This window comes from Phoenix dactylifera, chromosome 4 (genome assembly GCF_051530095.1).
Source record: "Phoenix dactylifera cultivar Ajwa chromosome 4, Ajwa_hap1_PhDact_Kaust_v1.1, whole genome shotgun sequence".
Classification (NCBI taxonomy): domain Eukaryota; kingdom Viridiplantae; phylum Streptophyta; class Magnoliopsida; order Arecales; family Arecaceae; genus Phoenix; species Phoenix dactylifera.
In genome coordinates this window covers 43,052,192-43,121,903 of record NC_143193.1, presented here as the reverse complement: position 1 = coordinate 43,121,903, position 69,712 = coordinate 43,052,192, and the positions used below count along the sequence as shown (strand labels likewise).

Genomic DNA, 69,712 nt, shown 5'->3' with positions numbered 1-69,712 from the left:
CATCCACCGCCGCAGAACACGGACCCGCAATCGTGATCGCCGCCCTCCGCCCCGGAGCGTCGTTTGCCATCGAAGACCGCCGCGCCCTTCCCCACAGCAAAAGCCGCGAAATTCGGTGCGTCCCAACGAACCCGTCGGAGGTTGAAGACGGACTGCATTAACTAGTAAGATCCAAAAACTGTCAACCCGCTAGCCCAACTCCGCTCCACAAAAAAAAAAGAAAGAGAGGAGCCGCACGTGAACTATGCGTGCTCGCTTGCACGTGAGTCACACGCGCAAGCGCGCACATGACCACACATGCTTGCCACAAAAAAAAAGAAAAAAAAAGAAAAAAAAGGAAAAAAAAGAGAAGGAAAAAAAAGGTACCCGTTCATCTTCCTCACCGCGAGCACCCTCGCCACCGCCTTCGTCCGCCGTCGCCGCCCAAGCGGGCGCGCCGCCCCCGCCACCTTGCCGCCCGCGCTCCACCATCCTCCTCCCCTTCCGCCGCTCACCTTCTTTTACTGCGGCCGTTTGCAGCGCCGCCCGTCCTTGACGCGACCGCCGTCGCCGCTCCACCGCAGCGCCGCCTTCGTCTTGCCACCCTCGCAACCGTCGGTCCGAGCTTTTTTGCCGCAAAGCTCTGCCGTTCCGCACCGCCGAAGCTCGTCGCTCCGCCTTCTCCTTCCCTGAGCCCACCGCCCCTCTGCACCGGCCTGTCGCACCATTCCCCAAATCTCCGCCGCACCTCGTCCATCCACCGCCTCTGTCGCCACTTCCACCTCACCCAGCGCCGCACCCCCCGTCCCTCCATCTTCTCCGATCACACCAACCCCCCCTAAGGGTTTCGGTCGAAACCCCACCTTTCGTTGCCCTTCCTCCCCCCCTCTTTCTTTCTCATGGGCCCGACTCCTCCATCAGGCCCACAGCCCACTTCCGCCTCGATTTCATCTTCACGGGCCACGACTTCAGGCCCGCACTGCGACTGCAGCCCGCCCCGACTTCCTCCTCACCGGCCCAAGCCCACAGGCCTGCAACGCCACTGCAGAGCCCACTGCAGCTTGCCTTTCTCCCTCCTCCCTTTGGACCACGGCCCAGCAGGCCAGATTTGCGCCGATTAGCGAGCCGGTTTGCCGCACTTGGGTCGTCACTGCCGGATCAAGTTTATCCTTTCCTGGCAATTAATTTGCTTATTTAAATTTATCCTTTCCCGAAAATTCCAAAACACATGCTGCACACACTCCCATGAAACACATATAAACCCTAATAGTAGCCCCCTTTATTATTAATTGTAGAGCTAAACCTTCGTTGGAAGACCTACGAGGCTCTGTGACATCCAACAATCCATAGGGACCCGTACTACTTAACTACAGCTACTTGTCGGCTTGCTTCACTTACTAGTTTCTAGTTTGAAATACTTCCCTACTACGAATTAGCCTAGAGTTTATATTGAGCATACATATTGACAATTAAAATTCATTGCATGCATTTGGTCTGCATCAGAGGTAATATTGTCCTCATTTGATAGGATAGCACATAATTGAGTCATTCATCTTATGCACCTTCGTAGTGGTCGTATTCATTCCGCATTCCGAATCCCAATCTACTATGGATACCCGCATCGAAGCCCTAATGAAGGCGGTCCCGACTCGGTTCAGTTGAAACCTCCTTACAAAGGATCAATGGATCCAAAGACAATAGTGTCGCCCCTTACCCCGGTCTAGACCTAGAGGATGAAGCCCTAGATCCATAAGGTTCCGTTCGGCAGCATAATTTTGACAATATACCTTTCCTAGGCCGCCCCCATGCCAACCCTTGCCCCAGAGGATCGGGTCTCATCCTCAATGCTGATCGAGGTCACCGCCATGATGTCGTACCTAGAGAGCTCCGAGACCGCGACAATGATATCATGAGGGGTATTAAGGTTGAAGCCCCTACCTTTGATAGTTCTCGAACTGGATGCACGAGATGGACCACTTCTTTAAATAGTACAATTTATCTGAAGAGAAGAAGGTTCGGTTCATCAGAATGAAGCTCATCGGTCAAGCTAAACTTTTCTGGCAAAGCACCGAACATCTGCTAACTAGGAGACATCAATATGCAATAACTGATTGGCTAGAAATGAAATAGAAACTTAAAGAAAAATACCTACCCTTAAGCTATCAGGATGACCTCCTCGACCGATAGAATAATTTGCGACAGGGTAATCGGTCTACTATAGATTACATCGCTCAGTTTGACGAATTTATGATGCGATGTAATGTGGAAAAAAACGAATGGATGGTCCTAAATCGGTTTAGACGAGGTCTTAATGATGAGCTTAGGAAACTCGTCCTTCGAAAAATATCCACCCTCGACCAGGCCTACACATTTGTCCAGAATTATAAGCAGGTAATCAGGTCTACATTTGCTCATCACTCTGACCCTCAAGGGCCACCTGCCAATGCTCTCCCTTCCGGATCCCGACCTTCGCTCCTTCTAGACTAGTTTCCACCACCCCTACCCCTAGTCAGGACACTAAGGGCAAGGGCATTCTTGGTGAAGTACCCAAGTCTAGTTCTAGAATTCAATATTTTAAGTGCCAGAGTTTTGGACATGTTGCCTCACAATGTTGGACTACATCTCTTGTCATTGAGGCACAAGAACAAGAGGGTAATACCAGCGAATTGGAAGAACAAATCTATGAGCCAAATTTAGACACCTCCAAGACGTCGATGATGATTATAACGTCCCGACAATTTAGGATGTATCCGCACCACGCCTCCACCAGTTGTGATTGAATCTGATCAGTCCGCTAAGAATATAGTAAGGTGTGCTTTTGCCTAACCTACAGAACATGATGACTGGAGACGAACTTCGATCTTCCACACTTATATCAACTATGTAGATAAGGACTGTAAGGTTATCATTGATAGCGAAAGTTGCATTAATCCAATATCGTCCAACACCGTCTCCCGCTTAGGTTTGATTCCCATTCCTTATCCACAACCCTATAAGGTCTCTTGGATTGACACAACTTCTATTTACATCAAAGAGAGATGTCTTGTGCCCATTCACATTCTTTCTTACAAGGACACCATACGGTGTGACGTAATCCCAATGGATGTAGGGCATCTAATTTTAGGACAACCGTGGTTGTTCGACCTTAATGTCACTATCTCTGGTCGATCCAATTCTTGTTCTTTCATGTTCAAGGGTAATAAGATTAAGCTCAATCCTTTACCGCCCAAGCCACCTAACAAGAACAAGAGAAGTGAAGTATCCAAGGACAAGGATCTCCACATCCTGCGTCCTGTTGAATTTGAGCGGAAAGTGTTCAACAAATCTTTGATGCCCGCTCTATTTGTCCAAGAAGTTCATCCCCATAATTCAATCAACAGGTCCATAAGCATGAGTCCCTTTGAGGTAGTATATGGTTATAAAGCTAGAAAGCATGTCAACCTTCTACCCATGTCACCGCACATTCGCATTTCAGAGTCGGCACTTGCATTTGCACAACACATGCATCAGTTGCATCAGAACGTTAATAAGCGCATTCATGTGCATAATGCTCAATATAAACTACAAGCTGATTTTCATAGGCGGGATAAGATATTCCAATCTGGGGATTATGTTATGGTGCGTATTCGGCCTGAGCGGCTTCCACAGGGAACCGCTAAGAAACTGTAGGCTCGTAGTGCTGGGCTATTTTGGGTATTGCATCGGGTTGGCACGAATGCCTATGTTATTGATCTTCCATCTGATTTTGGTATCATCTCTACTATTAATATTGAAGATCTAGTTGCTTTCAAGGGTCCACCATCCATCCTTGATGACCCTTTCGATGAGCTATCTCTTGAGTCCGATGATTTCCCTATTCCTAGTTTCATACCATCCCCACTTTCTTTGCCTCTCCCACCAGCACAAAAAGAACTCATTGATGCCATTTTAGACGAGCAAACCATTTTATCCAGTGATGGGAGCATCCAGCATTTTCTGGTTTGTTGGCGAGGATGACCAAAGTCCGGTTTTACTTAGATCCAGTGCGAGAAGCTACTGCCAATTGACCCAGACTTGTTGGAGTACTACCGGGGATACATCGAGCCACTTTCCTCGAGGTCGACTTCTTTCCATCCGGGGAGAGTTGGTGCAGACACCAGTGCCAGGTCAGCCAATCGCCACAGGATCCAGCTAGCTCAGTGGGCCCGACCAGTTTATTTTGGATTGATTTATTTTAGTTGGGTTTATTTTATGTTGATTTGATTTATTTGCATATTGTCATTTTAGGGCCTTTTTGGGATTGTTTTATTTGTAGGGGTCTTTTTGTTATTTTGTGACCCTATATATATGGTTCCATGCACTTGTTTAGGGTTTAATGAATGAATGAATGAATGATTAAATGATTAGCCTCCCTTCTCTTCTTCTTCCTTCTCCCTTCTCTTCTTCTTCCTCCTCTTTCCTCCTCTTCTTCCTCTTCTCTTCTTCCTCCCCTCTCCTTCTTCTCTCTTTCTCCCTCTTTTCCCTGTTGTCCTGCTTCACTCAAAGCTTATAAATAATTATTTTTCAAGATATAATGATCTCCAGATGTACTGTAATAACATCTATAAACTTCAAGCTCACGAGGATACCCAACAAAAGCATGTAATTATGCTCAAAGTGTATATATTCTTAGCAGTGAAGCATCAACATGAATATAAATGCATATAGAACTCTTTTGGTGAAATTTTTTCTTCCTATATAAAAGCCAATCAGGAAATGTCCTTGATTAGTTTGAAATAGCAACCAAATCATGTCATATGTGGGGAGACATGAAAAGAACGCCTTCCTATATTCTGCTATAAATATCACATATAGGCTGCTTTCCATAAAAATGCTGATGCAGCCGCTGATAAAGGAATTGTTGATTCCTGTCACTTGGTAAGTAAATATACATATTGGATTGGGTGCAACTCACCTCAACCATCCCTACATATGAATTTACTGGGTCTATGAAAGGGGTCCTATACAATTATTTCAGTAGTAACGCAAGTATCAGATTTGAGAAACAAAATAAGGTATAGCACAAAAAATCATCAAAGAGTAATATGTAAAACCTAGGATAAGAACTTGAAATTCATGGCATAGCCATCAGAATGTCTTGTCTTCAATTTTTTAGCACTGGCATGATTATGGCCATCAAAGAAAGGAACAGAGATCAGATGCCTAATCACAAAACATGACATTGAACAAACAGTTGAACATCAACTAATGCCAGCACAAAAGCACTCTTCAAAAGCTAACATTAAGTATCCAAAGGGTAATCACCAAAATTCAATGCCAAAAATTGAAACACTGGCAGAAGGCAAATATACCATATTTGGAACTTCATCTGATAAGTAAAACTATCCTCTACTTCCTTCTTTAGGAAAGCAAGCATTGCTCGCAATACAAGAGATGCGTGCACTAAAATATCTACTAGAGAGCATAAGTAGAATTTATTTGAATACTCCAATTTATAGTGCATATATATAATATTTATATGTCTATTCTCACATCCAACTGTGCCACCAACAGGCGAACATAGGCCTGCCTCATATATTGAAGAAGCTGCAGATTTTAGCCTGGGCCTGACTGTTGGGTTACTATACCAGCCCAAACCCACTCAAGATCAGATTGAGACTATCAGGCTATGAGACAAACCCAGCCTACTGACACATACCCAATTATCATTTTGGACAACTATAAGAAACCAACAAGGGAACTTAAAGCAGGGAGGCTTATAAGCATTAGTAGAGAGCACAGAACATGTATAGCTAGGCATCTTCCACTACATCAAGCAAAAGAAGACTGGTCACAACAAGGAACTAAATTGTGATTAAAGAATTTTTAGTCCACTGGTTTGTTATACCATCCCTTATATGTTCAGGTTACCAACTTGTCTGGAGCTTTTGTCATGAATATTATGCTATATAACCATCATAGAGCATCTTATTAGAATTGAGCAGTGACATGAATAAAGATGGCATAAAGACAAGTCATCATTATCAGAGATATCAAAATTCAAGAGTCTATCACTTCTACATACAGTTTTCCTTTCCATTTCTTTAAAATATTTATTCAAGATAAACATAACAAAATTTTCATAACTAAGGCTGCATGTGAGTATCACATTTGCTATTTGTTTTCTGCATAAATCTACTAGCTTTAATTACTCTAGGTAGGTGTACTATTCTGTTTGTTGAAATGGTGGTAACCATAACAAGACAAGCATGCATGCAGAAAATGCTCTAGGATCTAATATTTATTTAAAAGAGTCAAATATGTGGTGTAAATGTTGAAATGTGTCATTTCTTGATTGCAAAGCCATCAATAGTGTATTAAACTAGATTCCAAAATAAGATCGCAGATCATTTATTCTTTACCTATCTTATGATGAATTTGTGAATCTTCATATGCCACCCTACTCAGGAAAATATTCTGCAGTTCTTTGGAAATAAATCAATACCAGAATAATAAGTGATTAGCTTAGAAATGCTCATTATGATAGAAACAAGCATCTGACAGGCAAATAATTCATAGTTCCCCATTAAGTTTTAAAAAGAAATTTCCCAGGATTTTGTTGTGAAAAAAAAAAAGAAAAAAGAAGAAGAGAAGAAATACGAATAAAAAAATCGAGAAAGATCCAGAAATTCAAAGACATACACATACAACGCCAATAAAAAAAAAATGCTACCAATATAGCGACACAATATAAAGCATAAATTGAAGCATGCCACAAATTACATCACGAGAGCTGTATGCAATAAATATCTAATTTTTAAGATGCCAGTGTTCCCAAAATCAAATCTTTAGACCCAAATAGAGTACCTGGACGGCTAGAGGTCTGGCGAGGGCGGCGATGGCTGGCGCGTGTGCGCCCTCCTCGACCAAATGCCGCTTCCGAAGAGCTTTGATGGCGCGCTTGATTGCCGCCCTTCCGATTTCCTCCGAGCTCCTGGATATATCCAAAGTAATCTATTAGAGCAATCAAGCGAGAAATCCACGAAAAGATACCAAAATTGTTTGGTCTCTGAGATCGAGATTGCTTACATCCCTCCTTCTACAGTGGACTTAATCTACCGATCGGAGGAGGAAGAAGCTTAGGGGGAAGCAGAGAGCAAGGAACGAGGTTTCGCTGGAGCCGTACTTTTCCCCCAACAAATACTCCGAAGAAGGCAAGCCATTGAATCTTAATTGAACGGGCTTCAACGCCGCAGGGCACTTCCCATCGAGGCTCCGGGTCTGGGTTGGACCGGAAGTCGCGTCGGCCTACGCGCCGGACCGAGCCGGGCCGGTCCAGTAGGAATTATTATGTTTATATTTTTTATATAAAAATAAAAGATTATTAAAAAAAAAAAGTTAGAGAGATTTGACAATATGTAAGAAAGATAGTTCCTTATAATTATTATTGTGTTTTTTCCTCTCTTTCTTAAATCTATTTCTTCTCATTATTTGCTTCGAGTTTATTCGAATATTTAGTAATTGTGTCATTGGTTTTAGTTTAGATTAAAGAGTAATTGTGTCATTGGTTGGACCTATCTAGGAATTAGCTCTAAATTTTGAAGGATTATATGCTTGAGTATTTTCACTAAATCTAAATATTTCATATTTAATGAATCATCCATAAGTTTTTGGCTTGGTCTGTGTCCCTAATTGATCTTAATTGGACTCCTCTTGTGCTGTTGTGCTTCAAATAATTGTATATAGTCTTTTTAGTTTTCTAATTAAGTCTAATTAGAACTGAAGCCATTTCAAATTCTCATATTTTATGGATTATAAAGAAAATATTCTAGCTATTAATATCTCAAAGCTCCCTTCAACAATCTCCAGCACTAATTTACAAGCAGAAAATGATTCATATCGTCAAGTTATCCCATCTCAGATTTAGCTTTGTGGGCACTTTTCCAATTTGCTAAGCAAGCCATACAAGAAGTAAAAGAATCTCCTTCCTTGGAAAGATCTCCAATGGCTATTGATCTTGTTTAGAACCAAGCTTAGGAGTTAAAGATATACATCGAGTATTATGGGTTTCTTTTTCTTTTTCTTTTTTCCTTTTTTTTTGTTGTTGTTGTAGTAACTTTGCCATGATTATCTCTAATTAGTCCCTATCTGATCTTTTATAATCTCTACAACACAGAGATCTGCAAAACAAGGTCATCATGTTTTTAACAACATAATATATGATTCTTACATATCATAATAATTCTCTATTGGTTATAGGCACTTTTTTTTTTGGCTAAAAAGAAAAGGGGTAGGTGGAGGAAGGAACAAGCCCATTCCCGCGTAGCAGCCCCCACTGGGCCCCCGTCCCGCTAGGAGAATGTTCAATGCGGGCAGATAAGTTTTACTCATATCCTCCCCACCCAAGGATGAGTACGTTATATCTGGCACCACCAAAACTACCAGCGAACCAATAAGCGCTTCTAGACCCCATGTCCAAGCAGTGTCACCACATTTTAATTGACGCGCAGGGCGATTCGAACTTGGTTATAGGCACTTGATGGTTGGTTTTTGCATTAAAACCATGCAAAGATAGGTCATACAGGTAATTCTCTCCTTATATTCTCAAGCCTCGCCGGTCCACATGCCTTTCATCTCCTTTTGGTCAATCCTGTGCATGAAATAAATCCAACTATTTGTTTGAACATGAAATTAACCCAACCATTAGTTCATGCGAAGTTTAGCAAGCTCCGAAGAAACATTAAGGAAGCATCAATGGTAGGCTGCAGATCACTACAAATGTCTGTCTTGGAAATTTTAGGAGATCAGAACTTGATATCATCAAATCAATAGGTTGAATGAAACTTGAGCTTGAAATTAATCTATGCTGATCCAAGTTTGATCAAAGGCGATCAGATTGCAATTAGATTATACTTGGACCAATCCTAAACTTGGTCATGATGCATATTAAGCTAAGCTAGTAATTGAATCAAGTAGGTTCATACGAGAACCTTAATTTCAGCCATGCCTAAAGCTAAACAATTGGATAATAATGTAACCTTCAATATAATTGATAGGCAATAAGTATGATAAAAATTTGATTTAAATTGAAGTTAAATAAACTGGGTTCCTGGCTGAGCAAACTTGGTTCACAATGAGGCAAAGTCACATTATTAGATTACTGAAGTCTGACCATGATAAACTCACAGGTTCCAATGGGCAAATTTCAAGAATGACCCCAAACCTGAGCCTCGACTCATTTTGAGTCGCACATATATTTTGGAAGGAAAACAGTGCAGCGGACTGGGTCGCCTCCTTCGCAGCTCATCATTTCGGGGCTTTTCTATGGGATGACACTGGTTCCATTCCGTAGGGCCTAGCTCATGTTTTGTATTTTGATTGCTCGTGGCGCACTCATATCCGAGTATAGTGAGGCGCCGGTGTACCAAAAAAAAAAAGAAAAAAGAATGACCCCAAACCTAACTAAACTCATTCATATTTACTGAGTTTTAGTACTAACCCAATAAGGAATCAGGCATGAACTGAATCGTAAGTAAGACTATGAACTCAACATGGATCAAGTATGAGCATGAACTTCCATCCAATTCGAGTCTGTTATATATCCCTAAGTTTTAAGCACCTACCATATATGCATTCCAATATGGATAATGTTATGTCACAATCAATCCTATGGAATTATACATGAATATTGATCAAACCTGGTCCTTAATCAATTCGAAATTTTGATTAAAGCTCAAATCAAATGGGTCCAAGAATGAGCCTTAACTACTTTAAGCCTATATCCTCACCTCATAATATGCACACAAATATCCCTGATGGTTAGAAGACTCTTTGTGGCTTTATGACTGAAGGCTCATGCTTGAGTCTCAGATGTTATGTAGAACAAGTTATGTTAACCACATATTGTCATTCTATGAATACCACAAACTAGTTAGGAATATTATTTGAAGTTCAAGTAGGAGCCTAAAAATACCTTCATACTTGTTTAGTTTAAGTGCTATCCCAATGCATAATCTGATATGAAGTGGTTTGTATCCAAACCTATAACTAAGCCCCTAAGAGATGTATACACATGCTAATCATCTCTTGGCATACATAATCATGATACCTTGCTTATCAAGGTACATTTAATCATCCTTAGAACCAATAAAATGGCTTTAAATATCAAGTCCACATAACCATATTATCATATTGAATACGATAGGTACTTTATATTGACAACTGAAGGTATTCGAACACATACTATTACCTTAAAACCCCTTGGGCTACAAATCATACTCAAGGGCATTTTGATAATTTTATAGTTAAGATCCTTTTATAATTATAAAGCTATAGTCTATCCTTTTCGCTTATTGTATCAACTATCGGTGGGTTATTGATTTCTAACCAGCACAACATAATGTGGCTCTTTAATAATGAGTGCAATTAATTAAAGTTCTATGACTAGCAAACATGGTCTCCATGGTACCCTATCGTGCAACATTATGAGAATCCTATTCTCTATAAATGGCATTGCGTAGGTTACTCGCAAAATTTGTCCACCCATATCTGAACTTGTTTAAAATCTTACAACTCGAACCCATCCCAAACCCGATTAAAAAATTATCCAAAAATTCTAAATCCATCCTATCAAAAAATAGTAAATTTATCGGGTACCCAAACCTATCCAATTAATTTTTATCCAAATTGGATTATTCGGGTCAGGTCAATACCTAACTCAGATCTTCTTCTAATACTTCAAGATTATTATGAACCAAAATAAGCTTTTGTAACTCCATTACTTGCAAAAGATGAACATTTTAAGATTTGATACATGCTTCTAAGATTCAAATGCCAACGTTGCAATTGTGAGGAGGTAAATAATGGTGCCTCCCACCATTTTTCTTCCTCACCGAAGCCAACCAAATTTTGGTAAACTTCATTTTTCATTTATCGGGCCCTCAAGCAACTTGAATCTTTTATATCAAAATAGCCTCAGCCATGACTCTAATGCAATTCTACTTCTACTTTCTAAGTTATCCTCACCTCTAGAAACAAACAAACTTATTCAAATATAAATATTAAAAACTCATTAGAAGTAAAACTCTAACATAGAGTTTGGTTCGTTGGAATGAGTGCTAAAATGAAATGAAAATTTCAACTATTGGCCCTATTCTCATATTTGGTATGATATTAAGCAATGGAATGACATTTCTTTCACCATTTGTTTAAATAAAGAATAGAGATTGCATAAATGGCAGAAAAAGCCATTTCCCTGAGGGTAGGAATGAATAAAATTTTTGATAGTAAATTAATAAATAATTTATGATATTAGATGATTATGGTATAACTAAAATAATAATTATCTAATATCCAATCTAAAAATATTTAATAAAAAAATAATATAAATAACATGAATGTTAATATTCTATCAATTATTACTAAAAAAATAATACATTTTATGTACTAGAAAATGAATATTTTATTGTGCACATTATAGAAAAATAAGAATAAAAATCATCGATAAATACTAAACATGAAAATTAGAATACATTACATAAATATAAAAAGTTATCAATATAATATATCAAAACATAAAGTATAAAATAATAATGTCAAAAGTATGTCAAAACAAATTCACAGAATATGGACGTAAATAGAAACAAGAAGTGTATAATAAAATAAAAATATTAAAAAATGAAAATTCAAAATAAAAAAGAAAATGAAAAGTATAATAAAACTATAAGTTATAGTAATCGAACAATATAAAAAATGTAAATAGAAATATTAAAATGTATAATTAAGATAAAATATAGAGTAAAAATTAAAAAAAAAAAAGATAAGCTAAGCAAAAGATTAGATGATGGATAATGAAGGTTCCGAAAAATTTATAACAATTGTTATTACAAGTAGATAAATACAGAATCGAGTTCATATCTTTTTCCAACCATTCCTTTTTCTACCAAACAATGAAATACCTAGGAATCACAATTTCAATTTCCCACCTTCCATTCTCATTCCATTTCGATTTTTATATGATACTTCTTTGTTCTAGTGAGCCAAATGTAGCATTACTTACAGCCCATTATCTTCTTCCATGCTAGCCAAAACCAAACTTATTCCCCCTAATGCATGGATACTAATTAGTTTTAAGTATTGGGACAATTAAGTAACTTAACTTACTGAAAGTTTGGATTACACTTCCAACATTTTCACATGCTGAAGTTGTGATTTAAGCCAAAAACTTCATGTTTACTTAAGCAAGCATTTACATTAGCTTAGATAGTGTCAATTAAAGGAGAATGATTAAAATAACTGAAGCATTAGTGAAGTAACACCTTTGCCTGATACTTTTGAGTTCCTAGTAAGGCATGCAAATATGTAAAGAAATGTTCTGCTTTTGAAGGTCCAATAATTCAACCAACAAGTGTTTTAACTTGACAAATTATTTTTTGATCCGAGAGAAATAACCACTGTGAGGCCCAATAGTCCCACATCGGAAAGATTCGTTCTAGAGCCTGGGCATATGAGGTGGGGGTCATTTTTAGCAATTTCCTCTAGAAGCACATATTCAGCATTGAAACAAATACTTTGAATATTTTGCAAATGAAGTAGCTAACATAACAAACACAATATGCATTGCTAGTTATAAATACGAGGATAGTCCTATTACTATGCATCTCAAAGCTCCTGAAGCACCCACAACTTTGCAATATATGGTGATTTAGTATACATCCATTCTCTAAGAAATATGTAGAAGACAATCTCTCAGATAACTACTAAACATTCATTAACTACTAATCGAAATTGCAATTTGGAAACTTCCAACTTGCAGGCAGTATTTAGTTGAAAATAAATCTAGAGGGACATAAATAAAATCCAGCCAGTTATCCAACTTTATCCAGCTGAATAAAGTGAATTCTGATTTTTTGCGGTGTGTGTGTTACATTGCAGAGACTGCTACATATTCGGATCAGTGACACGTTATCCATCTCGAAGTTGGACGGTTATCGCTCATCATGTTAGCATGCCCAATATGGCAAGTTAAAGAGATGGGCGACATGTCGACACACGGTCGACGTGTCGCCTATCCAAACATACACCAATCTCTATAATACAAAACAAGTATTGTAGAGAATCCTGACTCAAATAGAACATCAACAAACAGGGATACTTTTCAGATGTCAGAATGTCTAAGCATCATTTTAACATGGTCTAACCTGTTCTAGGGGGAAGGATCAAATGATTCTAATTGGTCAAAGAAGAGCAAGTACCTCAAGTTCAATTTTGTTCAAATATCCTGGCCAAAATTATGTGGGAAGAACCAAATAAGATGGGGGTTTTTAGAGCACCAGCACCTACAAATACATGGAAATGAAATAACATGTTACACCTTTTTGACAAACCAATAATGAAGCTTGCTGCTTAGATTAGCAAAATATTAGCATAGGGTGCAACCTTTTAGGTGTCTTAACGAACACAAGTTCGTAGAAGCTATGGCATCTCGAATTCTAATTGTTTCAAATGTCGAATAGGTTTGGATTCAAGTCACATATAACAATCCGACAATCCCTCTGCTTTCCCTGAGAGCATATGTCATATGTTACAAATTTTTTTATTAGAATTTTTAATAATTTATACATTGCAGATTGTTTTATGTATCTTTGATCTGAAATTGTGCCAAAGAATCCGTGTGTCTGATTCTTCTTTTACATGCTCAGTATCTAGACTTTTTGGATATATCTGACCACTTGATCCCTTTCAAGTTTCAAGGGATCTAATGACATAATACAAATATTATATTGGAACAATACCTGCATAAGGTTAGAAGAACAAGGACCAGGTATTTCCTTGTCTCTCATAATAAAAATATTTCTGATACTCATGAGACACAGACTAATTATTGCCTTTGTGTTGGTTGAGAAATGAGATTTTGCCATCAGAGAAAAGTCCAAGAAGTTAGAAGAATTCACCATCAGACAATAGTTGCTGACGGAAATGCAGGCTACTGGGACCAATATGATGAGTTTTAGGCCATTTCTTGCATATATTCAGGTATAAACCAACCTGCCCTTCTTGGATCTCATGGTAGTCTCTTTATGCAGTAAAAACAGGAAGGAATCAATAAAGCGAAAGAATTTCATGGTCTTAATAAACATGGTTTTTCTATAGGAGTTGCAGATTGTAACTGTCTGCAACATCCAAGCCCATGCTTCCAAATCCAATTTGGAGTTTTGGAAATGAACATCTTCATACAAACAAGCGAAAAGAACGCTGGCAAATAGAAATTGTAAATGATTCCTTCCACATTTGATCCTTAGATCAGACAAATAGTATGTTTAGCAGCATTCTCATGGATATTCCTCTCTTCTCCATTTCAGTCTCATGAAACACTACAAGATACAACCAATAATAGCAGGGCCACATAAACTCCCACCTGGACACAGGTCCCTTACTTTCCAGCAGTCCTGTAGTAGGTTGAATGAGGCAGAAGTTCTGAGATGGGGAAAGGAAAGACCTCCATTTTCCAGCTCCTCACATATGCTGATATAGTTGATAGATGCCTGATGTTTTTGGGTACAGTGGGATGCATTGGGGATGGCATGATGAATCCTTTAACAATGTTGGTTCTTGGTAGTACGATCAACACTTATGGGACTGCAGGTAACTTGCTCACCAGTGCCGATGCCAACAAGGTTAGTCTGAGTATTGAAGACAGCAGAAAGTGTAGATACATAAGCAAGGAATGACAAAACATTGCAAACTTGGAAACCAAGATGTCTTCAATCAATTTTTTGGTTTTGTTAGCACTAAAATGCTTATCTTATAAGCAAAATGTTGATTTGTTTTGCAGTACACCATCAAGTTACTATTTGTGGCATTTGGAGTTGGAATAGCCGCTTTTCTTGGTACCTACACTTCTATACACATATTAACCTCAATAATTACCACATTGTATTGAGGGGAATGTCATACTTGAAAGTTATATATTTTTGTAATAAGTGACATATAAAGCCAGCTATATGCACAGAAACCTTGATAGTTACAAAGCATGGCCAAATTTCTAGGTCTTGCTTCTCCTCCATTCTATTTGCATGCGAATAGTGATATATTGTTTGCTTAAAAAAAATTATAGTTTGTGCATGACTATACAGAAGGATTCTGTTGGACCAGAACTGCTGAGAGACAGACATCACAGATCAGGAGGAAGTACCTTGAGTCTGTCTTGAACCAAGGTGTCAGTTTCTTCGACACCAACGGTTCTACAGCAGCTACCTACCAAGTAGTCTCGAGCATCTCGTCTGATGCTGACACAATTCAAGATGTTCTAAGTGAGAAGGTCCCTCTACACTTCCCCTTACAATTCAAAATCCATCTAATCTTGCTATTCAACAGTTGATAGCTCTTCCTTTGTAACTTTTGTTGCAGATACCCAACATCCTCTCCAATGTTTCAGCATTCTTCTCCTCTATCATTGTAGCCTTCATACTCTCATGGAGGCTGGCATTGGTTTCTCTCCCATTGTCTCTCTTTTTCATTGCTCCTGGGGTTGTTTATGGAAAGCTCCTGATGAAGGTGGCAGTAGATATGAGAGAGGCATATGGAATTGCAGGTGGAATAGCAGAGCAGGCAATCTCTTCAATCAGAACAGTAGTCTCATATGTTGGAGAGGAAAAGACTCTGGAGAGGTTCAATCAAGCTCTTGAAAGAACTACAGCACTTGGGAAAAAACAAGGCTTTATAAAGGGAGTAGTTGCTGGGAGCATGGGGATCGTTTATGCAGTATGGGCTTTTGATGCATGGTTTGCAAGTGTCTTGGTGACAAAAATGGGAGCTCAAGGAGGCTATGTTTTTGTTGCTTCAATATGTGTCATCCTGGGGGGACTGTGAGTATGATTAACATTTGCGAGATTACTCATTCTACTTGGACTATCCACTTGTCAAACAAACATGTGTGCATGCGCGTATGCGAGTGCGTGCGCGCAGAGAGAGAGAGAGAGAGAGAGAGAGAGAGAGAGAGAGATCCATGAAGTAAACATGAAAATCAGATTAGCATAGCTTACGTTCATTGACCTCTCTTCATATATAACCTTGTTATTACATATATTAACATGCTATTAGGAAAAAAAAATAATCAACGCTTTCTATTACATAAGCACAGTATTATAAATGCATAATCAGCTTCCCCTCAAGTCAATTCATGTTAGATTCCCACAGGTACCGGTCTTTATCTCATTCATAAAGAGCAGATTTCATCCTGAATCCATTTATTTTTTTGGTACCCAATCTGATCGTAATATCATAATAATAGGTAGAAATTGGATTAATTTTTATAGTCTATACAAGACTCCATAAGTGGAAGTGATTGGTTCAAGTGTTTACATTTCCCTTAATCTCATCAATTAGGACTGTGATGATTAACTCCAATGATAACCCTAATAACCAACCTGTTCATCTATTGGGAAATTATAGCAAACATCCTAGACAAAGAACTAGAAATAGCACCTGAAGAAAAAACTTGTTGCTGTTTATGAAAAAACTGATTGTAGCCTCTTTGAGGAACTCTTTCCTCTGGCCAACCTCATCAGAACTAATGGTACTTTCCACCATTTAGAACATTCAAGAGGTCCAGAACTTTCGAGCATGTATGGAGAGCCATGAATTCTGTAACGTAGTTGCATCTCGATACGTGGTGTTGATTCCAACCATCTCACTTCAATAACCCCTTCTTCTATACATGACTGTTGAGTCTGAATCTCCAAATGAACAACTTATCAGATTCCAAGACAGACAGACCTCCTGCATATTTGATCTATAAAAATCAGTTTGACGTATGTCATCTTCTTTATTACATTTTATTACGACTTGCCAGTGTATTAGTCATAGTTTCAACAAAATTGTTATTGGTTTGCCAGTTGCCTAAATGCTTTCTTTGAAACTAAAGATCCCTTTCTTGGTCCAAAGTTTAGTCAAAGTGCCTCCTTCATTGCTCAATATTAAAAATAAATAAAAAAAACAGAGAGAGAGCTAATCTGATATAACAATATGAAATTTTAAAATTTTTAGGAGCTAATATGAAATCTTAAATTGAAGCATCCATACCTACATAAAATGCTGAATATATTATGTGAAAATATCTACTGCTGATAAATCAATAGTAAAATCACTTTCATGTACAATAATGTTCGGTCGAGAATTTGATATAATCTTATAATGCTAATGCTTCCAGGTCTATTATGAGTGCACTCCCTAATGTCAAATACTTCTCTGAGGCAATAACTGCTGCTTCAAGACTATTTGAAATGATTGAGAGCGTCCCTCCTCAAAAACCCAATGAAGCAAGAGGAGAAACTATAGAAGAGCTAAGGGGAGAAATCAAATTCAAGAATGTCTTTTTCACTTACCCATCGAGACCTGATAGCACAGTCCTCTGTGGCCTCAATCTTAAGGTGGCAGCAGGTCAAACCATTGGCCTGGTTGGTGGTAGCGGCTCCGGCAAATCCACAGTCATCTCTCTACTCCAAAGGTTCTACAATCCAGACAAAGGAAAAATCCTCTTGGATGGTCACAATATCAGAAGATTGCAGCTGAAGTGGCTCAGATCTCAGATGGGCCTGGTCAGTCAGGAGCCAGTTCTCTTCGCAACTACCATCAAAGAGAACATACTATTTGGTAATGAGGAAGCCTCGATGGATCTCATTGTCAGTGCAGCAAAGGCAGCGAACGCGCATGATTTCATCACTAAATTACCAAATGGATATGACACTAATGTAAGTAGCCTGAGTACATAAATTTATAGAGTTTGTGTGCATGGAATAGATTTGTAACTGAATGCACAACCAATGATTGACCAGTTTTCCACTGCAGGTAGGGCAATTTGGTTTTCAAATGTCTGGAGGGCAAAAACAAAGGATAGCAATTGCCAGGGCACTGATCAGAAACCCAAAGATACTGCTGCTGGATGAAGCCACCAGTGCATTGGATGCTCAATCTGAAAGACTTGTGCAAGATGCACTAGAGCAGGCTGCAGTAGGGAGAACAACTATTATTGTTGCTCACCGGCTTGCTACGCTTAGTAGAGCAGATGTGATTGCTGTTCTTCAGATGGGGAAAGTGGTAGAAATTGGTACCCATGATCAGCTCATCCAAAATTATGGGGAATGTGGAATCTACTCTAGAATGGTACAACTACAGAAAGCAGCTGTCAGAGAAGAAGTTTCACAAACAGAGAAAAGGAGAAGTCCTAGTAGGACGAGGAGCACGGCGAGTTCATTTGGTTCAAGCATGTCTGGCAGTGAAGAAGATTCATTTGCCGAAGAAGGTGATTCTTCGGGTCTAAAACAAGGAAAATATAATCATTCTAACCCCTCTCAATGGCGTCTAATGAAAATGAATAAGCCTGAGTGGAAGAGAGGAGTGCTAGGGTGCATTGGTGCAGTTACATATGGTGCAATCCAGCCCATTCATTCCTTCAGCTTGGGATCAGTTCTGTCTGTCTACTTCCTCCAAGACAATGAACTTATCAGGTCAAAGACCAGACTTTATTGTTTCATATTTATGTCATTGGCTCTCATCACTCTTGCTGCAAATATCATGCAACACTACAACTTTGGATTCATGGGAGAGTGCTTGACCAAGAGGGTGAGGGAAAAATTTTTAGAGAAGGTCCTGTCCTTTGAGATTGGGTGGTTCGATGAGGAAGAAAACTCGAGTGCAGCAATTTGTGCAAGGCTAGCCACAGAAGCCAACCAGGTTCGGTCCCTTGTCGGAGACCGTCTATCCCTGCTGCTCCAGGCCTTCACAGGGATTTCACTGTCTTTCATGCTTGGACTTGTGATCACATGGAGGCTGGCAATTGTGATTATAGCTGTCCAGCCTCTGAACATATCCAGTTTCTATCTGAAAAAAGTTCTGCTCACCAACATGTCCAAGAAGGCCAAGAAGGCCCAAATTGAAGGAAGCCAGTTAGCTAGTGAAGCTGTAGTAAACCACAGAACCATCACTGCATTCTCTTCTCAGAAGAGGATGTTGACCCTCTTCTACATTGCTCAAGAAGGGCCAAGGAAGGAGAACATCAGGCAGTCTTGGTTCTCAGGCTGCTGTCTGTTCCTCTGCCAGTTCACCATCACGGCCACGACGGCATTGGCCTTCTGGTATGGGGGGAAGCTAATGGAGAAAGGCCTGGTAACCTCGAGACATTTGTTCCAAGCTTTCTTCATCTTAATGAGCACAGGTAAATATATAGCAGATGCAGGAAGCATGACTTCTGATTTGGCCAAGGGAGCAGATGCAGTCGGGTCGGTTCTCGAAATACTCGACAGGAAAAGTAGCATCGAGCCAGATGATCCAGAAGGAATTAAGGAGAACGCTGCCATTATAGGTGATATTGAGCTCAAGAGTGTGTCCTTTTGCTATCCAACAAGGCCTGGAAGGATGATTCTGAATGGACTAAGTCTGAAGATTGGTTCTGGGAAGACGGTAGCATTGGTCGGACAGAGTGGCTCTGGAAAATCTACTATCATAGGTTTGATTGAAAGATTCTATGACCCATCAAAGGGCTTTGTAGAAATTGATGGAAACAACATCAAAAGCTATAACTTGAAACACCTTAGGTCCCATATTGCATTGGTCAGCCAGGAGCCTAGTCTCTTTGCAGGTACCATTCGTGATAATATCTTGTATGGAAAAGAGAGTTCTACCGAGACCGAGATTGAAACTGCAGCAAAGCTTGCCAATGCTCATGAATTCATAAGGTACAGGCCAATCAAAACACCATAAAAATTCAGCTCTCTGACATCATTTCCTTTAACTACAAACTAAATGTGCTTTTGATTCATGATGGAATTGGCAGCTCCATGGAGAATGGCTATGAAACCTACTGTGGAGAGAGAGGAGTTCTACTCTCTGGTGGGCAAAAACAAAGAATTGCACTAGCTCGAGCGATACTGAAAAATCCTGTAATCCTGCTCTTGGATGAGGCCACCAGTGCACTTGATAGCGTGTCAGAGAATCTAGTTCAGGATGCATTAGACAAGATGATGACAGGTAGGACATGTGTTATTGTGGCTCATCGGCTATCTACCATACAAAAATCAGACACCATAGCACTGATAAAGAACGGAAGAGTCAAAGAACAAGGATCGCATTCAGATCTACTTGCTGTAGGAAGTGGTGGCTTGTACTATGAACTCATAAAATTACAGCAAGGTAGCTCACATGATATACAACCAACAACCAAATGAGGTTGTGTACTTAAGTTTGGTTAGGTAGTCATGTAGTGCTATTAGTTATGTGTTTGAAGATTTGCTAAGTACATTGCTCGATAATATATAGCCATATGATGCTTCCTATAGACAAATCTTTGTTAAGAATTTTATGTCATCATTATTATTTATGATTCTGAGGAATACTTGGAATGGTTCATTTCAGTAGTTTGAGTTTCACACCTGATCCTTACTTACAGATTTTTTAAGAGAAATGTATCGAAAAAGCTGCAGTTTTCCGCATGTTAAAACATGCTTTAGTAGCCTAATGCCTGTTTGGAAATGAAACAAGAACCCAATGTTTGAAACACATCAAGGCAGCTAAAGATGTATTAGTCTCTATTTTTCAAGGATAACCAATCCCTTTTCCAAGATATTTTTTTCAAATTTAAATTTAAAGTAAGGATTAGTTTCCCCTTCCAGCTATCCTATCCCCATCATTTCCATACACCTGATTTCCAACATATTTGTAAGATTATAAGATTTTATCGAGCCGATAGATAACATGGTACCAGAGTCATTGGTGTCTCTAATCTGTCAAAGCCATGGACACCATTCTGACCTACTCATGACTGATAATGCTATTTGCTGACATCCAGACATACATAAAGTCACAAACTATGCCTTGGCATCTGTTTGATGGTTTGTCATGAAGGTGCTATTTGCTTTGCTTGAGCACAAGCACATCATATGTGCAACTGAAGAGGCCTTCTTGTGAACTAGACCTAATGCAGTTATTTCATTACCACTTTGAGATCCATGCTTTGCATCTCGAGCATAATAGCCATATCACATCATGATATTGATAACCTGACCATGTTCTCTCCTTCTTGTCATGGATGTTCAGCTTAGTGGCTCAATCAGTGGCTCTTATAGTTTGTGAACATTCATGTTCATATTGCTGGTTAAGATTTATGGGATCCTATTGATGTCATGGATTGAGGGATATTGCCATCTATTTTTTGTTAGGCCCACTTTTAGGGCTATTTAGATACTTGTAATTCCTATTGCTGCAATTGGAATTGTAGTTGCAACCGAAATATACTATTAATAATTATTAGTTATTAACATAGGAAGTGCTATAAAATATATACTTATTAATATAATAGCATATCTAATTAGAATATTATCAAATAATTTTTATAATGATATATTTATTATAATAATTATTTATAATATTCTAATAATATTTATTAATCATATTATTATTATTATTATTATGCTATAGTGATTCTTATATGATCATTTCCATATAATTGCCACATAATTATTAATTATTATAATAATATATATGCTTAATATAGCATGAAATCATTTTTAGAATAATATAATTACTATGATAATTCTTACATTAATCATATAAAAAATCATACTATTATTAAAATTTTACTAATAATATCAATATTCTATTATATTAAAATGATTCATGTCATAATCAATATTATAATATAAATATGATTGTTTTATAATATAATAGTATAATAATTATTCTCTTATAATAATACAATAATTTTTATCATGATCTTTATCATTATATAACTATCATAAATATAAAATAATTAATATAATATAATATGATCTGTAAAAATTATGATATAGTGTATAATCAACATATAATATAATCTTATATATATATATCACAACAACTTTATAGGATAACAATTTTATGATAAATTTATTACTGATGTCATATTGAATTATAACATAATAATATACGACTATTACTATAAAGTAATTGTTATAGTAATTATTATAAATTATAATAAATTACATAATATAATATTATTATATATCATGATATATAAATAATAACATTATCATCGTATTATATATAAATAGAAATATGTGTGTGTGTGTGTAAAGTCAATAGTTGCTCACTTGTTGGTCAAATGTATTAAAAATAAGTAGTTCTTTAAATTTTAAGGGAGTAACCTTATCCAGTCATTTGCAAGTTGCAGGGTTATCACACCTATCTGAGCATTATGAAACTAGATAGCTACAAATATATTTGCAATTGTCAATTATAGAAAATCAAATAGAAATATTTTTTGCATCTACAATTTCAACTGTAGCAATTCCAATTGCAACTGCAATACCTGTTGTAGCAATTGGAATTGTAGACAACCAAACGATCCCTATGTTTTAGTTGGTACTCCGATCATTTTAACTGCACGAATAGATACAACTTTTGTACTTTATTGCAATTAGAATTGCAAGTTGCAATTGAATCACAAGCAATCATACTACTACATCAGCTACTTGCAATTCCAATAGCAGCAATTGGCATTGCAACTCATCCAATCACAGGCACACAAATAACACATGCTCTAAGTTGCTTGAATAAAGGATTTGCCTTGACAGTGGCATCTACTCAATCTAGTGACGAGTGAAGTAGGTTTGATCTAGGGATTTGCTCCTATCAGATAACATTTGTGGCGCTAGCACTACTTCCTCACATTGCTCACTTCATAACTATGTACTATTTGGACCACCTATAAGACCTCTTTGAGGGCCAAGGAGCCTAAGTAGTAGCTTCTTCCAGAGAGAGAGAGACTGCTCATTAAGGTCATCATAATATTATAAAGGATTATGTTTTACAAGTGGCCACTAGAAGGAGTGGTAGACATAAAACCTACTCATCACCCTACTTCAGAGGTTCAAAGTAGTTTCAAGATGATTGATAAGCAGCTATATTAGCTCCTTAAGGTCTTGCTTTGAGACCATTCGGCATTATGGCACATAGTAGAACTTTTGTCGATAATAAAGCTTTTCCTAGAATAGCTTTTAATAGAAAATATTTGTTGTTTAATAATTACATTTCTAAAATGCTATTTGGTAACCAAACTGAAAAAGTATTTTTAGTATTAAAAATGACAATAAAAGATATTGCATAGTATATTCAATTGTCTAACCATTTGTACTATCAAAAACTATTAATTTATTTTAATATTTTAATATAAATAATATACTAAATAATAAATTTATTATTTATTACAAAATATAAAAATATTTTTATAATAATATTATATTATAATAATTTTTATAATATAATAATGATAATAATAAAATATAGTACAATACAACATAACATAATGTAACATAACATAACATAATATAATATAACATAATATAATATAATTATATTGTTATCATTTCATAGTACCAAATGCCATTATTATATAGTATTGTTAATTTATGAATTATTTTCCATATTTAATTTAAATAATATAATGAATAATTATGGGTGATTACTAAGTAACATAGAATATCACAATTGCAAACCGGATAGTTCTTGATTCTAACTAGAATATCACAATTGCAAACCGGGTAGTTCTTGATTCTAATGGCAATATAAATGTTTTGCTTGGTTCGCCTAGATACAAAATGACAATAATATTGTTCATATATCCACAATCATGATAACAACATAAACGTTCATCAACATTTCTTAATATCCATGTAGCAAGTATAAAATCCTAAATAAATAAATCAACGACTCATGAGAAGAGTAACAATACAATCATGTAAACTATTCAATCTCACGGTTATTCAATGTTTGACATTGTTCTATGCTTTCTTTCTTCCTATGATTCATCAATCTCTAAATAATCAGAAGAAATAGATCCTTTACATCATAATAAGTTAAACTCAAAATGCTTAATTATATGATTATGGTAATAAAAAAATATCAACTTAAATGATCATGGCAATAAAAAGTATATTGTATTAAAATTTTAAAAATCCATTTCTGAAACTCGAACCCGAATATCTCAAGAGCTTTTTTCCAAAGAAACGGCTTCCTAATGCACCTCAAGTAGAGCTTTTGCTCAAAACTTTCAAATTGAAATTTTCTCTAGCAGACCTTCTTCAGCTTTTGGAGTTAAAAAGTTATTTCAATTTTTTACAAAATACATCAAAACATCCAAGTCAATTTTTTCTTTAATTCACTTGTTCATCATTATGAGTCGTTCTTGTCTTAGCTCACTCCTAATTATTAAGTCATTATTAACTATTTTTCATGTACAAGATGTAAGTTGCACGTTAGGGCTAGATGGTGCTAAAAGCTGATATATGTTGAATAGCCTAAGCTTTTGGATATCATAGTTAGGTGACAAAATTTCAGCAAAAATAACTTTGATGACAAGAATGAACATCTGTTCTGAATTGTATTATTTACCTAACAAAAATTGGATATATGGTGTAGAAAACAAAACAATAAAACCAAGAATACATGTGCAGTTACTACATAACCCATAAAAGATGCAATAGCTAGCAAGTAATAGAAACTCCTAACTAGGGTTACAATTAGGTCAAATCAACCATGATCCAACTCAGTTTTGACCCAATTAAGCTAGACCTGGCACGATTTCTTGGACCCAAGAGTCCACTGTAAGTCACAAAGATGACCCACTTGAGAAAATGGGTTAGGTCTAGGCCATAAATTTTCTTCACCTGGTATAACCTGTAAACTGGCCAGGTCTAAAATGGGTCCAACAATACTATCATATGACAGAAGTTGCACTAGCAATAACAAACACCATTAGTCAATAATAACAACAAAACAAACAGATTACTAGTTAAAAATAAAGTATCAAAACTTCAGTCACAGTGCCCACAGCCTGCCATAATATAATGTAAATGGGAATAGCAAAAATGATGATAATAATAGAAAAGGCTAGTAGATGAAAAAATAAGTTAAATCGATTAGAGATCCTATCAAAACAAGTAACCTCAAAGTGATACAAGTAAGAAAATCATATTGCCATTGACTTTCTTCATTCTCTACAAACTGTTCCAAAAGCAAACAATAAAACTGGAATGAATAAATGCGTAAGAACATAAACCTAACCAGAGTCAATGATGGTTTTTAGGAAAGATTCCATTAAACTATAACCCAGGAACTACAATTTCTCACCAACTAATCTTTTTTTTCCCCTCCTTCCCCTCTCTTTCCATTTCCAATTGTTGTTTCGTAGCCCTCACAAACAAACTACATGATTGAAGAACATAAATAAATTCACAAATAAATTTCCCAGCACAAACAAAGCCCTGTATAAATTTTACAAAGAGATTGAAAGGTTTTACCCAGCCCATATCCTGTCCAATCTGTCAACACTCTTCCGTCCTCTGTCCAGTTGATCAGTGTTTTTTCTGGACTTGTCGAGGATATCTACACTCCTCCTGGACTTCTCCATATGGTCAAACGAGATTTTTAGTTTGTCCAGCTTGTCCATATTGCTATATTTGTAATCATGATTTCTCAGCTTTTCTGCACTAGGCCTCAGTTTATCTCTCCTATCAGTACTCTTCCGTGATGGTTCAAAACAGTCAGTGCTCCTCCTCGAAGGTTCAAACCGATCTGTGCTTTTTCTCCAAGTGTTTCTTTGGGATGGTGATTTTTCAACTGTAGCTATAAACTTCTTGAGGTGTCTGATGTACTCAGGAAAAAGTTCTAAATCACAGTGCTTACCCCCTTCAAGCCACAGCGGCTCATATTTCTCCTTACACAGTTCCCAAAGCTGCTTACCATGAGAGCAGTCCACAACATCATCTGATGTTCCCTGCACATCATTATATGGATGATTTTTCCCCCTTCTCTTTTAGTGTGTGTGCATGTGCATGTGCATGTGCATGTGCATGTGTCATGTGCATGTGTATAGAAAGATGAAGGTATAGAAAGATGGACAACTAGTAATTGAGAATGATGATATCACTATAAACTACTATTTCTTATAATACTCGCAAATAATCTTCAGTCAAATTGATGCACACAGTAACCACCTGACCAGGTATTTCAGACAAAATATTCTTTGCTTGACATTTGCGCTTAAATGATCCAGTAACAATGTGGATTAAGGTGCATTTGATTATGGGTGCAGAACTATGTGCATAATGATCACACTTCACCTAATATAATAAATTATATTTTTCATCCTACCCGATCCAACCCAAGCATGCTAACAAATCATTCATCAGTTAAATACTTGCCAATCGACTAGACCCATGAAACCCCAAAGCTGCCTGCTCCACCCTTGGCTCCACTTCTAGATTCCAAGCAACATTCCTTGACCTCATGGGAGCCGCTTACCTAGGTCACCTTCCTAATATTATTTCTTAGTGCACTTTAAACCCACTGTCCAGTTTACAAACCTTTTATCCACCCTGTGCCCTAGAAACTTGCTCTTTTTACCAAAACCGAAGATTAAGATGGAAAGATGCATTCTGAATTCAATAATATTCAATTTTCTTTCTCAAAATCTATCCCCCAACCTCAACCTCATAAAGTAAGTATTTTTCATGCTGGTTATCATAGTATTTTTTAGCTAAAAAGGAATTATAAAAAGCTATTTATATAAAGGTATATTTATAATACTTTCACCTTTTCTTACCTATTTCAACATGATGATTGAGAGTGAAGATGATGGAACCTCAATGAAAGAAGAGTCACAGAGGATCCATAACCTAGTTGGAGAAAAAGGTGGCAAGCTTTGATGTAGCATGGTTGATGACAGACTTACACAAAATACAAATATTAATCTTTGAGATGTCAAAGGTGGAAAGTGACTCTTACTAAATGCATTTGAAGTTTTGAACCTTTTGATTCTAACACTCAAAAGTTGATCAAGACACTTCCAAAATGAAGGATTGCATACTCCCCTTCTCATGCTGCTTATGCCATGTCAAGCTTCCTTCAATCCCTCAATTTTTCCAATGCTCACAACTACCTCGACATTTAGCATCTTCCACAAGCACTTCTATAACTTCTTGGAGTTTGCAGCCTGCTTGTAAGACATCTCTCAGATTTTTCTGTGATTTATGTATGCATCACTCATCTCCCCTTTAATCTCTCTTTTATTTATTTATTTTTTCTTTGCACCACTTAATAAATAATCCTATCCACTATTCTAATGTAAAAGGCTTCTTGGGTACACCATGTGGTTAGACCCAGACTTGTCTTCTACCAGCAAGAAATCCAAACCCACTTCCGCAATCCTGCAGAAAACTGCTCTATGGCTACACCTCTATGATAATACATGGTGGTCATTTCATCCATGCATCTTTTACACAGCCTATCTCAAGTTCAGTGGATCTAATTATCAAGAGGGGTTTGTTTTCATACTAGCCATATTGGTGGTAAGAATCCACCATTTGACACCATTGATGAAAAGAAGCAAACTGATTGGCTCTTTCTACTTGCACAATCATTTCCTCATCAGTGGAAATTGATTTCCATGTCAATGACTTAGAGTCTATATCACCAAAACATGTCATTCGCAATAGTATATGAAATTCCACAAGCGATCTTTGGCTCATCAAGGTGAATGCTCCATCCGGCAGTTTTATGACTTCATGCAGGCCCATTGCGTCAACTTGCTATCTAGCAAGGTGACGAGCCATCGCTGTAAGAAGAGGATTCCATCATTATGATCATTAAAAAATGACTTTTACTCCATGTCTTCATTCCTCTTGATTAGATTAACGACAATTACAACACACTGAGCCAAAACACCAGTCAGATTGAGACAGCCTATAAAGCAGGGAGGCTCAATATGCTGATACACTAGGAGGTTATATCCAGAAAGTCGAGAATTGGCATGAAGCCGGTGCTCCCAAACAAGCAATCTAATATCTGTATGAGTCCCACCAAAACCAGTGACCCTTTAGACCCAACAGCCGCCACTCATAAGTCTAGTTGAAGTAGAGAATCCAGTAATGACTACCACTGCATCATAAATTGTTTAGCTTCAACATATTCATAGTGACATAGACGGTGTGTCAAATCTACTCCAACTCTCTGACATTCAGAGTGCTATCAAGATAGCATAACATCTGGTTTTCCATAAGCATATAAAACACATTAACATCTGTTGTCATGTTCTGCAACATAACTACATTGATGAAGGTTTTTAAACTTATCTCAAGTTTCAAATTTGGCAACTTGATCAAACTTTTTGACTTAGGCAGTTTCAGCAATTTCTTGGAGTTTAGGAGTTTCAATCACAAAAATCAAAGTAAAATCCAAAAGAAATAAGAAACTAAGAGAAAAATAATAGATATCAAGACAAGCAATTTTGCATCATTTTATTATACCTTGAGTTATCTAAAATCATAGTTTGTTTAGTTTGACTCATCAAGAACCATCCTTCCATGCACTTTCTACCTATTCAAAAATGGCTTCATACTCAACACATGTGCCTAAACTAAAAACTTATAAATGAAGCAAAGATAGAACATTTGTAGGACTTTTCTCTATTTTCAAATATTTGGAAGATGAGAAAATAAAGAGAATAACAAGAGGATTGTTCAATAACAATTTGGAATTTCATTAATTCTTAAGCATGGCCTTGACAGAATAATGTCAATTAAAACATACTTAATAGGTCATGCAAACCAAAGTTATGCAGCCCCTCCTTTACTTCTAGAAAGAGAAGTAGTTCCATTTACGGGTGCAACATGGGTTGGGCTCCATCCAAACCTGGCCCTCCCACTCATTGGATAGGGTTGGGTCGAGAGTCTATAAATTTAGGTTGAGTTTGGGCTCAAAGATGCCAACTTGAACCCAACCCAACCTACTAAATAGATATATGTAGCTATGTTTCATATAAATTATTTATGTCTTATATAACCATATATATTTAGTCATAATAAACCATAAAACTGACCCAGTCAACCATCAAAATTTATGAATGGTTGTCATCTCAACTCAATAATACTAATCGAACAAAAACATCCCAAAATTTTTCCCCGTCTTAAAATTCCTACTAAAGTAAAACCAACCCGATTAACATGGCCCAAGCCAATTTGACTTGAGAATGACCCAACCCAACCTGAATTTAGCTTAAGATAAATATGGTTTTGTGCTAGAGGAAACCTAACCTAAGGCAAGGTTGTGTCGGGTTAGAGTTGGGAGATACAGAGGTTGGGTTGGGTTAAGTCTAGCCCTTAACCTGACCCAACCTGCACAAGTTGCAGTCTTAGTTTCATTAACTAACAATCTCTTTTATGATACAAAATTATGACGATTCTTCCAAAAGGTATTACAAGCACTTAATCACAAAAGCCATGTCAGCTATTTAATCAAATATAACAACAATATAGTTGTTTTAGAAATTGATACCACAAAATCAGTCCAGCAACAACTGTCATCTAGTCATTAGACATTAGCTAGCAGATCTACTATTGTATTACATCAGCAAGACATAGATTAGAGGTTGTCAAATGCTAATGTATTCAATGATTTAGTTATTTGGACATCTGTTCATAATCAAAATAGCAAGGTCATGAAAGATTAAGGAGGCTTTGTAATAGCGTCCTAACCATAAGGAAAGAAAAGAAATGACAGTTCCTGTTTGGTTTCCATCAAAACTGTCAAAACCCGCTGACACTGGCAAAAACTGATCAAAACCAAACCTTTCAATCAGATTACTCTCGGCCGATGCTAATCTGTTTGGGCAAAAACAGATGCATTTTAGCCAAAACTTAACAAACTTAACCGAAATGCTCACTATGGCATTCTTTTCAATCAAGAAAGGCTATGGTTTGCAAATTTCTTTGCAAACATCATATTCTTTAGTGACATCAACTTTATCCAAACTCTTGATGTTTGAGGGGGCTGAGGGTATTACCATGTACTTTCTTCCATACATTCCCACATCTACCTACCATATGTAGCCGTACATTTTCTCATGTAATTTTCCTTGTACAGCCTACAAGACCTATTTTGCACATATCATAAACAAGTTCCTCATCTATATATTAGGGATTAGACACCAAGAATAACATACATGCAAATTCAATATTTTCAACAATTTTCAGCAACAACATCTTCAAGGTTAAAAAACTTGGTTAGACGGAAACCATACTTAAAATGCAATTATATGATTTTGACATAACAGAATGGAGTTAGAATGAAATCAAACTCGAGTATAATTGGAGCATTACCACCCACAACCAACCCATTCTACTAAGGAAAAGGCTATAGTGATGATAACGATAAATTTGGAAGAAGCACCACATGTATATGAATCCACCTGACAATAATGTATATGCACAAGGTACAAGGTTGTTTGGCCAGTACTAGTAACAAAGGTAGAAGAAATATAAAGGATTTACACATGATATATACAATAAAGTAATACATAAACTTATTCCTCTACCCCTCTCGTCAAACTCAAGTTGGTTTATAAGTTGAGAAATATTAAAGAAGGAATTTGAAGCTTTGCATGGCAAGAAGGGCTAGCAACAATACCTCCAGGGTGGACAAAGGAACAGAAACACAGCATGACTAAATTCAGAGGTTCGAAAAGGAGCAAAGTTATAACAAAATTAAACTTAGTTTTTAATATGCCTGACCTCCCTGGTGCAATCACCCACTCCCTCAAAAAAACACCGAAATAACCAAAAAAATGCACCAACTATGGAAAAAAAAAAAGAAAACAAAAAGCGTTGTTCTTCAAATCAAGATATTCTCTGCAGCAAATTTAATTTGGGTGGATCTGGCATGTTAGACAACCAACTAGTGTGTTTAGTTGTTGTTTCTCTTGAAACACCAAAAGGAGGGTATATACTAATTGGAGACAGCATCACTGGGGCATAAGAGCCTTCTATGCGATATCTGAGGAAAGGCGGTTGTCTAACAAAGAATATTTTTGGATATGACAATTCCTGCTACTTGTCACTAGGATTCGAATGACAGATATGTAATCCAAGACCAACTAGGCAAAGATTGCTAAGTCAACTTAACAACATAAATATAGTGTCATCTTTATTATCATGCACTTATAGTTAGAAAACGATGTATATTTAAAAATCCATATTTGTTATATACTTTAATATCTGCAGTTACTTATTACGCTCATTACACATTCCAGACACTTTAAACTTTCATATGTATCCATAGAAGTATGTTTACAAATATACACATGAACACATACATACATTAATGTACACATAAATGAATAACCTTCTGTGATGCAAATATAATTTAGTTTTTCTGTATGTGTCTAGATTTTAGACAGGCCCACATAAGTCACCTACAGTCTAAAGGTATATCAAAATTCAGTATAGAGAAACCATCCATTTTGCATGTCATATCTGAAGGCCACAAAATACATCTGGTAATAGATGGCATATAGTTCTTTTATTCCTCACCAAATATTTAGTGTGCAATTCCACATCCTTAATACACACTTAACGTATTTTGTTGACAAAAATGAATGCCAGATTATAAAGTTTAGCTAAATTGATGGGGCACGATTTGTTGGCTGATGGTTTATAATTTTAACCGGCATGACTTGAAATTATTTTAAATTTACAAATTTGATTCCCAAATAGAACTAAATTAGCAAACCTATAAGTTTTCGCCTTTCCTCCTCCTCCAACATTTTCTTGACTTTGTTTCTTCTCTACATTTTCTTTCTCTAAATCCTCTCTTTCTTCCTTTCTCTCTTTTTCTTTGATTTCTTCCCTTTTTTTCTTTATCTCCACCGACAACGCTTGGCATCTGCCTAGTCAGTTAGCGATCCCCACTGTTAGCAGACCACCTGTCCATTAGGACAATAGTTAATAATTAGGTATCTTTGTTATAGCAACCTAGTAGGGACCAGCTACAGCCATGAATTTTGGGATTGCCAATCTAATGTAAAAAAGATGAAAGGTGGATAAGGAATACATGACTATAATTAAGCAAGTGGATCAAGTTGAGAGAAGCAATTTTGAAGAGTCAAACAATTATTCCATGTTAATGTTTTATTACATGAAACAGAAAGCAACTTTTTCCTCTGTTTTCCCCATTACAATCGCAAGAAGCTGCAACCAGAGGCATCTATCTATATTGGACAAATACAGTAGATCCGGATGAAAACTGGTAGACCAAGCAGAGGACTGGGGAAGGCGGCGGCCAGGTTGGCAAGGAAGTCTGCTGTCTGGTTTCCTTCACAGCAGATGTGCAAAGCCCTGAAAAGAGCAGCTATCTAAAGAATGATCACTTTTGATACTAAAGAGGGTTACAGATCCACAATATGACCTCAGCAAAGATGAAAACGTTCAAGAATGATATGCGATCCAACTAGAGTAAAAGAGACATCATTATAAGCATATTTGGGGTAAAATATCGGGATCTTATTTGTGCAGCATATGCACTTTAGGTCAGGTATGAACTCAATGGAATTGATCAAGATGAAAGTTCAGATTTGGTCTTACAAGTTTAAAGTGAAAAGGGTGAAATGAACAGAAATATTGATAAAAAAATTAAAGAGCATCTATGATGAACGAAACAGCCAAACACAGGCTAAAATGAAGGACAAAGACATGACCCAATGCAAAGCTCAAATAAATGACACAAGCTTCTGTTGGTTATGATCAAGATGCTAAATTGCTTTAGAGGAACTTGACTTCATTTCAATCCCTATTTATCCTATTTTAAACAGACCAAGAAACCTAGCATCTTCCTATGTTACCAGTACGTAGCCAAATGGAATAGACTTGGCACTTTGAGAACCTTTCAGAATAGAGTGAGCTGCCAACATATAGAGATAAGATTAATCAATATCAGAAAATATTCCTTATGTCTAAGGAGCCCTTTTTTGTGATACGGTGTAAGCTTAATTTTGTGTCAACATATATTTAGCAATAAAAAGAATACAAAAAAAATTGCAAGTAGCACCTCTGGTGAGCATATGCATTTAAAACCTTTGAAAAGAAATATACAGTGTAAGCAGATCTACTCACATGAATTATTAGCACAGGGCAATTGACCAATGGGATTTTGTCAATATTCTGGAAATAGATGAAATTCAAATGGTTATTCAGATGCATAAATAACACACACCATAACACATCAAGAAGAAACTAACATATCATCCAGATATTGAGGCAAGTATTAACCTTATAGATGTCGAACCAGTATGTACGTTTTACAGGATACATCACTCTTAAACCTGAAAGTATAGGGCTATGCAAAACAACAGCTCGTAAGTGTGGTAAACGAGTTGCCAAATCAACAGTAGGCCCACTTCCAACAGATTGGCCATAAAGGATAATCTCTTCCTCCTTTGCACCATAGTTCTCTTTAAGGCACTTATAAGCAGCTTCTATATCAGCATAAGTGTTCTGTTCGCTTGGCTACCAAGAATAAGTGAAAAGAAATTAGTTTCCAGTCTATCCATGTAATTTCATACTAATCACATGATGGTGGAAGACAAATTGTCATGAAGCGTATGTATAAGAAAACTGAGACAAACCTTTCCCGATGATCGTCCATATCCAGAATAATCATACCTGCATGAATGTGATACAATTGTCAAATTGCAAAGCATTACTACAAAAAGCATTAAGTGTTGATAAAATTAAATAGATACCTCTGGCAATTACACATCGTAAGTAATCTTTGTACGTTATGTGTTCTTTCTCGATATATAGATAGTTAGATGAGTCAATTTCTCATTCTTAATGCTAACTCTGCCTACGACAATAACCTAAAGAACAGTCAATTGTAGCCCAGTCGGTTGATGATTTCAAGTTTGATGAATTACAGTCAAAGATGGCTAAAATTTTAGTCATGCATACGAAACATCAAATAAAAGAACCCTCAATAGGCAAAATTTTATTTTCTGGAAAAATCATAGTTGGTTTTTTATCAAGGGGATTTTTGCACATATGCTGCTTAAAAGTTCCATATTCTTTTATTTACCATTCAATAAGTAGGAAGGCATATATGCACTTCCAAAAAGTTTTAAATGTGCTTGTATACTCATCTTATAACTTCTTTATTCTAACATTAATTGGGCTGGGTTAAAACTTAACATGCCAAGAACTGCTCCTTAATCATACACGACTTCTGAAAATTTTAAGGTGCACTATAAAATTATGGGTCAATGACATATATGTACTTTTTGATTTTGAGAAGCAAATATGCAATTATGCATTTTTGAACAGTAACTACGCAGAAATTGTTGAGGAGATAAAATATTAACAAATATGCGAAATTTCACATGGAAAATGGAATTTATTTTAGTTTTTGCATGAACAAGTTCCTTTTGTCTTTGCTGCGAAAACAGTCCACTTTGGAATTTACTCACTGTTATATCCCTGCTCTCAAGACTTACTAAAAGAACGCCCTTGCATGTGTGCAGAAAGGCATTGTACGTGTATTTGTTACCAATATTAGCACATCAATTATTACATTATCTAAAAGAATGAGTTCATGACTACTACAAGAAAGTCTTTGCATGTGCACGGAAAGGTAATATGTGTGCATTACTTACCAATATCTATGCATCGATTATTACAGTACCTATGAGCCGAGTGTGTGCATTCATTTCGGCAAAGGGCATATTTGTCAAATCCAAAATGGAACAATTTAGCAAAAACAATCTACCACTCAATAGCAGTGAACCCCTATTGCAAAAAATAAAACAAACTGGATTTTTTTCTAAATCTCCAACAATATGACTGATGTTACTTTTCTTCAGAATGTCATCTAACAAAATAGCCATGTATAATCGATTATTTGGAGAGACATATAGCTAATTTAGACTTTTGGGTGGGTATATATGTAACTATCACATTTTCATAACTAAATAACCAAAGAAAGCACATTCTACATGGACCACATGCAACAACCATTTATCAAATGCTCAATCTATTGCTGCATATACGTTTCGTCTACTGAAAAAGGATCATTTTGAGCACTTATGATAAACAACTACTTTATATTCCAGTCAACTTTGCAGCAATATCATGAACCTCAAAATCAGCTGTCCGCATCTTTATGGACCAGTATTCGTTTCAATATTTGCTACTTCACAATCATCACAGGTTAAGAAGAAAGCAAGCACTCCGCTCGCAGGCACTCAAAGTGCACTGCTAGGGTAATCATTGACCTGTTCATTTGGTCTATGCCTATGCCCCTTCATTAAATCCAAGATGCAGTCTGCCTTGTATATAATGGAGCATAGAAAAATACAGTGACTTCAGTTCTAATACTCAATATTAAAGTGGCAAAGCATTAGAGAAAGCCATGCAGGGAACTAGAGAAACAGAGAAAAGGGGGGGAGTGCGAGAGAGATTAACAGCAGCAGGAGCACAAAGCAAAGCAATTGCCAGTGCTAATAGGTAGAGAAAACAAGATGATAGTGAAAGAGAGTGAGAGATGTGAGAGAACAGCAAGGCTACAATGGAAATGGTGGACAGGATGGCAGTTCAAGAATGCAGCAGTGATGGCAAGAACTAGAGGGGTTCACTCAGCAAGAAAGTACTTTTATGGAAGAGAAAGATAGGAGGACAATAGGAGATCCTCTTTGTACAGCAAGGTAAAGGAATAGTCGCAGAAGCTTGCAAAGCAGCAGCAGAGGCAACAGTTGGCAAAGCAGCAGCTGCAGGGAAGCGGCCAAAAAGGGAAGGATAGCGGAGAATAAGATAAAGAAAAGAAGGTTCCAATCTAGACCCCTCATTTTCTAGCTATTTATAGAGGGCAGTCAATTTTTATAGTTTCATGCAGCTAAGCCGGTCACAACTTGCATCTGACAGAAGTGCAGATAAGCAGTCTGTCCATCGAGAAGGAGTGGTCTCTACCACAATTGTAGGAAATCCTCAATGAACTATATCCATTGCTTTTATGAATTTTAGTACCTGCATATATGAGTTTATACAACTTTATGCGTAGGGTATGGACAGGTGTGTATGTGTGCATTAAGGGTTTCTGGATCGATGGCCTAGGGTTTTCAGTGCTAAGCTTTGCTCTAGGCATTAGCTATCCAAATATAGGGCAGCAGTGGAAGTCAAAATTAATAGAATTATGCAATTTCCCCATCTTTGTTAAATTCGCCCCTTCAGTTCTTAAGATTAGAAAACTGCTCTATCCAAATTTAGGAGTTTTTTTTGGGTATCAAAAAAGTTGGACCATTTCTCAATTTGTGTCATCCTTGTGAGCCAGGCCTATGCTGTCTGTATTGTCCCAAGCTTATTGGATGTCTCCAAAGGGACAAATCTTCAATCAGATGGGATCACAGCAGTCCATAATTTCTTTTCTTAACAAACTAAACACTAGCTGCCCCTCTTCGCTGCATCACCACCTCCACTGCTCTCCTTTCCATTACTTCCTCTACCCCTTTCTTTCTTCTCTTCTACCATCTCCACCACTGCCTCCACCACCATTTCGCCACCATTATTTTGCTATCCGCCTTAGTTCCCACCACAGGAACCACCACTGCTGCAGCCCCAATCTGACCACCAATAATCTACTCTCCCTCTGATGATACAAGCTAAAGACCAGAAATTTCACGAGCTTAAGAACAATTTTGCTGCTTCCTAACAATGAAGAAAGAAAACTACATATAGAATTCCTAAATCGTCCTCAGAAATCAATCTTCAGCTACAAATGCAGGTGTTGACTCCAATTCACAAAGAATTCCACCAAAATCCGTAGCCAAGATAAATCATTTATAAAGGAATTCAGAAGCAATCGTCCAAAAAATCATTACCAAGTTGCAATCTTGTAGAGGGGAAACGCATCAATAATCTGTCTCTGCATTGCCACATATAGCATCATCACCTTTGACATAAATTTCTAGTTTTTTCCCAGATCCATCAAAAATATTCTCAGAAATCCCACTTCAGCCATAGATCCACCACAACAATGTCGATATTCATCACATTTTTCCTACCATACTGACTAACTCCGCATTCATCATACTAAAACGAACTACAGATACGGATGGTGGAATACACGAAGCACAAAACCCCTGTATATAAGCTTGTACTGCTAAAATCCCACTAAAAATCCAAACTTTTAGATAACCCAACTACCTCAATCTGCAACAAACCGAGCAAAAGAAGCAAAATCCACTCCGAAATTAAAATAAAAAATCAGAGACTTCTCCAAGCTAAAGCAAGGCAAGATTAACAAAAAAAACACAACATATCCTAAAACATAAGACAATTGAAATTAAAAGAAAGAGGCGAGATACCCCAAGAGGTTGACGCGGAAGTGGATGCTGAGCTCGATGAACAGCTCGTACATCTGGCCGAGATCGGCAGCGTTTCCGTGGGAGTACAGCAGAGTGGAGGCAGCCATGGGGTTGCGCACGTACACGGCGACGATCTCCGTCCCCCGCCGCGTCGGCAGCCGCAGCACCTCCACGTTCTCCCGGTGCGGGAACCGGCTCAGCGTCTCCAGCCCCGTCTCCTCGTCCCGAACCACCTCGTACGTCGGCGGGCTCGGCGGAAAGAACGCCAGCTTCGCCGCCATCGACGACGTCACCCCTCCCATTATTACTCCTACTCTCCCCTCACTTTCCCCCGCCTCCCCCCTCCCCCCCACCCCCCCTCCCCCCCGTTCTCAGTTTCCGTGGGGAGGAAGCGATGCCACAAACAGGATTCAAATCACCACCACCCCCCTCCTCTCTATCTATTACGAGAGCTTCTCACTTTTCTTCGCTTTGCCTTTTTTTTCGCTGAGAGCAGGCGCTTGAGAGGGACCGGCGACGCCCTTTCCGGCTACCCCTTTTCTTTTATCTCCTTTAGTATTATTAATTCGGTACTATAGACTGAGGGCTGTTGAGCAAAATGCTACAGAGACCCGAAACTGCTGGCCCAGGTGACGGAGAATGCAAGATGAATGACGTCATTTCTCACAGGGGTCCGTCAATGAGTCTGTTACTGGGTCCCGATGCATTAGTCTCTCTTATACGACCACGCGGCCCAAAGACTTTACCAAGGAACACCGACTTCTGATAGGCGGTGGGAGTCCGCTTGGTAGATCTTTTGGGGCGCGTAATTTTAATATGGTCGCGAAGAGTTTAGCGGAAATGGTATTGAGATGGCTATCTTTTAATAGGGTGGAGAGAGAGAGGTTTAACGGTAAAGATGAAAGCGCGTACCCTCCTTTCATGTTGGGTTGGTTTGTTTTTGGAACGTTGATTAAAGCGAAGTACTCTAGTAATTCCTATAAAAGCTTTGCTCCATGCCTTCAATTTCATTCTTATCAGAATTTTGGAGGGGTCTTTAATAGATAAGAAAACTTTGAGGTCCTATATTTGTAATTCATCCGCCCTCACAAATTGGTTTACCTCATTCGAAGGCATCGACTTGTAGCTTTGTCAAGATCAATTTCATTAGTAAAAACAAAAAAACAAAAAGTAGAAAATGGAGCAAGATTTATTAATTAATAAAGAGCTATGTGGGAGAGATTGATCTATGCCACAACCGTATTAAAAGCTGATAATGTAATCTTGGAACGAGATTCCAAGTCAACAGTATCATAAATCTCTTGTTGGTGAATATCTGGAAGCTTATCTTGAGTTTCACTTCATTTGTTGCTAATATGTCGATTTGCATAAAGGTCAATAATAGGGTCGCTGCCCGCATGGTCGACCATGGCGGCGAAGTTTCATGGGAGGCTCATCTTCTATTTCCAAACACCTTTGGGATATTTTGGGATGTATTTACTCAAAGTCTATACAAAGTGCCTCTCCTAACAAATAAAATAAATGTATATACAATCTTAAGACTTGTTCCACGACTCGTATCACTTTCATTGGGGCCGCTAATTTGGATGGTGTCCTTGTTATTCTGAGGTTATGTGCCAGGTGTCAACTATTTGAAGCTATTACAGGCAAAGAATGCAATTGGTGTTGTTGCGGTGTAAGAGCGGAGGTGTGTGGATAATGATTACCGTCTGATTAAAGATAAGGAATACAAGGGCCGCAACTTGTGGCGGTGGTGGAGCCCCTAAACCTTTTATTTAGGTGAAGAAACTTATGAAGCGCCGGTTGCGCACACGGTCAAGTCTCGATGCAACTGATTTCTTCGAGACAAAATAGTTGGTGGGAAGGGTCGGTGCTCTCTAGATCTGCTCTTTTCCCATCGCCGGGAAAGAAGGTGGTGGGGATCCCGCTGCGGGCCGTGGAGCACGTGCGCTGGCGTCGTATTAAATTTTGAACCCCAGGGAAAGCAGGGAGAGGTGGTGGGGCCCACGGCCGGATGGAAGGCGGGGACCAGCCGAACAGCATGTGGTGGCGTTTCGCTTTACGCGGCGTGTCCTCCCGCTTTTGCTGGTTTTTTTTATTATTATCATTTTATTTTATTTTTATATCTACAGATATAAATATGGGCAGCAAAACCAAAAATCAACAACAGATAAAGAATCGGACACTATATCACACTACATCGATACGAAGCCTCTGAAATCGAGAGCCACATAAGAGGCAATCCAATTAGTTAGTTTTTATAATAATAATAATAATAATAATAATAATAGATATCCAACATTATGTAATGGGTACATTCTGGAATTATGATAGTTATGTAATCACTACTGACGTTCTAACTTCTAAGCAGTTGTTAGATAGGCTCTGATTGAATTTTGGTAATGGTAAAATGATTTATCTTTTTATTTTTAAAAAAAAATATTAAAGAACTTTCTTGATTTATTGGCTATTGTAAGTTAAATTGGATAATGATAGAGATGAATGCAATTTAAAACAAGTATCAGCTAGAAAAGAAGGAAATATATAAAGATAGGCTTGATTGTATCATCAATATATCGAAGAATAACAATGCATCCAAACCTCCCAGTCAGCTTCTCCAGCATTGCATCATTTGTAGCTGATTAGTTGTTTTTTAAGGAAATTCTAAAATATTTGTAGAATACTTTATCCCAAGCATTAAAAGAAGGCAAAGGTTAGGGACAAATATATCGAAAATTTAACTTAAAAACTGTCATGTCTCCGGCCCAAGATAGTGAGCCGAAGATCGCGGCAAATGCTGCACACTCATAGGAAGCTCTCTCCATGAGCATAAAAGACATTGCAACATTATATCATAAATATGCACCGAAACAACTTTAAACTAATAATATGCAACCTTTATTGCATTAACTAACTCAACTTACATTGTCTCATAATTCTAACATTAGTTTAAGGTGGTTCATGAATGTAAATAAACTCTAATATAAGATAACTTATTACATTTTTTTTCTAGTCGCCCTTCCATATTGAAAAAAAATGGTAGGCTAGTTCTCTGAATTTATATAAAAAAATAAAAAATCATATAATGAGATAAACAACCCAAGAAGCAATGAACACTTTAGCCAAATAAATCAAGCAAGAAAATAATAATAATATACTGAAATTAATCATGCAAATTACATTGATTCAAAGCCAAATCAATACTTTATTTAGTCACTTCAAATTTCAAATCTTATTTTATAAATCAATTATTTTTCAAATCATCACGTTTATCTTAATAATCATGAACTATGAGCACATTTATACCTTATGACTGGGCCAAAATATGAGCTCATCAAAGTGTCAACGTATAACCTCCACTGATAGAGTATCGATATGGTAATGTATAACCCCTACTAGCTGGGTGTCAATATGCCAACGTACAACCTTCACTAACAGGGCGTCGATATACCTGCGAATAACCCTCACTAGCAGAGTGTCGATATATCAATATATAATCCTACTGGCGGGGTATAGATATTCCAGTAAATAATCCCCATTGGAAGAGTGTTGATATACCAGTGAATAACTCCCATTAGTAGGGTATCAATATATAGTCTGGATGTGAGTCTAAATCCGTTTCAAAGTAAAACTCATTTTTTTTCACATTCAGTGTTCTGTATCGTAAGATACATAAAATCAAACGATATCAAAATCAATCGAACATAATCCATATTAAATTCAACACGTTTAATTAAGAATCATATAATATTCTAGAAAGAGGCATATATAACAAGAAAAAACTATGCTTCAAGTTTATTAATCAAGAATAATTCAATTTAGAAAATATTTATGATTTACTGATAAATGTAAAAAAAAGAGTTACACTGCTTACCTTGCAAATGCAATTCAACTAATAGATCCAATTAATCATGAAAATTATTCTTAAAGCTTAATATTCCAAAATTATAATTTTCATTAGAATTTCATCATAATTATTTTAAAAAATAAAAATCCTAGATTCCAACACCCTTATAGGGCTTACCAAGCAAGAGTGTCTGACACCCCAATTGGTTCGATCAAAGTGAAATTCATCGAATTATGCTCAGACTTGGGCATAGATAGTTCAACAAAGATCAGAAGATCAAATCTAACAGTGTTTGGCAGGGGCTAGGGTGGGGACTGACACGCTACCCGATGACTCTGGATCAGAATCCTTCACTAGGATTGACCTAAAATCACAAAGAGAAGTATCTTACTGATCTATCATCTCTAGAGAGAGTAGAAAGAAAAAATTTAGATAGAGACAGAAACTTTATAGAGAAAGAATGAAGAAGGGAGAGAGAATCTCAGTTTGAGTTCAAGCAGGAGTCTAGGTTTGGTTGTCAATAGCACGGGTCAACCTAAATCAATCAACATGGCTGTCCATGAATCAAGAGAGCGAAACTTTGTAAAAAGAGAAATAAGAGAAAGAAAGAGAGAGAAAGTGGGGAAGAGAGAGAAAGGAGAGAGAACAAGGTCTCTCTCTAGGCAATGAAAGAAGAAGGGAGAGTGAGAGGGTGGCTGGGGTGGTGCCTTGAGTCAAGGGACTCACGACTGCCCACTATGGGCGGCGACTGACGGCAACCAATGGCCAGCGGCGAGGAAAAATGGACTGAAACAGGGCTCCCCTATTTCAGGCAATTTTTCAGCAATTCGCTGGTCCAAAATAGGGGGAAACATAGCTCAAAAGACCACAAAGGGAGAGAGAAGAAGAAGAGGAAGACTTACCTTGGTCTGACGAGAATTCTAGCGGCTCCTTCTGGGGACAAATCGAAGAAGATGATCGGAGAAAAAGCTCGGAATTGGTGGCTCAAACTCGGGTGAACTCGAAGGAGAAGGGAGGGGATCTTAAATAGCCAACCCCGGCCTTATCTGGCCGGTCTTGCAAAAACCATCGCGATCGGAGAATAAGAAGTTTCTGGCTAGAGTCTTACTCCCGATCCTCACGTGCGTCGCACATGAGGATGGCCCAAATATAGCTGGGCAGGTCAAGTGGATCAGGCCCACAGGTTTCACAAAAACAATTTTGCTTTGGTTGATTATTTGGTAATACTATGTTTTATTTTTTTATTCTTTTATATATAAAAGTCAAAGTATTTGCTAATAATATCATAATTTGATATAATATTTATTTTTTATGATATTATATAAAAATGGTAATATTTATTTTAATTTTAGGAGTAACCAATATTATGTTGAGTTAAACTAACAGCAATCATTACATATGGCTGGGAATTATCTTTATTGTTTAGCTACATGATGGTAATTAGATTATCTTTTGTTGTAGATTAAGTTAATCCAAAATAACTTGATTGACTTACTATGGGCCTCCTTTTTTTTTCCTTTGGAATAAATTACGCTATCCTATAGGGAGGAGTAGTTTATTATGAGTCAAGTGAAAAAAGAAAATTTACATTAAGTTACTTTTTGAAACACTAAGTTTACACTTCAAGTAAATAGATTAATTTTTCATCTGAGGTTGTGCTTGGTTGTAAAATAAATTACTTTGGAATAGGTGGATTTAACTTACTTCTGTTCTTCTTTATTTTGGAATAAATTACTCAACGATATAAGATGGAGTGGTTTATTCCAAGTGAAAAAAAGCTCAACTTACTTTTTAAAACATCAGCCTTGTCCTCAAAATAAATAGACTACTTTGTTAATGTTTCACATGCTAAAGTGGAATAGATCAAAAGATCTTTGTTCCATAATACTCCCCCTTCAGAAAAAGAAAAAAAAAAAAAGCTTCAACCTACATTCAAAGGCAAACTTATAGCTCGGTGAGCTAAAGTGGAATGAGTGGAATAAAGAAATCGTTTATATATTTAACCCGCCTTCCACTCACAACTAAATGCAATCTTAGAATTTAATGAATGAATTATGATTGTTAAATGAGAGAGCGTGAGAGGATTTGAATTGTTATTATGATAGATTTTTCTTTCCTGGCACTCAATTTGGTGAACCATATAATGAATTTTAAAATTTTATGGAGTTCGATTCTTATTTGGATTGCGATTTATGAAACCATAATTCTAACCCACCTTAGCTCAACCAAGTGTTATCCGGTATAGGTCTATGGTTCGAACCCTGGTGCTAGCATCTCTAATATATTTCTCCAAAAAAAAAATACGTAAACAAGAGTTGTAATTAATGTTTCAAGTCCTATGACAAGCTACCTAGTAGCATAGGTTACATTACGCTATCTACCTATCTCCATGCAAATGGTGCCAATTGGACGCACATTCCTTTGATTGTTGGCATGAGCCTGCTAAAATTTTAAAAATAATTAATAGTTGTTAGTCTATAATTCAGAGGATACACGCCGCCACTCGTCGGAATCATCTCAATTTAAGATGATTACAATACATGATGGGTAGCATCATGATGTGCTACTTGGGTATATGGTGTCAAAACTTCAATCCATTATTGGATCATACACTTGTAGCTTACAAAATGATTTGAGACGATTCATACATGTTGGAGAAATATTGAACACTTCGATCTCGGACTAGACCTACCCTTTTCATCTTGGACGTAAACCGAGAAGAGCAACCTTGACCTCAGCTGATCAGCCGACCAACCGAAGTGAGCTGCCTCGTCCCGACTGAGGTGCCGCCAAAAAGCCATCAGCCGAAGAGAACAATTAGCACCTGCCGACAAGGACCAACAATCTCAATAAATGACAGCTCTGGTAGTTTGCAATCGTGGCAGCGCCACAGTCTGCGCCCTATCAGGGCTGCCCGACACCCACGCGGACTGGCACCTACGCCTCGGCCGTTATCTAGCTATCATTGCATGCCACGTTAGACCAGATAACGAAAAGGTGTGCTCTTCTGTATAAAGGAGCAGCCCGGGAGACCTCAGGTACGCACATAATATTATTTACAGAGACCACACTCTGTTGAAATTCTCTTCTTTTTATATTGTTGCGTCGCTATTCTAATTTAGGTATTGGAGGGTCTTCCACCAAAAACTCTAAGGCAAGCGAACTTTTTGCAGGCCACATCCAAAGGAGATCCATCCTCCATATCTCAGCCAGCCTACTCAACTCATCTTCAGTCGACCTTAGGATCATCCAAGTTGCACTCCGACCTTAGCCCAAATTCAGCAGCAACAATACAATACATCTCTATATCTGGCATTGTATGCTATTAGAATAGATGCAATGGGTATATGTTTGTTAGTACAAGGATATACCAAGCTCCCATATATATATATATATATATACCATATAAATACCATATCATGGCAACATATATTATGCCCCATATCCATTGTTTCCGTCATAAAAATCTTTACCGAAGTAGTCTACATCTTCCACATCTCCATTACTCACAAGGAATCCAAGATACGAAGGACACAATACTATAAGATATACACAAGGGCATTCTTCTTTTTCATCTTGTCATGCACAAAACCATTGCTTATGCATGGGGACAGAGCACATATCCATCAATCTGTCATTGGTGAAATCTCACACATCTGTGCACTTCTGAACTATGGCTGAATAGTCTATCAGAGAATATGTCACATGCCGATCTTCCCTCTATCAATTTATAGTTCAAGTGATCTCCCTAGGGCTGTGCTTTTTACTAGAGGACCTTTTTAAGAGACCAAAACCCAACAAACAAAAGGACTGAAACCTTAATCAAGTAATCTCAAGTTAGCCACTAAAAACGTAAGCCAATAAGGAATGGATCGATGATGTATATTAGATTTACCACTTACTCTCGCATTCGGCCCCGGACCACGGACATGAAGAGACCTCCATATGACCCCAGAAGGTTAAGCTTCTCACAGACTGCTCCTCAATTGCCACATCTTTGTAGAACTTCTCCAGGTGCCCACAAGAACAACCTAATCACTGCCTTCAACACATACATCATGGTGTTATTTTTTTTTTTTTTTTGGCTGAAACGGATGTATCATACATAGTGGATACGAATACATCCAAAAAAAAAAAGATAATAAGTTTCGGAATGCACCGAATAGTTCTCTCTCCCTTACTAATATAATCTTTCCAGAGTAGTTAGCCATAAAGGAGGCTACCCAATCTGCTGCCCGTTGGCCTACATATTTGGCATGCAGGACCATCCCACTCCTCACTATCTTTCGAATATTTCTAAGGAGCGGATAGTAATCATCCGTCCCTCCCACACTCTGCTGGATCTATTCAATGACGATAGCCGAGTCGCCCTCAAGCACTAAAATAAACAATATATTCTCTGGCCTGGCCTGCTCCCAACCTAGTGAACTCTTGCATAGAAGAGGGGATCATAGGTTGCCATCTCCTATGCCCATCTAAGTTGGTAGAAGTGAACAACAATTCCAGAGAGGTGTCATTATTAATCAATCCTTGGTGTGCACCAGCTAGCAAACGACTTGTACTGTTTGTTTTCATGCGAAATAAATATTCTAGATGACAAGGAAAGAAGAACGGAAACAAGGTTAAGTGGGACCCCTCTGGCTTGCATACTTTGTGAAGCGTGGCTGAATGACCAGCTCTCTCAATCCACATCTAGGACGGTGGACGAGGAATTTATAATTTAAGGGAGGGGAAGGCCAAGAGTCGCATGGATGGGGAGAGCAGTAGAGCTTGTAGTTTGTGCTGCTCCCCTCCACCCAAGGCAAGTTTAGAAAACCTCTTTGACTTGTGGTGTCATGGGTCTACGCATCACTGGCTTTCCTCGAGCAACCTGAAATCCTTTTTAGACTTGTGAGGATTCCGGGCATGCCATCCGAGATGTACCAAGCCCCAAGAATCTTTTTTATGTCCTCAAAAGGACCACTTATGGAGAAATGTAAAGCTTGGAATATTGATGGCAAATCCTGGCAGGAACAGGATGTATCATGTGCCGGCTAGAATTTTTAGTTCATGGAGTAAAATGGTTCCAAAACTCAAATGCCAACTCTCCAGGTAGGTTAGGTTGGCACATGATGAGAGTAAGAGATTTTACCTCGAGAATGAAAAGGAATCCTAACAACGCCATCCAATTCATCCGATGGATAGGGCTGCATCTTTTACGCAAAAGTAGGATTCACGTTTTTTCGCACGAATCCACCATGGCATCGGAAACCATATAGATCTCAAATCACTATGAATTCCGTCATTCAACCCGTGTGCACGGATAAAGCGACAAGTGGGTGATCCAACGGTAGATTCACACGAAGGAGGGTAGATACAACTCCTATCCTTTCTTGAATGGCTTTGAAAACAAACTTTTCTAGATGGAAGGGGATTGCTTCAAAGTAGATTTCTCACCTCTGGAACAAAAAATCTTTTCAAAAAGGGTTCGGGGTGTATCGTGCAAATGTGGAGCATAAATATGTTAAAAATTTTGATTATAAAACTAAGTTTCAAAACAACCTAATAGAATTGGCAATAATTTATTTATTATCTCAAAAATTAGAAATTTTAGCTATTAAAATATTAAAGCTGATGTATGCTTGTACAAATTGGATTAACTTTTTTTTTACTACCTTTTTTTTGTTGTAATAAGAATTAATAAAAAAAGATAGAGGATATAAATACGGTTGGTAATTTTGATTAAAATTTTAGTTAGCTTAGCTTAGTGGTTAGCTGGTGGTGTGGTCGTCGACAATTATAGGGGTTCAAATATTGCTTGTTAATTTCTAAATCCAAAACTTTTCGGCGTTCAACTTGCTCGAGTCAAACGGGTTTCCTTAAAACGCGGTTTTGTCGGTGACTCAACCCAAAAAAAATTAGCAGATTGCAGATTTGGTGGATTGACCTGCAACTTGCCTGGATGTTTTAAAATATTGGTCCACGCTAGGAGGTTGTTTGGAGCTCTACACTAATAGGTCCATCAACTCCTTTGGAGATCCTTGATGGACGTGAGGAGGGAATTATTGTCATCACCGACATCAGTGGAAGCCCGTCAAGGGGATGGTAGGGTTGGAGATCGAAAATCTTCTCAGCAAATAACGACGGCATGCTAAAAGTTCAAATTCATTCAAATCTAATCACAAGTGCCATGATAGGCCCGTGGTCAGCCTCCATGAATCTATGCTGCAGTGCCCCATAATTTACATAGGTTATGGGCCGAGTTCGCTCTGATACCATGTGTCACAACCCAAGAGCTAACTTAAAAAGGCTAGCCGAAAGATAATTTTTGGATTCCTTAATCCTGTATAAGTATCCAAGATCTCCTCGGTGAATAACCGATGTGAGAGTAAACATGCGCCTATATGAGTCCTCATAATAGAGAGCCAAGATTTTGAAGCAGTGCAGTAGTTCGGGATGGACAAGTGAGGTCAAAGTTGTTGCAATAGAGTAAGATCACTGAGTAGTGGTGTTGGATTGGGCATGCCTAATTGCATGCGTCCAAACAAGTGCACTGACCTAACTCCCTACCTGGACCTCTAATTTGGATCAAGCTGCACCTCGCGAAGCAGGCCCTAATGAATCCCACTAGTATGCTAATAGCATAGGAGTATGAAACAATTTTCATGATATACCTGTGCTAAAGTAATATAAGTAGTGCTTTTCCTGCCAATATTAATATAACCATTCAAAGATATTTAATTTTATTTCTTTTGTAAGGAAATATCCACTTTAATGTAAACTTTCTTATTTCAATTAATGCCGTCTTGGATATCATCTCAAAGGCATGCAATTAAATGTCTAACATCATATCTGAATCACCTTATATCAACTGTTCACACGATGTGAGAACTAACTCAGACCGCCACCCATTGCGTAGTATGGATGACAGTTTGTTCTTTCAGACCGCCATCCATTGAATCGCCATGGTTTTTCTTCTTTACTGCTCACCAGTTCGGAAGTTTTATTTGGGCCGACCAAGTATCATTGTCTAAGCCCTTGTATAGCCTCTTGTTTTCTGATTTTGTTGGGCGCATTCACACTTGTTGTGTGTGAACCGCCACTGTATGGAAAAAAAAGTATCGTCAAGGTTGAAAGCTACGTTTTATCTACGGTTGGTTTTTTAATATCTTTTTTGCAAAAGAAAAGAGGAAACATTTGGGGATTATTAGGTTTTAATATTAGATTAGTATATGCTATTATCCCATATTTGGGTCACATAATTGGCATTTTAGTCACAAGGAGGCTGCTTAAAACCCATAATATCAGTTCAAATGTAGGAATTATACGCGACAAAGGTTGGCAAGTGTGGTTGCAAGGTTCCAGTCCAAGCTTAGGTGCATGTTAATTATGATTTCATTCATTGTCAAGATGAATGTTGGGGGAATAAGATTTTTCCCCCCAAGTGACACAAATGCCCCCAAGAAGCCGCACAATCGCCGACCCTGAACAGCCGAAGTCGGCGTCCGACCTCGGAACGCCCGACCTCAAGACATCCGACCTCGAGACCTCCGACCTAGGAAAATCCTGACGCTCAAGGTCTACCCTTGTCAGCCACCTACTACGGCCGTACTCCTCCGAGGTCCAACTGAGGACCATACCCTGCCACTGCTTCAGCATTTATTGCGCATGGCCGCTGTAACCCTCCGGTTCACTCTACAATTAATGTGGATCTCCGGCTTACTCCACCATTAATGCGGATCTCCGGCTTACTCCACAATTAATGCGCATGGCTCCTGACATCTACGGATCCTCGGCTCTCCACGGCAAGTTAGCCCAGCAGAGTCTGGTCAACCATGATAAGTCTCTGATCTCGGCCATACCTCCGACACCAATGCAATGATTCGCCTGGTAGCATACTGGTTCGGGTCGTACGACGCCCTCACCGCCGACATCAGCACAATGATTCGCCTGACCGTGCGCCGACCTGAGCCACATGCCGAGCCGTACTATGGCCTCGCCCTGTTACATCACAGGTAAACCGACCCCCACCTATAAAAGGGAGCCTTAGCTTCTCAGGAGGGGGTTGGGAAATTCCGCGCCTTACAAGCACTGTTCATCTCCTCCTTACACTATCTGCCCCCTCCCTGACTTGAGCGTCGGAGGGCCGGCGCCGGAAAACCCGGCCACCGGTTTGTCTGCAGGCACCCAGACGGAGGACGCCGCCCGCTGACGGATCGCTGCCCCGCCGTGAGGACCCCCAGCTCCCTCTCTCCGGCCACCCCAGACGAAGGACGCCGCCCGCCGATTGGTCGCCGCCCCGCCGTGGTGACCCGCAGCTCCCTCTCCCTCGACCGAAGATTGCCCCCGGGTCCAATTTCCAGCAACAGTTGGCGCTAGAGGAAGGGCCCGAGTAGCAGTCATGAAGTTGAGAAGTAAGGGAGCCTCCAACGTCTCCCGGCGTCCCCCGCAAAGTCCTGGACGCTCTGTCCAGAATTCTCCAACTCCGGCTGACCCAGTTCCTCAGGTCCAGCCGGAACAGTTCAACGCCTTAGTACAGCAAGTCCAGGCCCTGGCCGCCGCCGTTCAGGGCCTGCGACGCGAGGAAGCTTTACCAACGCTTCCCCCGCGGGCCCAGGTCCCGCCAGAATTTCTTCCCAACGGCCCAGTTCTCCCCGGCCAGAATCTACATGGCTCCTCCAGAGCCAATAACGAAGAACGGACTCCCCCCCAGAGAGAGCTACCGGGGGAGGATCTCAACAGAAGACTCCAGCCTTCTGAGGCTGAGTCAGCCCCGGACCGCCGTGAGCCGGCGCAAACCGCGGCGACAATCCCGCGGGTGGGGGAGCTCGACAGAAAGGTTGAGCACTTGGAGCGCCAAATTGCAGCGCTCCACAGTAAGAAGGCGAGGCAGGAGGGAGACTTTGAGTTCACTACCAAGTCCCCCTTCTCCTGCCGGATCGAGGATGAGCCGGTTCCCGCAAGGTTCAAAATGCCTCAGGTGGAGCCCTACAGCAGAATCACCGACCCTCTCGACCACTTAGAGAGCTATCGGGCCCTCATGGCCCTACAAGGGTCCTCGGAGGCCATACTTTGCAAGGCCTTCCCAGCAACCCTCCGAGGGACCGCTCGGCTTTGGTTTTCTGGACTGAAGCCGAACACGGTGTCCTCTTTTGAGCAACTCGGCAGGCAGTTCGCCACCAACTTTGCCGCCAGCCGGCGCCAGCGACGGACGTCAGACTCCCTCCTCGACATCAAACAGAAAGAGGGGGAGTCCCTCAAGGAATACCTGGACCGCTTCACCGCCGCCACATGGGAGGTTCGCGAGCTAGACCAGTCGATAGCCATGTCGGCTCTGAAGACTGGGGTTCGCTCCTACCGATTCCTCTTCTCCATCGAGAAGAGCTTCCCGGCCGACTTCACCGAAATGTTGGCCCGGGCCCGGAAGTATGCCTAGGCCGAGGAGGCAGTTGCCTCTAGGCGGGGAGCAATCGAGCCTGCCTCTAAGAAGCAGAAGAAGCGCCGCGAGGAGCGCGGCCAACAGAGGAGCCGATCCCCTCGCCATGAGAAGAATCTCCCCAGACTGAGGAGCCCGCCCCGTCAGCAGGGGCGACCTCAGCAGAGGACCCCTCCTCGACCGAGGTCCCCACCACGGCCTCGGACGTACCCGGGAAAGTACGAGAACTATACACCCGTCAACGCCCCCCGGGCCGAGATCCTGATGGAAATTGAGGGTCGGGACTTCTTCCGACCCCCGCCGCCTATGCGAGACACGGGATTTCCCCGTAATCTCAGGAAGTACTGTCGCTTCCACCGAGACCGTGGGCACGACACGGAGGACTGCTTCCAGCTCCGGGACGAGATAGAAGCACTCATCCGTCGAGGAGTACTCAACCGGTTCGTGAGAAACCGGCGCGAGGAAAGGAGGCCGGCGGAGGATGTCGTACCAACCGAAAATCCGGACGACAACAGGCCCATTGCCGGCACCATCAACATGATTGGAAGGGCCTCAGCAGGAGCAGCCGCCCCGGGAGCACCCCCGAAACGCCCACGCACTGATGAAGTCATCTCGTTCTCGGACGAGGACTTAGAAGGGGTCGAGACCCCTCACGATGACGCTGTGGTCATCTCAATGATTGTAAATAAGTTCGATGTAAAGCGTGTCCTAGTTGACAATGGAAGCTCAGCCAACATTTTGTATTATCATGCCTACCAAAAAATGGGGTTGACAGAAGGACATCTCCGGAGGATCAACACCCCACTGGTCGGGTTCACCGGAGATTCGGTCCCGGTCGAAGGTGAGACCAGCTTCCTTGTCACAGTTGGCCTCGCCCCCCGGGAGAGCACTGTGAGGACGGACTTCCTGGTGGTCCGACTGCCCTCGGTCTACAACGCCATCCTTGGGCGGCCAGGGCTGAATGCCCTTCGAGCCATAGTTTCAACCCACCATCTGCTCATGCGGTTTCCTACCGGCCAAGGAGTAGGCGAGGTCCGAGGAGACTAGCTGGTCGCCAAGCAATGCTACACGGCGGCCCACGGAGTAAAGCAACCGACCGAGGCGACAATTCAGCCAACGGGCCCTTCATTGCCCATAGAAATCCTCGATGCGAGGGACACCCTCTGGAAGAAGCAAGTAGAGCCCGGTGAGCTTCTTGTTCAAGTTCCACTAAAAGAAAATTTTTCCGAGCTAACCGTGCAGGTCGGCTCCGGCCTCGGCGCCCGCGAGAGGGATCGCCTCGTCAGCTTCTTGCGGGACAATGCTGACGTCTTCGCCTGGTCGCCTGCGGACGTGCCGGGAATTGACCCTGAGGTCATGGTTCACCGACTCCAGGTGAGGCCAACCAGCAGGCCTGTAAAGCAGAAGAAAAGGGGCTCCGCCCCGGAACGGCAACGTGCTGCGGCCGAGGAGGTGGACAAACTCCTCGAAGCCGGCTTCATCCGGGAGGTCTCCTACCCGGACTGGCTCGCCAACGTAGTCCTCGTAAAGAAGGCCAACGGAAAATGGCGTATGTGCGTGGACTACACCGACCTGAACAAGGCCTGCCCGAAAGACAGCTTTCCCCTTTCAAGCATCGACCAGCTCGTCGACTCTACTTCAGGGCACCAACTGCTAACTTTTATGGACGCCTTTTCAGGGTACAATCAAATCCGAATGGCGCCAGAAGACGAGGAAAAGACGGCCTTCATCACCGACAAGGGCACCTACTGCTACAAGGTGATGCCCTTTGGCCTGAAAAATGCTGGGGCCACCTATCAGAGACTGGTCAGCCAAATTTTCAAAGACCAGATCGGCCGAAATATGGAAGTCTACGTGGACGACATGCTGGTGAAAAGCCGAGCGGCAGAACACCACATAGCCGATCTCGACGAGACATTCGCCAAGCTCAGAAGATACAAAATGAAGCTCAACTCGGCGAAATGTGCGTTTGGAGTCACCTCGGGCAAGTTCCTGGGTTTCATGGTGACCCAGCGCGGAATTGAAGCCAACCCGGAGAAAATCCGAGCACTGCAAGAGATGTCACCTCCGAAGACAGTTAAGGAGGTGCAGCGGCTCGCAGGGCGAGTTGCCGCCTTGGGAAGGTTCGTCTCTCGGTCAGCCGAGCGCTGCCTCCCTTTCTTCAAAAGCCTCAAACGGCCGAAAGACTTCCGGTGGTCAGAAGAATGCCAGCGAGCCTTTGAAGAGCTCCGGAGCCTTCTGGCCTCTCCCCCGCTGCTCACCAAGCCCCAGAAGGGCGAGGTTCTTTATCTATACCTGGCCGTCTCCCCGGCCGCAGTGAGCTCAGTCCTCGTCCGGGAAGAGGACAAGCTCCAAAAGCCGGTCTATTACACCAGCTGGGTTCTCAGGGATGCTGAGACCCGATATTCTAAACTTGAGAAGACCATCTTCGCTCTCATCATCTCGGCTCGGAGACTCAGGCCTTACTTCCAAGCCCACACAATAGCTATATTGACCGACCAGCCTATGAAGCAAATATTGCAAAGGTCGGATCGTGCGGGGAGGATCGCCAAATGGGCGGTTGAGCTCGGAAAATTTGACCTCGAGTATCGGCCCAGGCCGGCTATCAAGGCCCAAATACTCGCCGACTTCATCGTGGAGTGTACCCTGCCGGACGACCCCGAGTTGCCACCCGTATCCGCGGAGGAAGCCCCGAGGCAGCCATTGGTCCTGCACTCGGACGGGTCTTCAACCTCGGGGGGTAGTGGAGCCGGACTCATCCTCACCAGTCCAAACGGAGTGGTGGCCGAGCAAGCCTTGCGCCTCGAGTTCCCGGCTTCGAACAACGAGGCCGAGTATGAGGCCCTCATCGCCGGGCTCAAGCTGGCGAAAGAATTGAAAGTGGAAGACCTGACGGCCTTCAGCGACTCCCAGCTGGTAGTGAACCAGATTCAAGGAGACTTTGAAGCTAAAGAGCCATCCATGCAAAAGTATCTCCAAAAGGTGCGGGAACTTACGTCTGCCCTGAATTCTTTCAATATTCAGTACATTCCCAGGGCGGAAAACTTCAGGGCAGACCAGCTGTCCAAATTGGCAACCTCCCGCATGAGCGAGCTTCTCAAGGGAACAACGCTCGAGTATCTTCAGATCCCCAGCACGGAAGAACCCGAGCCCACCATGTGCATCGACTCCGAGCCAAGCTGGATCGATGGGCTCGTCTGCTACCTCCAAGACGGGACCTTACCTCATGACGAGACGGAGGCTCGCCGAATCAAGCGCCAAGCCCCCCGGTATGTCCTGTACGAGAATAGACTTTATCGTCGATCATTCACTTCTCCCCTTCTCAGATGCCTCCGCCCCTCCGAGGCGGACTATACCCTCCGAGAGGTCCATGAAGGGATCTGCGGAAATCACATGGGGAGTCGGGCACTGGCCCACAAGATCTTGCGGCAAGGATATTACTGGCCCACACTCCAGAAGGATGCGACGGATTTCGTCCGGAAATGCGATCGGTGCCAGCGAAACGCCAATATCCAGCACCGACCTTCGGCCCTGCTGACTTCTATCATCGCCCCCTGGCCATTTGCCCAATGGGGGATCGACATCCTGGGGCCCTTTCCCCAAGCCTCCGGACAAAGGAAGTTCCTGGTCGTCTCCATCGACTACTTCACCAAATGGGTCGAGGCCGAACCCGTCGCCCGGATCACCAAGCAAAAGATGCGGGACTTCGTGTGGAAGTCCATAATCTGCAGATTCGGACTACCCCGTATCCTTATATCTGACAATGGTCGACAATTTGACAATGTTCATTTCAGGGAATTTTGCTCTGAGCTCGGCATTGATCACCGTTTCACCTCGGTCGGTCACCCCCAGACAAAAGGGGAAACTGAGGTAACTAATCGCACTATTTTGCAGGGACTCAAGGCTAGGCTTGATCGGTCCAAAGGACAGTGGGTCGAGGACTTGTACAATGTCCTTTGGGCGTACCGGACCACGTTCCGACTGCCCACGGGAGAGACCCCCTTCAACCTAGCATACGGCACTGAGGCCGTCATCCCGTTGGAGATCGGCCTGCCTTCTCCAAGGGTGGAGCATTACGACCCCGACACCAATTCCTCCCACCTCAGGAGCAACTTGGACCTCATCGAAGAGACAAGAGAGGTTGCCCGGGTCCGCATGGCGAGATACCAACAGCGAACGGCCCAATACTACAACTCCAGAGTTAAACCCAAGCTCTTCGAAGTGGGGGACCTCGTCCTCAGGAGAGCCGAGGCTTCTCAACCGACCGAGCAAGGAAAGCTCGCCCCAAATTGGGAAGGGCCGTATCAAATCGCCCGGGTGCAACGACCAGGGGCGTATAAATTAAAGTCCCTAGAGGGGACCCTGATCCCGCGAAGCTGGAACTCCGAGAATCTACGAATGTACTACCAGTAAAATCCCTAGGGGTTCAAGACAATCAGGACAATGGGCTCAGTTCCTTTTCTGCAAATAATTCTCTTATCTTGATGACTGTAATTCTCTTCTAATGTTGGGCCGTCTGTGATCCTCAGATTCTCCGGCCAAAATCGGGATGCCTCGAGACTCGACCGTAGAGTCCCAAACTCCCTCGACCTCGAGAAGTATCGCAGGACGATGAAACATCGGCTTGACGCAAGGATCCCTCGACTAAGGTCGGGATGCCCTAAGGGTCGACCGTAGAGAACCAGACTCCCTCGACCTCGGGAAGAAGCCGTGAGGGGTGGAAAGGGTGGTTCCACCCGGGGCGCCACAAAGTGGACCCCCGGGAGCGGTCGACGATCCCCGATCCCCGAAGCGGACAATACTTTCCCTCGACTAAGGTCGGGATGCCCCGAGGATCGACCGTAGAGAACCAGACTCCCTCGACCTCGGAAAGAAGCCGTGAGGGGTGGAAAGGGTGGTTCCACCCGGGGCGCCACAAAGTGGACCCCCGGGAGCGGTCGACGATCCCCGATCCCCGAAGCGGACAATACTTTCCCTCGACTAAGGTCGGGATGCCCCGAGGGTCGACCGTAGAGAACCAGACTCCCTCGACCTCGGGAAGAAGCCGTGAGGGGTGGAAAGGGTAGTTCCACCCGGGGCGCCACAAAGTGGACCCCCGGGAGCGGTCGACGATCCCCGATCCCCGAAGCGGACAATACTTTTCCTCGACTAAGGTCGGGATGCCCCGAGGGTCGACCGTAGAGAACCAGACTCCCTCGACCTCGGAAAGAAGCCGTGAGGGGTGGAAAGGGTGGTTCCACCCGGGGCGCCACAAAATGGACCCCCGGGAGCGATCGACGATCCCCGATCCCCGAAGCAGACAATACTTTCCCTCGACTAAGGTCGGGATGCCCCGAGGGTCGACCGTAGAGAACCCGACTCCCTCGACCTCGGGAAGAAGCCGTGAGGGGTGGAAAGGGTGGTTCCACCCGGGGCGCCACAAAGTGGACCCCCGGGAGCGGTCGACGATCCCCGATCCCCGAAGCGGACAATACTTTCCCTCGACTAAGGTCGGGATGCCCCGAGGGTCGACCGTAGAGAACCAGACTCCCTCGACCTCGGGAAGAAGCCGTGAGGGGTGGAAAGGGTGGTTCCACCCGGGGCGCCACAAAGTGGACCCCCGGGAGCGGTCGACGATCCCCGATCCCCGAAGCGGACAATACTTTCCCTCGACTAAGGTCGGGATGCCCCGAGGGTCGACCGTAGAGAACCAGACTCCCTCGACCTCGGGAAGAAGCCGTGAGGGGTGGAAAGAGTGGTTCCACCCGGGGCGCCACAAAGTGGACCCCCGGGAGCGGTCGGCGATCCCCGATCCCCTGACAAACGATTCCTCGACTAAGGTCGGGATGCCCCGAGTGTCGACCGTAGAGAACCAGACTCCCTCGACCTCGGAAAGCGTCGCAGGTCGGTAGAGCGTGCCCAGACCCACCGACCTGACGAACGATCCCTCGACTAAGGTCGGGATGCCCCGAGGGTCGACCGCTGAGTTCCAAACTCCCTCGACCTAGGGACGAAGCCGTGAGGGGTGGAAAGGGTGGTTCCACCCGGGGCGCCACAAAGTGGACCCCCGGGAGCGGTCGACGATCCCCGATCCCCGAAGCGGACAATACTTTCTGAAGCAGAGCTCTGCCATTAAACTAGCGCGCACCCTACTTCGGTAGAGCGCCCACAGGGCCGCTGACCTGACACAAGACCCCTCAACTAAGGTTGGGGCGCCCCAGGGTCCGACCAGAGGGTCTCAAGCTCCCTCGACCTCGAAAAGAACTGTAGATCAATAAAGCCTCCCCAGATCCTCTCAACTTCGGTGGGTGTCGTCGGGTCCGTGAGAAGCCCGAGCCCCCTTACAAGTCAAAATGACTCCGGAGGACGACGAGGAAGGGAAGCAACCTACTCCGCCATGTGGAACACAACTCCAAGAATGCAAGAGGTACATCTAACTCGATGCCCTCCTTGTCAAATTTTATCTACATACCGCTAATCATCTAACGTTGGAGTCCTATCCCGCCCCAAAGTCGGGCCACTCCAATGGGTCGGCTTAAGACCGATCTCCTAACTACATTATGCATGCTCCGTTCGACAAGTCTCCACTCGTCAAGTCTCAACTTGAACAAAGTCTTCGTAAGTTAGGGCCCAACTCGGCCCCCATACATAGACTCCGATGTCTAGCTGAGAAAGCGGTCCCGGCCGCAAGTGCACCAGCCGAACACAGATACTAAGGCGATCTTCAGAGATTCCAGCCTTACTCACTGAAATCTCGGCAGAGTCCGAGAGCAATAACTATGAAAACCTTCGGCGATAATTCGACTATTAGCCCGCGCTCCCTATAAAGGACCCGGAAGTCAAGTTCGGAAACCCGACTAGACTCCCCTGAATAGCGGCACGAACAGACCTAGCCCGGTCCTACTCGAAGGGCTAAGGCCCGACCTCAATGCCTTGGATTTTCCTAAAGGCCGAACGTGACGACTTTCGCGATTCTAAGATCCGAGTTATAGGACTTAGAAAATTTTCTGGAAACCTAAGCTCGGAGCTCCCTTTGCTCGGAATGACTAAGATCCGAGAAGGCTAAGGTATAACTCAGGAAAAGGGCAACTTCGTTAAGTGGCCCGAGAACTAAAATACAGAGTTAGAGGTCGTCGAGGCGGTTAGCTAAGACTCTAGCCTCATTCACGACAAGAAAGGGAAAGACGAGCACAAAATGACAAAAGTATTTTTCATTGACAAAGGGCCGGAAGGCCAATTACAAAATTGGAGGTCGGCCATTCAAGAGCCGACCTCGGATACAATGAAAAAGAAAAAATACGCCAAGTCTTAAGCGGCGGCAGTAACATCCGCGGGGTCGTCCGTGGCGATGGCCTCAGGACCTTCAGCCGGCACAGGCTCGGGGTCTTCTCCAACTGACTTAGCACTTCCCAGATCATGCAATCCCCCTTCCCGTTTCAAGTCAGCACCTTTCTTTCTCCCTGACTTGTCTTGCCCACGCTTCTTTAGCATCTCTATTAGGGAAGGATCCATCTTCTCCGCCTGTGCCTCCACAATCTCGCCCGCTGACATGAAAAAATGCGCCAAGCCTTAAGCGGCGGCAGCTGCATCCGGGGGATCGTCTGGCACTGTGATGACCTTGGGATCTTCAGCCGGCACAGGCTCGAGGTCGGGGGCAGGGGCCTCGGGTGCCGCCTCCGGGACGTCGTCCGTCTCGGCCGCCGGTGCCGCCTCCGGGACACCCTCCGTCTCGGCCGCCCTCGTCGAAGGCTCGGCAGGGTCTTGTTCGTACAATCCTGCCTCGGATGTCAAAATGGCAGGAAGGTCTTCCGTGTCGGACCCGTAGCCCGCGTCCATCCTCGGACGGACCGTCGAAAAGTCGTACTGGGGGCAGTACCGGATCACCTGCAGCCGGAAGTTCTCGAAACCCCGGAGAAACTCGTCGACCGTCTCCTCCTCTAACATGTCGCGGAACTCCTGCGACCTCTTGAAGAGCTCCACGGCATGATCAGCTCGCTCGAGTGCCCTCCTCTCTCGGGCCTCGAGCTGCTCGATTCGGAGGCGGGAAACCCCGTCCTCATACTTGAGGCCCGCAACCTCGGATTGGACCTCCCCCAGGCGCGCCTCCGAGGCGCGCAAGGCCGACCTGGTTAGGGCGTGAGCAGCCTTCTCCTCCTTGAGCCCCTCCGCCATAGCGAGGCGCTCGGCCTCGGTGGCCGCCCTCCGAGCCTCGGCCTCGGCCAACGCCGCCTCCAGCTCGGCGATCCTTTTCTTAGCCGGCTCCAATTGCCGGCTGACCCGCCGGGTCTCTTCCTGACATCCCCGGGCGATGAACACCAGGGAATCGAGCTCGTGAATATGCTGTAAAGAAAGAGACAAAATGATCGTGAGTTAAAAACATCTGGACTCGCTAATAACTTTAAGGAAATCAAGAAAAGGACTTACCCGGGCAGTGTTGCAGTAGGCACTGTCAACAATGTCCTCCAACGGAATATTCCGGAACTCGGCCCGGTCCGCCGGAAGCATCGCACGCCGAAACACGACGCGTGCGACCTCAGCATCATGAATAGCCGAACTCCCCACAGGGTTAGGGGAGTCCGACTCATCCGACTCCTCTTCGAAGTACCTTGAGGAGCTCGGCGCGTCCGGCCTCGGGACTCTGGGGCCGCTTGCCTCAGGGCCCCTGGTCGGCTCGGGCCCCGGACGCAGTGAGGAACCCGAAGCCGGGCCCTCCCGCTGGGAAACGGGGGCAGGGCAAGGAGGGGCCGACGGGCCCGCGTCGTCGACGACCCGCGCCCGCCTCGGGTCGGCTGAGGAGGCCCCCGCCTCGGGGCCGCTCGTCTCGGCCGACGTAGAAGCGCCGGCCAGCCTCGCCTTCTTCCGAGGCCGGGGTATAGCTCCCCCGGCCTCGGCCTCCCGCCTCCTCAGGCGAGAAAAAAGCGACGTGTTGCTAGTCGGCATATGGGGAATATCTGAAATCAAAAATATCGTCAAGTGTTAGACCATTTGCAGTAAGAACAAAGGACAAAAAAAAGGGGTAATGTAACTACCCTTACCCTCGGGGCGCGCCAAGCTCAGACCCACGCTCGCCAGGGCGTCCTCCCGTAGGAGCTCGGTCAGGTCGTAGCCCTTCCCGAGGGCTCGGAGAGAATCCAGGGTCCTCTGCTCCCTCCCCGAGGGCTTGGAGAGCTTGTTAAGGGCCTTCAACCGAGGGTGTCCCCACCTCGGATTAAACCCCCACGGCCCCTCAGATGCCAGAAAGAAAAATTTTCCCTTCCACTCGTGTATAGAGGAAGGGGCCCCGCGGAAGAGCGACATACCGCCTCGGAAGGCAAAGTATAGCCACTCCGCGTCCGCCGGGTTCTTCTTCAACAGAAAACATCGGCGGAAAATACTCACTGAAATCGGGACCCCATGCCCAAGGCACAGAGACAGGAACCCGATGATGGTTCTCCACGAGTTCGGAGCGAGCTGTGCTGGGACAAGTTGGTACTCGACCAGCAAGTCGTTCACAAACCTGTGGACAGGGAACCGCAGGCCGGCCCAGAGGGTCTCGCGGTGAATCGCGATCCGACCTGGGGGCGGCCGCGTCACCCTGTCTTCCGGCCCCGCAGTTTCGAGACGAAATCCGGGCTGGAAGAAAAATCGGGAGCGGATTAACTCCAACTCCTCCCCTGACAGGCTGGACCCTACCTCCTCCGGACCAAGACCCATTTTACAGGAGCGAAGTGAAATCGAAAGCAGAGAATGAAAACTGGGGAAGGAAAAGGAAGGGGAACCCTAGCAGTTGCAGGGTAGGAACCTACTAGACATCGCCGGAAATCGCTCCGGGCACCGACGGCGAGGTTCGGTTGAGGAAGGAAGCGAGGGAGAAAGACAACGAAAATAAGAAGCAGCCAAGCAAAACCCTTAGGGCAAACTCGAGGGGTTTATATAGACCCCCTCGGCGGTCCAGATCGGCAGGGTCGGTTCCCATCCCCCGATCGGATTGCGCCACGTGTTGACCTCGGAGACCGAGGCACCGTATTCACTCCGGATCAATAAATCGGGTACGAAATCGAAGCCCTGTCCCGTCGGATCTCGGGGCCTCATTATGGGTCCGCAGAATCGAATCGCCTTGAACAACGAACGGACGGCACCTCCGCTCCCCTCATTTAATAAGGCCCTGGGGCACGTGGAGCCCCGACGTAGCCTTCACCTCGCCGGATCCATGATCCAGTAATACGAGATCGGAAGCGTCCGATCCTAGGTCATGCCGCGTGTCCGTTTTGAACCCCGTAACGGCACGCTCATTGATGAGCGGAGAATTCCGATTACGGGATCGAGGCGTCGCCTCGTCGAGCCCAAGGACCCTCATCATGAGTCCGCCGCACGAAACGATCTTGGCGATCCAAGAGACGCCACCCCCGTTACACCCGCTCCGAGAAACGTAAAGACACGAGCTCCACCATAAGTTCGCTGAATAAAGCAACCTCGAAACGCCCAAGGGCGCGGGTCTCGCCATAAACACTCCGAGAAACACGAGGGCGCAGACGAGATTCGCCCCCCAATTTTAATGATAGACTTTACTTCCCACGTCCGAGCCCGCAAGCCGCTCGAACTCGGAAGTCGGGGGGTAGTGTTGGGGGAATAAGATTTTTCCCCCCAAGTGACACAAATGCCCCCAAGAAGCCGCACAATCGCCGACCCTGAACAGCCGAAGTCGGCGTCCGACCTCGGAACGCCCGACCTCAAGACATCCGACCTCGAGACCTCCGACCTAGGAAAATCCTGACGCTCAAGGTCTACCCTTGTCAGCCACCTACTACGGCCGTACTCCTCCGAGGTCCAACTGAGGACCATACCCTGCCACTGCTTCAGCATTTATTGCGCATGGCCGCTGTAACCCTCCGGTTCACTCTACAATTAATGTGGATCTCCGGCTTACTCCACCATTAATGCGGATCTCCGGCTTACTCCACAATTAATGCGCATGGCTCCTGACATCTACGGATCCTCGGCTCTCCACGGCAAGTTAGCCCAGCAGAGTCTGGTCAACCATGATAAGTCTCTGATCTCGGCCATACCTCCGACACCAATGCAATGATTCGCCTGGTAGCGTACTGGTTCGGGTCGTACGACGCCCTCACCGCCGACATCAGCACAATGATTCGCCTGACCGTGCGCCGACCTGAGCCACATGCCGAGCCGTACTATGGCCTCGCCCTGTTACATCACAGGTAAACCGACCCCCACCTATAAAAGGGAGCCTTAGCTTCTCAGGAGGGGGTTGGGAAATTCCGCGCCTTACAAGCACTGTTCATCTCCTCCTTACACTATCTGCCCCCTCCCTGACTTGAGCGTCGGAGGGCCGGCGCCGGAAAACCCAGCCACCGGTTTGTCTGCAGGCACCCAGACGGAGGACGCCGCCCGCTGACGGATCGCTGCCCCGCCGTGAGGACCCCCAGCTCCCTCTCTCCGGCCACCCCAGACGAAGAACGCCGCCCGCCGACTGGTCGCCACCCCGCCGTGGTGACCCGCAGCTCCCTCTCCCTCGACCGAAGATTGCCCCCGGGTCCAATTTCCAGCAACAATGAACAATGTTATTATAAACCATGAGTTCATGACCAACTTCAGTCAAACCTTCAGTGACATAGGTTGGCCCAAGTTATCATTGAAAATTAGGCTAATGCATGATCACAGTTTCTGAGCTTGATAACCAGGGTTGTAAATCCAACATGTCAAACAATCACAGGATGCGGTATAATAAATGAAACTTTGCTAGCGCTAGCATATATGTTCTACAGATCTAATTATGAAGGCATGATTCAATATCTTATTCTCTTTTCTGTGAATAAATTAAAAAAAAAAAAACACAAAGAGTAACTCATTTTAGAAATCACCTGCATTGAGTTGTTTTTATGTTAATCCTAAATCTTGTCTAGAGGGCCTGCCCACCTAAAGTATTCCATCAATATGTGTACTTGGGTCAAGGTCCATAAATTTGAGGCAAGGGCAAGGTGCATGGGCCAAGCCCATGACACTACTCCTTGGCCCAAATGTTTTAGTCTTCATTCTTTCGAATTCTTTTGCTCTCTCTATCTTATCATCATCACCATCACCATCACCATCATCATCGTTGTCATCATTACTATTATTTGGCTAAAAGTGCTGCTTGCTATCACCACTCCATATTCTACACCAAGTGCTTCAGTCTCTAGTAACAGTCAAAGATAGTGTAGTACATAGCAATCACATGAGTCACAGAAGAACTTTTTGTACCATCCTCTATATATGAGAAGAAATTATATCCTACAATACGTGCACTGTATAGCAGTACACGGCACCAATCACCTCATCTCGTTCCCGTAGGCCATAAGAAAGTCATGAGCACATGATAAATGAAGCCCATAAAAACGAGAGACGAGGTAATTGGCATAGTGCAATGCCACATGGTGAATGTGGTATAAAATAATTTCTCATACACAAGAATGAAATGGTGCGGTGAAGTATTTTTCTTAGCTAAAAAGGCTAAAGTGCAGCTGGCTGTATTTTTATATGCTATATAATGTGAAATTGGGATCTCATGTGTCCAACACTAGTTAGTGTTGTTGAAGCATAACAGGATCAAAATCCATAGAAACTCATGGAAGGGGGTGAATCAATATCCGATGTTCCATGAAATCCCTCATTTATTCTTATCTGGATCTAATATGAGCAGTCATAGACTCCCTGATTAATGTGTCAAAACTTTGTGGATATGTGGCAACTGGCAAAGCATGATAATTCTTCGATGATAGCTTTAATTTTAATCAAAGTAATTGGTAGGCTTGATGATAAAATTTAGGGTTTTTTTGCATGAATACCCTTTTAAATATCGAATTTTGCGTGAATATTCTTTTAAAATTGATATTTGCATGTATACCCTCGTAAAATTCTGTTATTGTACAAATACTCCTAATATAATGATTCTTCTAGTGGTGTTAAAAAAAAAATCATATTTATATTAATTAAAAATAAAATAAAAATTTGAAATGACGTTATTATCCTTACTCTTCCCACCCCCCCCCCCCCCCCCCCCCCGGCTTTAAAGTCCTCCAAAACTAAAATGACAATACCATCCCCTCCCCTCCCCATCCCGGCTTCAGCACCCCCCGGTGCCCCGCTTCCCCCCCACCCCCAGCTGTTCTTGTGCCGGAAGAAGAAGAAAGAAGAAGACAGGAGCTCCACACAGCTGGGCTCTGCTTCAGAAGAGAGAGAGAGAGAGAGCGAGAGAGAGAGAGGACTGCTGGTTTGAGTTGGAAGGAAGGTGGCTTGTCTGAGGACCAGAAATGATGCTAAGTAGGTGGCTTTAACAGCACTGAGTTGGTGGTAATGGAAACAGAAAAAGAGAAACAAAATCAGGATAAAGGCTGCACAAAGCCACCGAAAATCCAGCAAAAGCTCAGAGAAATGAGTTTGCTTTGTGATAACAAGCAAGAGCGTCTCTTCTTTTTTTTGTGTGTGGATGGTGGTACCATGATAGAACCATCCGTAACAGAAGGCCAAATCCCAAGTACTTCGGGGATGTATTCGTGGGGCATCAGAGGCATGAAGGAAACAAGGAAGCTGTTAAAGACGGGAGCGTAATGCATGGAGTTGTTGCATTCAAAACCGGGTCCAACTAGAAGAACGTTGGGCAGAACCACTCGCAGATTAGTTGCTGATTTCTTTGCTATTTCTTAGTTATCCTGTTAACGTTGCAGCTTGTAGCCGTTAGGAAACCATTATAAATAAGCCAGGAGGCATAGGAGTGGAGGGTAGAGAAATATTTCCTTTTGTACTCATGGTTGTCTTCAACCTTGTTTCATTCTTTTAATATATCCAGTTTCCCTTTGTTCTGGTTATTCACTACTCAAGCTCCATCATACCATTGGTCGTTTTTAAGTGAATTTATGGCGGGTTTTCAAGGCAGACAGGAAGGAGATATGGGTTTCTTAGGAGCTTGTTAGCTTGCTCCCATGGCCTTATTATTCTCTAAAGGGATGGGAAATGCCAGTCAATGAGGAGGAAAAGCCCCAAGGGGAGTAGGGCTCAAGTGTGGAACGATAGCAACAACCATAGGTTCACAGAATCCAAAGGAACCTCGGCCCGTCAGGATTCTCCCTCGATCTATTACACTGTTGATACCTTTGGTGTCTCGGTAGCTGGCTTTTTTTTTTTTTTTTTTACTTCTGTTTTTTGGTTTTTGTTTCTTTTAACTTTTGAAGGGGGAGAGGGAACACTCAACCATTCTGACTGGAGGTAAATGGCAAGTCTTAAGAGTCTGGGTCGCCCAGCACCCCATAATTATGATATGATTAATTAGATTTGCCCAAATTCTTATCCAAAAGCATGATAAAGTTTCTATTTACTTGTATATTCTTATAAAAATTTCTATTTGCACACTTACCCATTAAGAATATTTTAGTCATTTTAATTTAAAATCGTCAATTTTTTAACGGCGTTAGATGGCATGGGTACCTATGCAAAAATAAGAATAAAAAAGGATATAATAGCAAAACAAATATTTTACGAGGGTATATATGCAAATATTAATTTTGGAAGGGTATTCACGCAAAATCCGATATTTAGAGGGATATTCATGCAAAAAATCCTAAAATTTATGGGATAAAAAATTTGCTACAATCCACTTCATTTCTAAGTTCTAACCAGCCTTAGCGTAGCATAAAATGTTTGACTGATCAGGCAACTAGGGCGACTTAATAGGACAAGGATTATTGAAAGCTAATTTTGGAGAAAAGCTGATGTGGTTAAAGATTATAGATGGTTCTGATCTAATTATTGGGTGACAAGTTGTCTAAACCAATTAATTCCCAGCAAACATGGCTTAATTGTTCTCAAAACCCAAGATTCATCTTTGGCGATGAACAAATAATTACCATTTCATAATTTATTAAAGACAAGGTTGGAGATTTGATTTGCCCTCTTCCGACTGTTTGAAGATTTGCTAACTTAGAGCTTAACTTGAAGGATGTTGGAAATTATGTCCATAATTGATTATATCCCTTGCCATCTTTTGGCATCACGCTTCCAAAACATCTCTCTCAACCACCATTTACGCACACTTACATGCACATTGAATCTTATCAAACCATTAAAGTTTTTTCTGATACATAGTAGCTCTTCTCCAAATATCTCTAATCTCCCAAACTTTGTGTGATTGGGACCATTACCTACATATCTCTTCTACAAGGATATTTGCATTTATGTACGCATGGATATACATGTTCCAAGGCATATGTATATTCAAATTATTTGTTTAGTGAGTGAGAGAATTTTTTTTTTTTTTTTTTGGATGGAAAGCACCGTACATAATTAGTTTCATAAATTGAAGTACTCATCTTTCAAATAACTCTAATCCTTTAAATTTTGGTGAAGATGACATTTAATTCTGGGTCATTTGTAACAAGTACTAAAGATTTTATCAACTTGATAGGATGGCATCTTAAGACAAAAAAGTTTTTCGTGTATATATAATAATATATTTGTAATATTCCAATTAGGTCTGAAAAATTTATGTTCTTTATTTGTCAGTAATCTACTCCCAACTGTCTATTCTATAATATATCTTTATATATTTATAATATTTTTTGAGAAAATAAATTACTGGTATTTTATGTTAAATGTTTTATCTAGTTATAGAATTCCTTTCTAGCCGGCTTGTGTTGTATTCTTGTCTATAATATTTGAAAACAAAAGGTTGGATTGGTTATACCAAATTTATATCTAGGTATCACATGGTTAAAGTTAAACTTCATACTTCATGTGTCAAAAGCTTCACTTCAACCATGTTCACACCACCTAAATAGTTTATATTGCCTACATAAATTGAAATAATCAACTTGATTAGACCATTTATATATAAATATACAAATAAAACAAGTTGAGCTAGGTAGTAAGCTATCTAGGCTTGGCTAGTTATATAAAAGTTCAAATACTTCGGACTTCACTTGAAAATGCTATTTAGGATTCTTAACTCTATTTAATTAAGTATCCATGATCTATCCGGTGCATATTTGATGTAGATTAAATACATGCTTGTACAAGTTTTGTATATATTCTGATATACAAACAATCACTGGTGAACATGTTGATCATCTCTTTAGAACCGTTATTTCCAAAAAACAACTAAAATCCAAAAAGTAAGTCCTCATTATCCTCTTTGCAACATTGAAGGAGGGTTTTCATCAACACCCCTGCCCTGCAATTCCATCCCATAATTTTCATTGAATAAATAAGGAAATTAGGCCATGCCCCATCGAGGATGGATCTACATGCATTTTTGAAACAATAGAATGACTAGATGAGGAGGTTGAAGTTGACAATCTCTTCGGTAAGAAAATATATGACTCCTCTAGTGTTGGTCCCCTCACTACCAAGATAGACCCTCTCACTATCTCCATGGCCATCTTATGATCGGTGTAAAAGCCCTCTTGTTCCCTTTAAGACCAGAGGTGCCCTCTCCCCTCCTATTGATTGGAGTTTACCAAACCACCAAGCTTCCTTTGTGTCCAATAATAGATAAAATGTGGGCTTGGTTTACTAGTCAGTTTCCTAACTCTTACCCTGGCCCATTCAATTGCTCCCTTGTTGTTTTGCGGCTCACGGGCTCATTTGATTCCAAATAGAAAATAATCAGGTGTGAATTTTAGCTAGTTTCGAACTTGCATCCAAATCAACCCAGTCATTAAGGTCTTCATGATTAAAGCTTTAGGAGCCAGTGAACAACCCACGCCACTCCTTCTTCCATTAGTATTACTTGTTGGAGGAGGCCACTTCGTCTTCTCTTTTTTGGCATCGTTTTGGTAGCCACCCTAATGCAATATTCCCACCACGCTTCTATAGGCACTAGGGTAGCCTCTAGAAATGATGATCCTAGAATCCTCAACTCCATTCAGGTGTCCTATCCATCTCCTGCACTATCTATCCATGTATATCTACTCACCAATTGGTGTAAGTTAGACGGTGTTGGATATTTTAGAAAAGATGATTAACCGGCCCCCACTGAGCTATCATCTTCTTTGGTTGGGTCTCCTTGATAGGCATCGGGGTTGTCATGATCCATGGCCCACTAGCTGGATGGGCCTTCTTGCATTGAACCCCCTCCTCATTAGTAATCATCATCTCTTATAATGATGTTAAGTATGTGCATTGGTGGTGTTGATACCTAATAAAGTCATAGTTAAAGCAAAGCTCTAGTAGGCTCTCATAGAAGAAGGCTTGCTAGATGGTTCTTTCTTCCACTCAAACATTAATCCTTGGACTCAATAACTTGTTTATATCTACTTGGATGCTAGGCTCTCAGTCCAATAATTTCAATAAAACCACCACCTCTCTTGAACTACCCGCACCCACAAACAACCCTCTAGGCTCTTCCCCTAGCTCATGGGAGCAATGCTACCATTCTCTGCCTCTGGTTTTCCTTAACTCACCAAACTCTTCTCCGATCTCTTCGGACTTTTCTCTTATCTCACTAGGCTCTTTTCCTATTCTATTCCTATCTCACTGGGCTTTTTGTATCTTTTCCTCTTTGTCTCACTGGGCTCTTTATATATTTTTTAAGCTTGATATAATTGCATCAATTCCCCATTTGAGCTAAAGATCAGAGGCACAGATCATCTGTAATATGGAATTTACACCATCTGGTACTATGCTACCACTGATTGGATCGATGTGTATTATTTTGGATCTAACGATTTTGATAAAACCAATCATTTAAAGCTTCTAACAACATCCCCTCGGTCGTTTCTTCATAATAACTCTTCTTCTATTTGTCCCCATCCCATTCGCTCCCCTCCTCTCCCTCCTCAAATCCTCTCTCTCCTGCGCCATCTTCCTCTTCCTTACCCTTGCTAGCTACCTCTCCACTCTCTTTGATGGTTGCATCATTATCTCCTACAACAACACTAGTGCCAACCTTTCCATGCCATCACCCCATCCCTCATTCTCCTCCTTCTCCTTCCCACCTCATCCGATGTTTTGCTACCCGTCGAGTCGTTATTCCCCTTTGACGAGGCCGTTAGCTACCAGTGCTACTTTTGGCCTCTCACCGACTTTTAGGTTATAAAGCTTGACAATGGCGCTGCCTTCATCGGTTGTGTTGTCAACCATGCCTTCGTCGATGGCACCTTCTTTTAAAACTTTTTAACACATGGGATGATCTTTGCTGCGACGGTGCCCCTCAGTCGCTAAACTTCCACCAAAATTTCTTCACAACTCCATAATGGTGCTCCAATTGCATACAACACTAGTTTAAATGTGACTTTCCACTTTAGTAGAGAAGCAATCTGAGATGTCAAATCGAGGGACAACCACCGACCTATGATTCGATTGCCGAAATATATGAAAAGTAGATCCATGATGCGAAAAAGGCAACGACAACGGCCACAACAGAGGAGGAGGAGGAGATCTTGTCCGACTCGGACCTTCACAAACGTAGTGGTGAGGGTAGTGAATGATGGTGGCGAAAGGTTGTAACGCCTCCTCTGCGAACACCACTGAGAGAGAAAGATCAAAAGAGAGGAGAGAGGCGAGATGACCTGCTCAGACTTTCACTGGGAAAGATAAAATTAGAATCCACCCGGTCTTCCATGCCATAGAAAAGTTTCGCTCAGACCTTTTTGTGATAAGGAGTATTTGGACTCGAAAAGGTGGAGAGGGAAGGTGTTGTAATGCAGAAGAGCAAGAGGCATTATAATGGAAGGGCCGAGTTAGGTTGAAGTAACACCGTTAGAAGCTTTAAGCAATTGATTTTATCAGAACGTACTGTTAGATTCAAAATAATACACTTAGATCCAATCGATAGGAGTGCAGCACCCTGTGGTGAAAATTCTACACCACAGAAGGATCCGTACCCAAAGCTCGGGACCTTTGAAGAGGTTGATGTAAATTCAAGTTTAAGCTTCCAGTCAAAATCTCAAAAAAGGCCATGCAACTTACTTGAATTACTCAGTGTGAAACTTATTATTGCGCTTGTTCCTTAGAGGCAGAGACAAAGTCGAAAGCCGGTCTCTATCCTATGCTACTTTCAACCATAATTTATTTGTCCTGACTATCCCAATACCTGGCAGCATCTTGACATGGGTAGACCTGATGACAAAAAGTCAACAAGCAACCACCAAGAACCCAAGCCAGTCTCAAACTTTTGTAGCAGTTAGCTAAATTTATGCCGACGTGGCACTTGGATATGCCAATTCTCTACTACAGTAAACAAACCTTTTCATTGAGTAAAAGTAATCCCACAAATGTTTCAATGGACTGGTCTAAAGTAGGTCCTTTTGTTAGAAGTTAAAGGCAAATGAACCTAAGTTACTAGTTACATGCC

At 41.8% G+C, this 69,712-nt stretch overlaps 3 protein-coding genes and 1 long non-coding RNA gene across 4 annotated transcripts in view; 1 reads left to right on the top strand and 3 right to left on the bottom strand.

Annotated features, from left to right (window-relative positions):
• The window catches only part of LOC120107146 (Transducin/WD40 repeat-like superfamily protein), a 16,196-nt gene extending 9,017 nt beyond the window's left edge, over positions 1-7,179 (bottom strand). The window contains exons 1-2 of the mRNA XM_039120323.3: positions 7,027-7,179; positions 6,805-6,931 (exon numbers count right to left, since the gene is read on the bottom strand). Coding sequence (XP_038976251.3) covers positions 6,805-6,931; positions 7,027-7,028 — 129 coding nt within the window. The 5' untranslated portion in view covers positions 7,029-7,179. The remainder of the gene's footprint in view (positions 1-6,804; positions 6,932-7,026) is intronic.
• A 7,008-nt stretch (positions 7,180-14,187) lies between these two features.
• Positions 14,188-20,159, top strand: LOC103697072 (putative multidrug resistance protein). Its single transcript, XM_017840590.5, has 7 exons — positions 14,188-14,612; positions 14,771-14,825; positions 15,072-15,256; positions 15,346-15,803; positions 17,147-17,687; positions 17,785-19,670; positions 19,769-20,159. Exons 1-7 carry the CDS (start codon positions 14,418-14,420, stop codon positions 20,157-20,159), a joined length of 3,711 nt encoding a protein of 1,236 aa, XP_017696079.4. The 5' UTR covers positions 14,188-14,417.
• Positions 14,957-17,480, bottom strand: LOC148714079 (uncharacterized). The gene is made up of 2 exons (XR_015977184.2): positions 17,322-17,480; positions 14,957-16,716 (listed from the first exon to the last, which is right to left on the bottom strand). It is a non-coding gene; the product is annotated as an uncharacterized LOC148714079 (long non-coding RNA).
• Positions 20,160-24,917: 4,758 nt separating the features above from the next.
• Positions 24,918-37,659, bottom strand: LOC103697071 (uncharacterized). The gene is made up of 5 exons (XM_008778846.6): positions 37,148-37,659; positions 33,422-33,458; positions 33,066-33,302; positions 32,910-32,957; positions 24,918-25,741 (listed from the first exon to the last, which is right to left on the bottom strand). The coding sequence occupies exons 1-5, from the start codon at positions 37,447-37,449 to the stop codon at positions 25,262-25,264; spliced, it is 1,104 nt and encodes a 367-aa protein (XP_008777068.1). The 5' UTR covers positions 37,450-37,659; the 3' UTR covers positions 24,918-25,261.
• Between the last annotated feature and the right edge of the window lie 32,053 nt (positions 37,660-69,712).

Excerpts from the sequence above, each read along its gene's own strand:
- LOC103697072 (XM_017840590.5), top strand. The coding sequence starts at position 14,418 with ATGGGGAAAGGAAAGACCTCCATTTTCCAGCTCCTCACATATGCTGAT. Across the intron at positions 14,613-14,770 it reads CCAGTGCCGATGCCAACAAG|TACACCATCAAGTTACTATT; the intron begins GTTAGTCTGAGT and ends TTTGTTTTGCAG. Across the intron at positions 19,671-19,768 it reads AATGCTCATGAATTCATAAG|CTCCATGGAGAATGGCTATG; the intron begins GTACAGGCCAAT and ends TGGAATTGGCAG.
- LOC103697071 (XM_008778846.6), bottom strand. The coding sequence starts at position 37,449 with ATGGGAGGGGTGACGTCGTCGATGGCGGCGAAGCTGGCGTTCTTTCCG. Across the intron at positions 33,303-33,421 it reads ATGGACGATCATCGGGAAAG|CCAAGCGAACAGAACACTTA; the intron begins GTTTGTCTCAGT and ends TATTCTTGGTAG. Across the intron at positions 25,742-32,909 it reads GCCCTGTGCTAATAATTCAT|GGAACATCAGATGATGTTGT; the intron begins GTGAGTAGATCT and ends AATGATGTGCAG.